This window comes from Chenopodium album, chromosome 27 (assembly GCF_948465745.1).
Source record: "Chenopodium album chromosome 27, dcCheAlbu1.1, whole genome shotgun sequence".
NCBI classification, from domain to species: domain Eukaryota; kingdom Viridiplantae; phylum Streptophyta; class Magnoliopsida; order Caryophyllales; family Amaranthaceae; genus Chenopodium; species Chenopodium album.
This window is the reverse complement of record NC_137860.1, coordinates 30,884,227-30,941,906: the sequence shown is the minus strand read 5'-3', so window position 1 is coordinate 30,941,906 and position 57,680 is coordinate 30,884,227. Positions and strand designations below refer to the sequence as shown.

General features: G+C 32.8%; 6 protein-coding genes and 1 non-coding gene across 7 annotated transcripts; 3 read left to right on the top strand and 4 right to left on the bottom strand.

Annotated features, from left to right (window-relative positions):
- The first annotated feature begins 1,684 nt into the window (after nucleotides 1-1,684).
- Nucleotides 1,685-3,999, top strand: LOC145621016 (uncharacterized). The gene is made up of 5 exons (XM_081675754.1): nucleotides 1,685-2,013; nucleotides 2,118-2,197; nucleotides 3,434-3,552; nucleotides 3,645-3,721; nucleotides 3,805-3,999. Exons 1-5 carry the CDS (start codon nucleotides 1,788-1,790, stop codon nucleotides 3,828-3,830), a joined length of 528 nt encoding a protein of 175 aa, XP_081531880.1. The 5' UTR covers nucleotides 1,685-1,787; the 3' UTR covers nucleotides 3,831-3,999.
- Nucleotides 4,000-10,432: 6,433 nt separating this feature from the next.
- Nucleotides 10,433-13,385, bottom strand: LOC145620922 (uncharacterized). Its single transcript, XM_081675662.1, has 7 exons — nucleotides 12,431-13,385; nucleotides 11,979-12,260; nucleotides 11,751-11,885; nucleotides 11,581-11,652; nucleotides 11,276-11,485; nucleotides 11,089-11,191; nucleotides 10,433-10,626 (listed from the first exon to the last, which is right to left on the bottom strand). Exons 1-7 carry the CDS (start codon nucleotides 13,031-13,033, stop codon nucleotides 10,589-10,591), a joined length of 1,443 nt encoding a protein of 480 aa, XP_081531788.1. The 5' UTR covers nucleotides 13,034-13,385; the 3' UTR covers nucleotides 10,433-10,588.
- Nucleotides 13,386-37,210: 23,825 nt separating this feature from the next.
- On the top strand, nucleotides 37,211-38,741 carry LOC145619319 (protein RADIALIS-like 4). The gene is made up of 2 exons (XM_081673990.1): nucleotides 37,211-37,638; nucleotides 38,551-38,741. Exons 1-2 carry the CDS (start codon nucleotides 37,376-37,378, stop codon nucleotides 38,576-38,578), a joined length of 291 nt encoding a protein of 96 aa, XP_081530116.1. The 5' UTR covers nucleotides 37,211-37,375; the 3' UTR covers nucleotides 38,579-38,741.
- A 2,136-nt stretch (nucleotides 38,742-40,877) lies between these two features.
- On the top strand, nucleotides 40,878-40,950 carry TRNAR-ACG (transfer RNA arginine (anticodon ACG)). The gene has a single exon. It is a non-coding gene; the product is annotated as a tRNA-Arg (tRNA).
- A 1,803-nt stretch (nucleotides 40,951-42,753) lies between these two features.
- Nucleotides 42,754-43,518, bottom strand: LOC145620037 (putative cysteine-rich repeat secretory protein 6). The gene has a single exon (XM_081674692.1). The coding sequence runs from the start codon at nucleotides 43,516-43,518 to the stop codon at nucleotides 42,754-42,756; it is 765 nt and encodes a 254-aa protein (XP_081530818.1).
- A 1,321-nt stretch (nucleotides 43,519-44,839) lies between these two features.
- On the bottom strand, nucleotides 44,840-47,001 carry LOC145621555 (uncharacterized). The gene is made up of 4 exons (XM_081676283.1): nucleotides 46,351-47,001; nucleotides 45,434-45,523; nucleotides 45,220-45,287; nucleotides 44,840-45,003 (listed from the first exon to the last, which is right to left on the bottom strand). The coding sequence occupies exons 1-4, from the start codon at nucleotides 46,999-47,001 to the stop codon at nucleotides 44,877-44,879; spliced, it is 936 nt and encodes a 311-aa protein (XP_081532409.1). The 3' UTR covers nucleotides 44,840-44,876.
- A 1,699-nt stretch (nucleotides 47,002-48,700) lies between these two features.
- LOC145621524 (uncharacterized) lies at nucleotides 48,701-51,367 on the bottom strand. Its single transcript, XM_081676255.1, has 3 exons — nucleotides 50,647-51,367; nucleotides 49,000-49,092; nucleotides 48,701-48,879 (listed from the first exon to the last, which is right to left on the bottom strand). Exons 1-3 carry the CDS (start codon nucleotides 51,292-51,294, stop codon nucleotides 48,712-48,714), a joined length of 909 nt encoding a protein of 302 aa, XP_081532381.1. The 5' UTR covers nucleotides 51,295-51,367; the 3' UTR covers nucleotides 48,701-48,711.
- Between the last annotated feature and the right edge of the window lie 6,313 nt (nucleotides 51,368-57,680).

Sequence of the window (57,680 nt, the reverse complement as noted above, 5' to 3'; positions counted from 1 at the left end):
TATTAATAAAATTCCTAGTTACATGCTTAGCATTGGAGAACCAAAAATTAGACATGCTAGCAATTGTAGCTCAAACAAGCTACATGCTTGATTGAAAAATAGACAAATAAACTCCACTCATATTGTAACATGTGTATAATTATTTATTTATTTTCTCAAAAATTTATTTTTTACAAACTAAAATATGTTGTAGCTTACCATGGGAACACTTTGTTGCTAAAAGGTATTGTAGCTTAAAAATTAATGTGGAAAAGCAAGCAGGGCCGCCCCGGAGGGGTAGGCCTCGAGTGCGACCGCCTAGGGCCCACGCCAAAAAGGGGCCCAAAAATTCCAAAAAAAAAAAATCAATTTGCATAGCTGTGGAATTTAAGCTATCTAAACGGTAGTTTTTACTCGTTTAAAAATAAGCTACTTTTAAAAAAGATAATAAATGCATTTAGTTAGCAATTAATATTAAATTACTTAGATGTCAATTAGGTGGAGATAATTATGCAATATAACCTCTCTTCTTCTTCTAATCTTCCGATTTTATGAGTATTTGTTTCAAAATATTAATCTTTTCAACTACACCGTTTCATAATTATTCAATTACCGGAATATTATGCTAAGTTATTACTCCAGTATTGTGTATGAAGACTTATTATTCAAATAATTTAAGTTATTTTCATTGTCTTATATTAAAAAATTTGTTTACGTAAGACAGTGGCGGAACTAGGGGGGTACATAGAGTTACAGATGAACCCCCATTCGGCCCAAAAAAAAAAAGTCTGGTAAGAAAAGAGACCGCCTATATCAAATAGGTGGTCTCTTAGTTTCTGTTATGTAGTAAGTCAAAGTGACAAATCAGCCGACCTTTTTGTGTAACATTAAAGAGCCGCCTACTTAAAAAAAACAGGTCTCTTAGCTTCTTAGGTGATAATTTTTAATTTTCCTAGTGGGAGATTAGTATTTTTCAATCAAAGAGACCTGTTGTTCCAAATAACAGGTCTCTTAGATAATCTATTTTTTTTTTCCACAAACATATTTAGTTACTCAATAATAAGACTAATCATACACGCAATTAGTAATACAAAGTATATGATTCATGATTTATTAACGCAAAATTTAGTTAGGAAAAAAAAAAATAATGCAATTCACATTATTTTGTAATTTTTTTTTATCGAAATTCATTTCATACCCCCATTTTACAAATCCTGAATCCGCCACTGACGTAAGGGGCTCTTTTCTTACATTATGCCTAGAGCCCATAAATTTCTAGGAACGAGACTGAAAGCAAGCTACAAAGCATTGTAGTTTGCCCTGGGAGATGCTCTAATAACTTTTTGATTAGTTTTAGGCACAACCCGCTCAAATACGAGTCTGGCTGATACAAGTTACAACACGTTAACTTGTTCTACCCAGCCCGGCGGCCCGTGCTCATTCTCCCCACATCAAAATTTTTAAACTGACTGGTTAAAACTTAAAAGTAGTTAGCAATTTTAAACTGACTGGTTAAAAGTAGTTAGCGTTTAGCGATAACCGTGGGCTAGTGCATGATTCCCATTTAAAACACGTGGAGATCAAACCAACACATCAGCAATTCGCATAGTCCTCGTCCTCGTATTCCCTTTGATCATTTCTATCTCGTGAAATCCATCAAATATTCAACAATAGCGGCTCCTTTATAAACTTTAATCACACCACCTTATTTTTCCACCTTAACCAATTAAATCCCCAAATCTAAATTAAACCAGTTTCCTAATTTGATAATAATCAACTTATTCTAGAATTTCAAAAGGAGAGAGAAAATGATGACAATTGAAGAAGATCAAGAAGAATACAACTGGAGAGAAGTGCAATTACCGTCGCAAATACCAAAACCTGAGTTAGAGAGAGAAACTGGAGAGAGAAGGAGAGGTCGTGATGTTGTAATTGCAGTGGATCATGGGCCTAATAGTAAGCACGCCTTTGATTGGGCCTTGGCCCATTTTTGCCGCCTCGCCGATACTATTCACCTTGTTCATGCTGTATCCAGTTCGTATTCTCTATCCCTTTTTTTTTTTGGGCGGGGAAAAAAAATTGCAAAAAATAAGAATTGTGTAATTTTTTAATTGAGTTATTGGTTATTTGTGGTTTAGATGTGAAAAATGAGGATGTTTATCAAGCAAGTCAGATCCTGATGGACAAATTAGCCGTCGAGGCTTTCCAAGTGGAAATGGTGAGTTTTAAGGTTTTTCGTTTTATTTATTTATTTTGTTCATTGCCTTTTTGGTGACATTACAATTTACAAATACACTAAGTATCAACGTGACAATTAATTCCGGACAGCTTTATTGTTTTTGTATGTGCAAAAGTTTCAGATATTCTTAGTACAGGAAATTTTATTACCAAATTGCATTGATTTGATATACTTGTAGTACATTATAATATTTGTTCTGTGTTGGAGAATTTGGGCCTTTAGAAATTAATTCTTGTTATTTTGGAGATGGATTAGACGATCAGTAGTCCGAAATGGCATATCTATTTTTAATGCAAATTTTGGAACTAAGTTAAATCAAGCATGTGGAATCTGTTCTTAGAAAATTGATGCAGAACATTGCAACTATTGAAGTGAACTAGTATTACTTTGAACTCTTGTAGTTGAGTCCTGTGTAGTGTTGTAATCCGTCCATTCTAAAAAAGTAAAAAGCCTAGTTGGAAACAACATAGTAGGTACCAATTTTCGTGTTTTTGGATTCTTTGCACTTTGATCGAGCATCTTAAATTCTATGTTGTTGTATACAAGTGAAGAATTATTGATAACACGGATATATATGATGTATGTAATATGTGTATCACGATTCATAGTAATTTGAACGCTCCTACAGCCTTTGGAAGCTTGGTCAGAGACATCTTGCGTATTACTTCTAGCTGTATTTTCTTGTCTTTTGCTTTTGTTAAGAGGTCTGGTAATTTCGTAGCTCATAGACTAGCAAACTTGAGTTGTAACTTTGACGAGTGTCGTATATGGCTTGAGGAGTATCCTGTGGAGATACACGAAGCTGTATGCAAAGACATTGCTTTGTTTGAGTAATAATATGCTGTGTGTTTGCTTTGTGTCAAAAAAAAAAGATCGTGTAAAAATTCAAATGTACAGGTACATGAGGGGAGAACTAGCTAAACAACTGAAATAAGTACCTATTCATTGACATAATTATTGTTAAAAATGAGGGTGCTTAAAAATAAAATAAAAAAATTGAGGGTTATTATTAAGATGATCGGCTTTCATAGTATTTTGAAAGGAGGACATCTACTTTGACTACTTGTGCTAGCACGAGAATCAAGCTCGTGTGTCATGGGTTGCTAAGAAGCCAATAAGATTTCCATATGTTCTTTGCTGAGTGTTTTGTTCTGTCCGAATTGAAGGATCATTTTGAGAACTAATGCTAGGTTAAAAATACATGATATTGTTCAGGTGAAATCTGTTGCTAGGATAGTGGAAGGCGATGCAGGAAAGGTCATCTGTAAGGAAGCAGAGAGGTTAAGGCCTGCTGCTGTGATCATGGGTTCTAGAGGCAGAGGGCTGGTTCAAAGGTTTTTTCTCAACTCTGTTGCATTTTAGGGGTTCCTCAATATTCACAACTCGTAGGTTTCTCTGATCAGTTTTCTTATTTCGTGTTAACTAGTGTGTTGCAAGGGAGTGTTGGTGAATACTGCATACACCACTGTAAGACAGCCCCAATCATAATTGTCCCTGGGAAAGGTACGTTCCGTTCTTAAGTTAGTCACAATTTTACCTAAAGTAAAATCAGCTTGTGATGTGGTTATTTGGTTTGCACTATGCAGAAGCTGGTGAGCTATCAGCGGTTTAGTTGTGAAGGTCACAAGTCATTCGATTGTGTTGATCGCTTGTGTTTGTATTTACTATCATGTGTTTAGTGTGTAGTCTGTAGTGTGTGTGTGTGTAGTACATTAAGATTGTATGTAATGAAAACTTCATTTGTATAATTGTGCATCTTGTTTGTTGCAAGCTTATAAGTACTTAAAATGCTTTCATCATTTCTTTATCCCAGTCTTGATTTAGTTGCATAAATAGAGCTTTCGTGGAAAATGTTCAAGGACAATGCACAAGAAGACGGGATGGTGTCTTGACTCCCGATCTCAGTTTATCTCACGAAATAGGCGATCCGACTAGGCTTTCGTTTGGGTTATGGAAGGCCAGTAAACAAGCAGGAGGAAGAGCACAAAACATATCGCATCACATACAGGGATGAACGAAAATACAATTTACATGAATAAGGAGAATGGCATGGGATAGATGATTATACAAATGGCAAATGAAGAGAGAATACTCTACTAGTTTGGTTGCACTTTATTTAAATGAGCAACGAAATTTAGGTAATGTTTTGGTTGCTTGTTGTTTGGTTAGCCTGAAATTTGTTGATTGGGGGAAAATGCAACTTCCTTGAAAAATCTTACTAGTATTTCCCAAATAACATCAGTATTTATTTACCAAATCTCCTTAATTACTCATTTTTTTCATGCACTTCAATTAAGTTCAAGTAATTACCATAGAACTTTTAACTCACAATGTAATCAAACAAACACGAATTAGGTTTTGTATCGGGCAACTTTAGTTGAATAAAAATCTCCAATTTCAGATCTATTTAATTATTATAAGAAAAATGCTATACATAACCCTTAGGGTTACATTGCCTACATATAAGAAGCTAAAATGGAAAAAAAAAAAATGTAACATTAATTATGGCTACGTATAAGAAGCTAAAATAGAAAAAAGAAGAAAATAAAATATTAATTATATTGGTATTCCCGTGATCTTGTCATGCATTCTTAAATTAATATTCTTACTAAAATAGGAAAGATATTTACTGTTTATTTTTAGCTCTAAGGGCATGTTCATATTTACTTAATTTCAGTTCAATTCAGCTCCAATAAGTTCAGCTCCAATAAGTTCAGTTCAGTTCAGCTCCTAATTTCCTTCTCTCATAAAATATTCATTTCAGCTCAATTCAGTTCAACTCCAATCAGTTCAGTTCAGCTCTAATCAGTTAAGTTTAGCTCAATTCAGTAAATGTGAACAGATCCTAAATCCCTAATTCCTAAGGGTTGCATAGAATACTTGTGCCAAACACGAGTGCTAAACTTGAAATAAGCCCAGTTTGAGAACTTTTTATATACACCCGACTACCCGAGTGTAACTGTCTAAGGTAACTACACCCGTCATATTTTACTCCTTTAATTTTTTTTGTCTCTCATTTAAGATTTTAACTAGTGTGTAGCCCCGGGCGATGCACCGGGTTTTGCTTTGAATATTAATACATATATTATTTGGGCTATAAAATCATAAACGATATAAATACAAAAAATAAGTGGACAATAATAACTAATGAAATAAAATAAACGCTATCAAATTGATGTCTTGTAAGCTACAAATTAAAGTATTTAGTGTATTATTATTGAATATAAAGCACAATAAAAAGATAGCAAAGTTGGTAATAATATTACTTTATTTGTTATTGGTCTTGTGTTCAAACCTTGTGATAAACATTTTTATGTGAAGGGTGCCACGTGGCACATATCATGTATTAGGAACGCTTATCATTAATCAGGACCCATAATATTTCTACTGTAATTCATCCTCCATTTCTATCTGATTAAATTTATTACCTCAAGTTCAGGTTTTTAGGTTTAACTATGTCAACTTTTGAAACTTTACATTTCATCTCCATTTTCGAAAGACAAATTTCCCGCCGTTTATCTTTTCTCTCTCCTCCTTCGCGCTTCATCACAATAATCGCTATCAAATTCGATCATCATCAGAATAGAAGATCTTCAAGCTGTAAATCTGTAATCGATCACAAATTCGACAATAATAGGTGCGATTTCTTCTAACCCTAGCTTCAATTTTCGCTTTCGAATTTTCATTTCGTTTGATCTCGCGCTGATATAGTGAGTTGCGTAAAATCGCTTCAAAATTTGTTCCGGATCATATACATTTGAGGAATTTACTTTAAATTAGGAGTAAGGAAGAATGCAGATTAGGTGTTTGATAAAATTCATTCTTAAAATTCGTAATTTGATTGTTTTATTTGAAGAGATTGATCTTCAATGGAGCTCGAATTCTTCAATTTTCACATGAAAACACAATAATTATGTTAATACATCTTGTTGTAACTCGCTAATAACTGTCAATTTCGCAATTGTATGCGTTTATTTTCGCTGCGTTGTGAATTTTGTGTATTGGTGCAATGGCTGCGAATTTGTGAATTAAAGATTAATTAATGGATTATACTTTGAGAAGATAGCTATATTTGGTTCTGCTTTGGTGTTTTCCCTCTAAAATGATTCTAGAATTACTTTTTAGATCATTAGATTCCTTTGGCTTTAGTTGAGGTGTTGTATTGTGAACGTGCTCGCCTATTGTACTGAGAAATCCGTGTCATCGACTTATCTTAGGTAGAATTGAACTTTGAAACATTAGGTTTTGAGATTAAACCAACACTCTTACATGCTTTATGTATGTGGTTGATCAACATAGTTTATGAATATGGCTAAATTGCGCGTGCATGTTTTCTTAGGAGCTCTAATGTTGTTCACTGTGAGGTATGAGATAATGCAATGCCATGTTTCTAAGGTTATTGTAGACTTGAGGTGGTACTTTGGACAGATATGGTGGTATCACATAGGGCTGTAGTGGCGTTTCGTTTTAATACCGAGGTTAGTTGTGTATATGCTTGTGGTGATACCTCAAATGGTTGTCATGCACTCATGCTACTTTGATTACTCGTGCTACTTTGATTTGTTGAAGGGCTGGGAGGTGCAAATTTTAGTATATCTCTAGGAGGAATCTATCAATGTTCCGTTAGTTCTGTTGCTCTCCTTGCAATTAAGATACTCTGAAGGAATTCAAAAGTTTTTGGATCTTGTGTTGTATTTCAGTTGTTACTCTTTCTTTTTGCTAGTACAAATACATAGGGAAGAAAAATCTGTTTCTAGGCCCATGAATTAGACAGATCAAGGTCCTCCTTTTGTATTTCCTATTGGCAGGATAAATGGTGCTTGGAGACTGTAATAAATGGATATGTCATTCCGAATTTTTTGCTGAAACCTGGAGAATAGAGTATGATTAGCTTGACGAGTTTAGAGGACCACTTATGTACTGTTACATATGCCTTGTAAGGGAGGGAAGTTGAGGCTGTTAATCTATTATCTCAGAAAGAAGATATTTTCCTCTAGGAAGAGTTCATGGCTGTGGGCCTTCTGCTGTTGCTTTAGCCATCTACTCTATGTCTATACCTGAGTTGATCCGTTCCTTGGCTTTCTACCTTTATAAATCGAGAAAAATCGTCAAGACGTTTGTTGCTTCAATGATACCTAGAGGTCTGGTTCTATAGCTCAACCTCTAATATCAAAATCAATCAATCAATCAATCAATCAATCAAAGCCTTAATCCCAAAAGTGGGGTCGGCTAACATGAACCAAATTTGATTATTCCGTGTAGTCATCAACATAAATCTTTCTCCTCCATCCCTTACGATCCAAAACTTCATCCTCACGTAAATCCATGCACTTCATATCCTTCCTCACTCCTTCCAACCAAGTCATCTTTGGTCTCCCTCTTCCTCGTTTAATCCCTCCATGGTCCCACTCTTCCACTCTTCGCACCGGTGCACCCTCGGGTCTCCGTCTTACATGTCCAAACCAACGCAGACGATTTTCCCTTAATTTATCTACAATGCCCGCCACACCTACTTTCTTGCGAATAACCTCATTTCTGATTCTATCTCTTAAAGTGTTTCCACACATCCACCTTAACATGCGCATTTCCGTAACCTCCATCTTTTTAATATGCTCTTTCTTAGAAGCCCAACATTCTGTACCATAGAGCAACACTGGTCTTATGGCAGTCCTGTAGAATTTTCCCTTCAACTTTAAGGGAATGCTGCGGTCGCATAGCACTCCCGTGGCCGCTCTCCATTTAAGCCACCCTGACTTAATCCTGTGGGTCACGTCTTGATCAATGTCACCATTCTTCTGGATGATCGACCCTAGGTACTTAAAACATTCACTCATGGTCAAATCCTTTCCATCCAAACTCACCACTTCATTGCTTGTCCCCCTCTGAGTGCCAAAACGACATACCAAATATTCAGTCTTACTCCGACTTAGCTTAAACCCTCTAGATTCCAACCTTTGCCTCCATTGCTCCAACTTGACATTAACCCCATCCTTAGTCTCATCCACCAAAACGATATCATCTGCGAACAGCATACACCATGGAACCTCATCTTGAATTGGTCTAGTTAATTCGTCTAGAACCGTTGCAAAAAGAAAAGGGCTTAATGCAGACCCTTGATGCAATCCGATTGTAATAGGGAAATCTTTTGTCAACCTCTAATATCAAAAGAGGAATAAAATTTTTTAATGTATAGAATGTATATAGGTCTGTTAAGGTCATCGGTCTAACTCCTAAAAATATTCAGATAACTGCCTATAAAGAAGATCATGGCTCTCATTTTACCCTTTTTCTGCCTCCCCGGATCCTGTTTGTTGCTTATTAAAAATCTAACATCCGTATTGAGTTTCAACAATGATTTTTTTTGATAGGTTCTTAAATTTGGCATATTTTCTAGTATTCACTGTTTTGTAGTATTTGTGCTTCAGAAGTTCAATAATAAAGAAAGCTTGTTTGTAACATACCGAGACTGCACTAATATTATACTTAAGAATGGTAGATCAATCTTAGTCAAATTAGTTATTGTTACGGGTCAATTCAAGTTATAGAGTTTTGCTACATTATGTATTGGTCCAATTTTGCCAAGTCTACAAAAATTTGTTATTTGGGTTTGTTGTTTACTACTTTAATTGCTGTAAGAGTGGCTTTTTATTAGGTGTTTCAAGGTGGCATTTTCGTTTTATTTTTAAAAATTTTGAATGTGAAAATTTTTATTACAGATACTAGGTTGATAAAAGTAGCTGTTTATCAGCTACACAAATTATTACAGATAAAGTTTGGTAAAAAGTAATCATTGTAGCAGTTTTCAGTCATACTCTGTATATCTGTAGCACAAATTCTGCAATTTCAACAGATTGGGGTTGGGGATATCAAATTAACAAAGGTGAAATCAGAAATCTAATTTCTTGTGGAAACATGTGCAAGAGCATCAGCAACAGCATGTAGAAGGATAACACTCTAAAGCATACACGGTTGACATACTCTCTTTAATCCAGACCCAGTTAATAATTACTTTTGGAGTATAAGCCATTATTTGAAATTGTGTTAAATTACCTATTATTCGGGACCTTGGCACGATCTAAGTATCATTGTGTTACATGATTTCAACATGTAATTTGCCTATACCAACTACTCTATTATTGTTTGCAGTAGTAATTTATGCGGTTAAAAACAATCTCTTATGCTTTTGGTCCCAGACTCGCAGAGTCACAGGGTGTCTACAGCTTCAGATCAACAATTTTCTCAGTTTATATATGTTTTGAATGCTCAAAGTTGGTTAAAGTAAAGTAATTTTGTCCAGTTTGGAGATCCTTACTGAAAGTTAAGAGGAGTAGTGGGGAGGACCTACGGACATTTGCATATAAAAGTAAAAGTGGGAGGGAACAAGGGAGAGCAGCAAGTTACTGAAAACGAAAACAGTACTACATGCAAGTAAGTAACAGTTTAGAGAAGTGACATATTATTCACAGTATTAATCAGTTTGTTGTCTGTTTTTCAGCTAAATAATCTCTAGAAATGTCTGTTTGGTTTTCACAAGTTTATGGATCAACCCACTGTTCCTGCTCTTTCTCAGCTTCTGTTCCAGGTCATATTATATTTTGTAAGACCTCTACATAAAAAGCATACAAGTATTTGTTTAATTGACTGGTTTGGCGATCTTTACCTCCTTGAATTGTTGATGAATATAAGCTGTATGAAATTGAGTCTAATTATATGACTAACTTCATATGTTTAGTACCATAAAAGAATTGCTCCAAGGTTTTATTGGAAAGTTGATGTTTCTATAATTGCCAAATCTAATGTTAAGTTGATCCATGACTTGTTTATAACAACTGTCCTTCAGTAGCTGTTGAATTTTCTCCATCAACTTTTAGTGAAAGAAGCTATATCTTGTGGAAATTTATCAGCTGTGTCTTTCATCCTACAATTATTTTAAAATTCCCTTTTGTCACACATTCACAATAATTCTTCTTGTTTCAATTTGCTTGGTCCCCTTGGTTGAAGATTTTACAAGTTTATAAAAGAACACTAAACGGATTAGATGTGGATGATTGAAAACAACTTTTATATTCACTTTCTGCTCTCTCTTTTCCCATCAATAAGTTTCTCTCATTACTTTGTCTCTGGTCCCCTCTGCTTATTTTCAGGCTCAAATGAAAACCTACTATTGCACTGGCCTCTAAATGTTGCAATTCAGCAGAGTAAGATGCCAACAGGTGCTAAAATTATGCATTTCATCTCATTGCCTTTGGCTTTATACATAGTTACATTCAAATATATACCTATATACTAAACAGAATCAGAAAAGAATCCTAGTTAAGCAATCTGGTTCAATATCCATGAAGGGTTAACTTCTAAGATGGGCCAACTGATTTACATCTCCATTTTTAAACTGCTTGATTCAATGGTGCCTGCACAAGTATTATATAGCGTTAGGATACCTGCGAAGTGATACATGAGTCTTGTTTACCATGACTTGCTAAATAAATTGTTGCCCACTTTATCTTTAACTACACATTTTGTTGCTTTTGTTGATTCTAAGCTAAGAAAAATCAACAAATGCGAAGGTCAAATACCAGATGCCTGTTTCTGTAGGTAAATTTTTCTGCTAGTTGATTAATGTGATATTTTCATGCATAACTAAAACCATGAGCTTTTTTTTTTTTTTTTTTTTTTTTTTTTTTTTTTTTTTTTTTTTTAACCTGTCTTTTTCAAGCCAAAAAAGGCAAAAACGTATAAGAAAGTTTGGATTGTGTGTATTTATATAGTAGTTAAAACTTATAAGTAGGTAGGCTACACCACATGACAATGTATAAACATTATTAATTAGTAGCCTAGTAGGGAATTGGATTAGATGTTTTGGTGTTATCTACCTGTGAATGTCTGTAACGGGAATGGTGTTGATCTCCCCTGTTGAAATTCCATGTTGTAGATATTTTGTAATTCGGCATCCCATTGTAAAGAGTTTGGAACTTGCTGTTGATATCAAATATAATAGAAGTTAGTGAAAGAAAATTATATAGAAAAAAATGGTTACACCAGACTTTAAGAGGACGTTACATTAAAGCATGATGTGTCAAGAAAAGTCTCCGGTACTGGCGCAGGAGCACTAATGCTTCTCCTCAACCCCAAATCAATTGGGTTCCCCACGACTGTGGATCCACAAATTGGATCCATTTGTTCTACATGATTGTATTGTAGGTAGCTGGGATTTGTTAAATCCGGTGATACCCCCATCGTTGGTAGACTTGCAGAGCATGCTGCAAAAACCTGTTGATAAGAGTTGATGGAATAAATTAATATACAGCTTTTTTCTCGTCTTGTTTTGGTTTAACCGTATGACTGGCTATTCTGTATGTCTTTACCTCTTTGGCAATTAATTCATCAATGTTAATGTCAAGCCTGGGATTTACTGCTGCCAATTTCATGGAGAGGAACTGATCCAAAGAAACAAGAGCCAAAAAGTCAGATAAATTTGGAAGTTATAGACTTATAGGAGTATTTTTTAAAAAAGATTACTAGAAACTCTGATTACCTCTACTTGTCTTTGAAGAGATTGGACATAGTTAATTATTTCGTCGAGCATTCCAGCTTTCCCTGTGATCTTGTTGCACCCTGGAACTAAATCTTGAAGATATTTCATTCTCTCACTTATTTTCTCTCTCCTCACCTGCATCATCGACCATAAGTGCAGAATATGAGTTACTGGTGAAGTTTATATCAGTGAAGAAATTTTGTAATGTTGCTATTGTGTTTTGCTTACTCTTTCAGCTAAGCTGTGGCTATCGGTGGCTTGGCCACGCCTTGCTCTGACATGAATGTAATCAGGCTTTTGTACCTCAGACGCCTTTGAATTCTCCTTAGATGTACACCCTGAAGTTTCTTTGCTTTTTTTGTCATTGCTGTTTCCATTGCTTTCCTTTTGGTCACCTTGGCTGCTGCTGCTGCTGTGTTTATTGCTATGCTGTTCTGTGATTTTTGATTCTTCCTCTTCAGCACACCCCTTGCTCTTTTTTGATTTGTTGTCTTCTTCTGCATTCACTACCTGCCACATACCATTTAGAGTAGTTTTTTCAGAGATCAGTCAGTGGCCTACAATTTGTTAACTTTCTATTCTAATCTATTAAATTTTTGTATTCAGGTTTTGCTGATAATATTTTTACTAGCAAATATTGTGGAATCAAATTCAAAAACGAAAGAGGGATCAATCAATACCTTTGGTGTACTTGGGTTTCTTTCTGCTTTCCTCTTCTTGAAGCTCTCTCTTCCAACTGCTCCACTCAGCTTCTGATCTGATAAGAGGGACTCTCTTCCTTTGGCATCACGGGCCGCCTTTAGGCTGGTTGCTGCTGCCTCTGCTACCGATGGCGGGCAACTGGCTGTTCTTGAAATGCCATAATCCGTCTCATAGCCAGGATTGTTATGGACTTCTCCAGCAGTCTCAATCCCCAAGCTCCCAACATTGATCCCACTTTTTGGCATCCCGAAATCCATCCACCCATTCTCGGCACCCGGATCAGCCTTAATGGGTCGATTTAGAAGCTCATTCAGTGTTGGGCCAGTTGTAACTGAGCTTGGACAGAAATTCATGTCTGCGCCCTGAAAATCTTGTGCTTCAGTAGGGAAAAAAGAGAGCATACTGAGGTCATTGAAGCAACTTAGTTGTTGTTGTGTTGGTTGGACTTGGAAGAGCTGCTCTTGTTGCCACTTAAGAACCATCCTCTGTCTTTCCAAAACACTCATCTCCATGCCTTTTCCTCCGATAACGTTTGCTGGCGTGTTCAGGCAGTGCAGCATCTCCGGTAAAGCTCTATTCATTGCCTTAACAAATCCAAAAATAGTAAGGGAAATATGATTGCTTTTGTGCTGTTACGAAGTCTTAATATGTACTACTATAACAGTTTGTTGTTCTTTTGCTTTTATGAAGGTGTGGGGAAAGGGAAGTTGGTGTGTGCTGCAAGGATTAGGCAGGCTTTTGTAATGCTTAGGTACCTAACACAAGTTCTTCATGAGCAAGGTACTACTACTCTACGACTCTTTTTATGTTCCCTTTTGTTATTTGATGCTATTTAAGCTGTGGCTGGAAAAAATATATTGAGAGAAGAGTTGGGGAAGAAGTGAGGGTATTTATAAAAAGTGTAAAAAAAGGAGTTTGGGTTGAGATATCTGACTATTAGGAGGCTCGTATCTGACGTAACTAACCGGAATAATTAAGAGAGAGAAAAATTAAATTTCATCTTTATTTTGTATTTTCTTTTTCCATCATTTATATTTCAGTATATTCATTTTATTTTTTCAGATACATATAGAGTTAGGTCTGTTCTCTTTAGATTATTTTCAGTTCAATTCAGTTTTTAATTTCCTTCTCTCATAAAATATTCAATTCAATTCAGTTCAGCTTAGTTCAGTCAATTAGAACAGACCCTTGGAAGTTTATTAAAGTCTAAATTATTATTAATTTGCTCGTTTGGGATTACTTTAGATATACTCAGGTACACCTAAGAATTTGTTAATATATTTATGGTGTTTTTGGGGGTCCTGAGGGGGCAAGTAGAGAAATGAAATGGATGGATGAGAGAGATAGAAAGGGGCAACTGGGGCAGAGAGCCATCGAATGTAACCATAACTAGAGGCTGTGGGCCGTGGGACCTTCCTGACATATGACTGCCACGCGGGCTTGTCCTGCCAACGGCAAAACGGGGTTTGAGATAGTTTTTATTTGGACGGGGTTCAGAAATCAGAACTTCAGATATTCATATGATTAGTTCTTAGCTTATTATGATGATTTGTGACTTAATTGCATATGTTATTTAATGAGTTTATCTCAGATTTTGGTCATTTAAGGACTTGGTTTTTGGGTAGATACTAGATTGTGACCCCACCGTGATGGCTGCAGGGTAGTCTGGGCCTTGAATACGTTTATGCCCACATGATTTGGTACACGTGGCAGGTTTTAGGAGCCCCCATCTATGACATGTCAGCTTTATGATGTGTAAGATGATGAGGTGAAACAAGGCTGTGAGAGGTCTGGTACTTTTTTGAGCTACCTTTGCCTGTAGATTCTGAAGGTATATGGGAATGGGGATTACAATGAGGCATCTTTTAAATTGCATCTCATTTAATTGAGATTAATGTTTACTTTGCTTGTCCTAGCCATCTTTGTCTAACCTTATAAACTTCCATGTAACTGGGAGCGCATGTCCATCTGGTTCTCGAGTTTAGAAATCTAATTGCCCCCATAATAGGAATTAGGAGACCATAATCATTATAATGCCATATCGTTAATTATTAATCAGGATAAAGATTGTTAGTTTTTCAAATAACTTTCATCCTGTCAGTCAATTGGTTTTTGTTTGAAAATTATGACTTTTATTTGGTTGGTTAGTTGATTGGATCATATGGTTTCTTATGTCTAATTAAATTTGATATTTGATGTTTACCACTTGCGTCCTCACTAATGATAGGAGGTGAAAAAGGAATATAAACTTGGACCAATTTAGATACTAATATTAGATCTCCTATCAGAACAACTTAAAGCAAAATTATTAATCTGATTATGACTCTTCTTCTAGGATTGAGGATTGATTAGTACTTAACACTTTGGAATTAATGAAGAGGAATTTTCGCTTTTCCTTTTTTTTTTGAAGGATAAGATGTCTGTTTCATGTACCTATATAGCAGATTTTGTCAATCTAATTATGTCTCCAATTGTGGGCTTACTAGATAGTGATTGATGGATTAACATAAGTTTTTCCATTTTATTTTGCTGAGGTGACAAGTTCACTTCAAGCTGGAACCTCAACGAAAAAAAATCTACTCTAATTAGCATAAAATTAAGGTTGTTTCTTCCTTTATTATAATTTGATTAATGGTAATTAGCACCCAAACCTCTATTGATTGGTGGCCTTGAGTGCTTTATCCTTCAGGGCTTACTTCATTAGCTGTAAACAAGTTGCCCATTTATAGACTTAATCTCTACTTTGTCTTTGACCTGCACAAACTTGAATTAGATTGGGGATTTGGGGTGCAGTAAGCATACTAAAGTGATTTTCTTTATTAAACTTGTGAGTTGTTATCGTAACAGAATTATTTTATGATCAATTGCTAGATGCCATTGTGCCATGATTTCAACAATTATTAGTGCTCTCGTATCTTCACTCGTCCTGGCTGTTTTCTCGTCATCTCGTGTGCTCGTTTTATATTTAATTAGTGCGAAGTATTTAGGTAGGCTGTATTTCTTTTAGAATCTTAAACCTTTTTCGTATGCTTGTTATTATATTTTTTTTTTTTATGTTTTTTTTTTTTTTTTTTATTTTTATTTTTAAAATCGAATTTATAATATAAGGTGTGGTTTAATTAGGCTCGCATTGTTCAAATGATGCCTTATTAGCTGAAGCTCAAATACGGTATTTGTGATTTTGTAGAGGCATGATGAAGATAAAATGGATATATGGTGGGGAGCAAGTCCAGTGAGGATGAAGGGTACTTCCATTATCAAGCTCCTGGGCCCTGCAAATTCTAGTGTCAATCTCCCTCCTACCTTTATTGTTAGTAAGTCTCTCTCTTCCTCTCCCTCCCCTTTCTTTCTCCAAGTTGTAAATAGCCACATAATGATCCTTAAGTAAGAAAATAAAAAAGCAATTAGGGGACCTCTTTCTCATATTTTCCTTTCTATCATTGTCATCTCTGTGGGCTTAATCAACTAAAAAAGATTACCTTTTTTCTCTCTTGCCCCTTCATGGCTCGTAGCCTTTTCGAGTACGAGCTTGATACTTTTCACCTTCACCCCGAATTGTCACACATAATCAGGCTGTCCATATTTGAATGAGTAGTGGCTTGTGATCTATGGCAGTCCATAATTGTCCAGTTTTACCTAGGATCATTATTCATGGCATCATGATTTGGTCATTTGGACTAGTTATTTGTTCCATTTTTATGTGCCAATTGACTGTTAAGCAAGTTTGAGTTTGCTAGAATTTATGACATAATGATGCAGGTGTAGTGATGAATTCTTAGACTAATTAGTAAAGATGTGAATCTTTTACAGGATGACAATTAGATTTTAGGGTAATACTGCCTTGTGGCTTGTTGTAACTCTAGTTTTAGCTATATAATTTCGGGCATAATACTGTACAAAAAGTATACATATTTTTAGTCACTAATAGTTTAAACCAACTAGAGTAATTGTATACCAAGGACTCAGAATTGAGAATCATAATACTGTTGTATTAAGCTTAACTCGAATACTAGTATTTCATTTTCCCCGTCAATCACAATCACTATGATATAGCGTCTTTCCAGAATATATTAATTTATTAAGCGGAAAATGCTATAACTAAGCCAGCATAATCATGACAAAGAAAATATTTTAATTACACTGATACAGAGCAAGTACATACGGAGTAATAGTTTGCCTTTATTAATTGAGACTGAGGAATAATGCTTAAATGACGTTATACAAAGTATATTTCATTAGAATACATACTAGAGTTGCTGAAAAAGTAGAGGATTTTGTGGGAGTATATGCAAAGCAGTCGAGTCGTCAATTTTGGGCAGTATGGTCCTATTCAAAGCTATGGTAGAAGTAAATAGGTCTTCTGCACCAGTAGTTGATAAACTAGCAGAGAATTTATTAATACTGAATATAGTGTATTTTTATATAATATACAAAGTATAAATCATATATACAATATAATATACTTGTATGTATACTGTATTACACTCACCATATGATTGATAAATTTGGAAGTTTATAATTAGAACGATTGGCAGTATGCCCTTGACAATCTTTGCACTCTTATATGTCAACCTGTGATTGGAGCTCAAGTTTCAATGTAATCTCATTGGCTTCAGAGCTAATAATCTTTGGGAAGATACTAGTAGTAATTCAGGCCGGGCGAGCCATTGATGCTTAACTACTTGTAGTAGTTTTAAATCATTAAAATTTATTTAATTTATACGAAGAATTTTATTATTATTATTATAAATTTCTTCTAATGTTAGTCATATCATAATCTTATCTTTCTTGCATGATCTAAATGGAAGCTTAATAATAGAGAGAGAGAGAGAGAATGTGGTAGAGGAGATTGAGGGAGGCAGTGAAAGACATGCACCAAATCAAATACAATGGATGGAAATTCCAGTTTAGCCCCTCTCCTAATTCATTCTCTCACCTGTGCTTTAATGAGGCATCCTTGTTTGTCTTTTTTTTTGCGGCTGATAGTTATTGCTAATCATATGCAAATGAAGTAATTAGGACATTATGTGTCCCCTCTCTTTTGAGTTAAAGCTAATTTATGTTGTAGAGGCCTCTCATCAAGGCTCTATTGTCTCAAGACTCTCAACTTTGTTGAGCTATTTTTTATTCCGAAAATTAAAATTGATCTTCTTTTAACTGAACTTAGTTATAGTATAGCAAAGGTTACATGTGAGTTTGTCAAAAATTATTATAACTTGATTTACTTTACTTGAAATAAGATAAAATAGTAAATGAAGCTTGACCAAACAAATTTTAATTGAGGCTATAGACTTCATATTAGATCGTTGATAGTTTCCTTGTGGGATGTACATTCGAGTATGAACTATGTATTCTCATACATATTAATATGCGTGATGTTCAGTATTTGTTTGATTTTTGTACTTTTAGCTATTTTAAACTTTGTATTCAAAGCCTTTATGAGCTATTTTTTACATTTACCAAAAATTATGTCACTTTAGTCACCTTTACATTTTGGAAATATGTAATCCAGTCACAATTATTTTGATGTTATGAAATGGCTTTTTGCATAGATTTATTTACATGGAGTTTTTTTATAAGTTGATAGCCATTGTATGATTTCTTTTAGACTTACTCCACGTAATAAAACCTACACAAAATGTTATGTTAATTTTATAAATTGATAATCATTTATGATTCCGTATAGAGTTACTTCATGTAATAAAACCTACACAAATTGTTGTGGCCTGTGTGGGGGGAGAGTAGGAGTTCCGAGATCTAATTCAATTCTACTCTAGTAATAATTTCAGTATGTGTATGTTCCAATATGCAAGATTTGACGTAGGACCACAATGGAAGTCATCCTTTGCCCATTTCACTGGTTGGTCGTGTCAGAGATGGGTGAGTCAGTGAGTGAGTATGAGCGAAACATTAATTAGGAATGGTCAAGCAACTTTGTTAACTTGGTTATATTGTACTTCTGTGAATTCCTAGCCTTTCCCTTATGGCCTCCCATTTTTTTTCTCGTGGTCCTAGAAGTATACTGCTATAATAAATTTATACAAGTATAACTTTCTAAGAATATACCTTGAATTTTAATACTATTGTAAAAATAATGTTGATAATTTTTAGATATTTTTGCTTGATAAGCTAACATATGTAGAATATTGTTTTGACTTTTCTTTCTTCTTGGGTATATATGCTTGGAAACTCCCTTGGTTCTTTGTTACCTTAAAATTGTGCCATGATCATATAATATATAATAATAAACTACCAGCTTGATCTTTTGAAGCTCTTTAAATACGTAGTATATGATAAACAGAGCTATACTCGTAGTAAACTTAGGTGTAGAGGATATAAAGGATATAATTTATAATAATATCCTCTGTTTTTGTTTCATATATGAAATTTTTTTCCCCTGGTAGTTTAGTTTAGGTTGTATAACTATTAACTAATAATCATTATGAATATGATAAGAAGTACATGAAATAAGCGTGTGCTTTAACTTTCTCTGTGTGGCTACTCATTCATTTGATTGCTTCAAGTTGTTATCTTTATTTGTTGAAAAACATTAGTAATTATGTAATTCATAAGGATGTATATATGTACTCAGTATGTTTGTTGGGTTGACATCAAATGTTACGGGAAGTACAAGTTCATAGGAAGCTGAAAGCTATGGTTTATACAATTAAGTAGTATACAATAAGTCATGGTTTTTATAGTGTTATTTTGTCTGTAAAATTTAGAACCTTCAAGTGCTAAACTATGCACAACCTGATTAGTGCGATTAATTTGACTGCGAATGACTATTGGATGTTCTATTGCTCTTGCTACTGGGTGGTACTGTAAATGGTAATTTTATACATGCTTCTGCCTTATAAATGCTTCTGCCTTATACATGATCAAAATGATACGAGTAACTTTCTAATATTATATTGCTGAGCTAACCTAGGGGAATGTTTATCAATTAGAATTGGTACATGCATGCACAGTGAGATGCACTCCTTTTGTACGAGGGAGTATTGAAAAATGTGTTCTCCCACAATGCTTGATGTGTGAAAATCAACTCTCTACAATAATTCAAATGTATAATAACTGACCAATAGAATTTGGCCATAACTATATAACATTATTATGTTTAGTTGGATTAATCTAATCATAATTTTGTTCAAAAAAATAAAAATAAAATCTAATTATAATTAATACCCTTAATTAGATAATACTGACTATTGAGTACTTATTAAACACTTTACTGAGGAGTTAAAGCATGTTTTGAGTTGAACATTTGATTATTTTGATATCTCGAACCGTTTGGGACTTCAATACTTCCTTCGTCTCTAAATTACATTTTCACTTCTAGCATTTATTTCTCACATAATAGAGAGAAGTAGGAATGTAATTTAGGGACAGAGAGAGTATTTTTTTTTCACCGGTTGGAACTTAGAGCTATGAATCCGACTGAAATTTAATATATTAACTCAAATTGTGGTGTACTCCAAATTATTAATAGAGCTTGTTTTACTCTATAATATAGTGAGTAATACACATATGAAAACTTGACATGTAGTAATAAAAAGAGGTTGTCGTACTTGGAAATTTGTTGTGTGAAATTTGAACCTTAAAAGGATGTCGATCTCTATATTTATGTAGTTACATAAAATGATAAAAGTGATTAATTTACATCATTGACCATGCTCTCTGGGTTTCCTTCTTTCCTGGCCCCTGGTTATCTGCAAAACATGGAGCTAACTGTCGTTAGCTTCTTAAAATTATCTTTCTATTGTTTTCTATGTTATCATCATCTTCGTACAATAAATACATGTATACATCAGGATTTTCTTTCCCAAGTTTCTCATGGATGTCGATAGAAATGTCATTGAATATTTATGGAGGCAAGACATGCTAAGATAATTTTATTAATTGATCAACAAGAGGGAAAAGAAATCATCACTTCATATATAACCTAACCAAATAAATATATTATAATTCTTGTCAAAATATAAAAATAAATATATATTATAAAGAAAAATAAATTTTTACTCTAAAAAATCATCATTTCAATTGCCCAAAATCATTCTTCTGTTTCTTCACTAACACCTTATATGTACATAGAGGTAGATGCACTCAAGAATAGTTTTTTTACTCAATTATTAATTTTTTTTTTCCCATTTTTAAAGCAAAATATATAAGATATGACAATATTTGGGTGCACCTTAGGTGCATATAATTTCCCCCAGGTGTACATAATTTTTTAAGTTTCTTCATATTACCAAGATAAAATTTGCATGATCTTAGAAATTTACTCTCTTTTGAGCAAGGCTTATTCTCTTCACCTTTTTTTTTTTTTTTTTTTTTTTTTTTTTTTTTTGACGGGGTCTTCACCTTATTTTTCACTTATTTCAGGAAAAATAAATTCAGATAAAATAAGTTCAATAAATAAGTTGTGATAAGGGTTAATTAGGCTTACCCAAGTTCAATTTACAACCAAAATAAGATCTAATAAGGGCTAATAAGTTCAGATAAGATCAAATAAGTTTAGATAAGTAAAAATCAGGTGAATAAACACACTCTAAGTACAACAAATTGACTTTTAAATTATTCGTATTCTAACTTTGACTTGATTTTATTTTTTTAAAACTTTGGTATATGTATAATATGTGTTATTGATTTAGAAATAAAACTTATTAAACATTATGTAGTATTATAACTAACTTTATTAACTTATACGTAGTAATGTGTGAACTTACTTTTCCTACACATGTTAAGATTGTTAACTATTATTTGAACTTATATTATTCATGCCACATATGCTTTCAAGCTAACTTTCTTTATAACCAGTTTGTGCCTCAATGGTTAGCTATAGATTGCTAATTAAATAAGCTTGACCTTTTCAATTAGCCCTAGAAATTTAATTATTTTAATATACTAATGTCCAAAAATTTTGAAAACTCTTTTATCAAGGAAACTAGATGAACACACGGTTTGTTTGAATTTTTAAATATATATATATATGTAAAGAACACATTTTCATTTAATTTGTCACATAACAGGTGCTACTACATGTAGTCCAAAATTTAAATAAAATTACAGCATTGAATAGTAAATCATGCAAACGTAATAAAATTAACATTAATCAATAAAATGATTATGCACATAAACGTATCAAATAAAAATCATTAGAGGACAGTGGACCTCTCATGGCCTTTTGTTTATCATATTGGTGTCCTACTTTAATGGTCCCATTAATGGTGGAGAAACGATATGATATCCTTTCCAACAGTGAACATTATCAAGTACTCTAGTAAAAAAAAAAGCGATTGATAGCTACTTCTGATAAAACTAATTAAGATCCTCCGGCCGATTACTTGGCCTTTTATAGCAATCATAGTCTTGTTCACCAAATCAGTCCCTAGTGTAGGCCACAAATTTGGTAGTCATATGTAGTCACAAAACTACCTCCCATTTTGATATAACTAGTCACAAAATTTGGTAGTCATGTAATCACAAACGAAGTATTTGATATTTATATGGAATATGTAATTTATTTTTGAGATAAATTTGATCTATACATGGAATATGCAGTTTTTAATAACCCAATGTTTTTTTTAGTCTTATAGGATTGCTAACAATTGATCAAATTAATTTTCACTATTTAAAGGTCTCATTGGTAACCCATTATTTAAATGACATTATAGTTAAAGTCGTAACTAATTATGGTTAAACGGCTAATTCCCATCTTAATTCCCTTGTTTTTTTTTTTGGGGCATTTACTAACCATGGTTAGTGTTATAAACTTAGAACAATGATGATGAAAAATCCATTTAATTACCAATAATAAGTCAATAATGACACTTTTCCTAACTTAGGGCCTGTGCTCATTGACTGAACTCAGCTGAGCTCAGCTGAACTAAACTGAACTGAAATGAATATTTTATAAGAGAAGGAAAAATTAGGAGCTGAACTGAATTTCAACGTAAGAGAACAGACCCTTAGTGTGTGTCATATTGAGCTGATTTTCACTTACTAGTATAGACTTATTTTATCTCATCTTATAAACTTAATTAAACTTTTTAGATATGAATTAAGTGAATATAAGGTCAACATAGTAGACCCTTAATTCTATTTAATAATTCATATATCTATCCCCATTAGATGTAAGTCAGTAAGTGTATGGCAGGAAACCATTGTAATCACTCTGTACAAAGTATTTAAAAATCGAGCTATAAATTCTAAAATAGTCCTTGTAGTTGTGTATTTGAACATATGATTATGCTTCCAATTGGGAGACGTGATTATCACCACCTAATGGTCATGTGCAGGTCCTTTAGGAATGAGATTCAAGACCTAAAAGCTAATTTGAACGCCCTCCAATTTCCATGTACTTATCCAAAAAAAGATTTTCATAATTTAACCCAAATTCCACACTTTGAAGCAAGTAGGCAAACCCCAACTTGTGCTTTAAGTCTACTTAGACGAAGCAAATTAAGATGAGATGAGATTGGATTGATTACTTACCTTTTAAGGGGATGTATTTTATGACAGAACAGACACCAAATTATGATGGATTAATTTACACTCACCCAAAGTATAGCAATTAACAATAAGGGGATGCACGTGAATAACTATTACTGTTAAAAAAAATATATACATGATGAGCAAATGCACTAATAAAGCAAAATAGCAATTTAATACAGGAATAGAAAATGTCTGCCTATTATTATTTTTCACTATTATTCAATGTTCCAAGGATAAGGATATAAGTTTTGAATCGCCAAAGGTTTATCTTATTGGATTGTTTTTTCACCATTTGCAAGACTAAACTGATAAGAGTCAAGCATGCATGTTCCTTTTTAAATCAAAGACAAAAAAAGAGAAAAAAAAAATCCATGACACTTTCTCGCTTTAGCAAGAGCACACGATAATTCAAATACAAAGTAACAACATAAATAATGATAGGGATCCTTTGAATTCTAATTATGTTATATTAATTAAAAATCGGTTGTTTAGGGATTTGTTTTAATCATGTTATATTTATAAATTTGCCCTTATTTAACATCAATTATATTGTATTGATTCAATATTGTGATTATTTTTAAGGAAGAAGGGGGAAAAAAAAAATCATTGATACACATACAAACGTAAGGATAAGGGTTCCACCCTACCAAATCAACTATCTACATTGTTTCCATTAAAGATTGACGGATTAGGAAAAAGTATTCAAATAAAGATATTGGCTTTCTCTTTAAGGAAAGACGTTTTAAAAAAAAAAACATAATAAATGGCTAAGAACTAGAAAAGATAGATAGATGCATGCATATGCATACTATGGAGTTTATGATGGGATATTAAACACAATATTTAAATAAGGAGTCAATTGGATTATAGTGCAAGTATGGTCAAAGATCACGTGAAGATGCCAAAATAAAAACATTAACACCAAAGTGACAGGGGGATCGAACTGGAAAACGAAACGACCAGATGAACATCTCCCACCCTGCCAATGTCAAATCATCTAGTTTTGATGTGATCATTTAACTGCCGCAAATTGTATAGTACGAGTACGTAGATTTTACCAAGGTCTTATACTCGTATTTTAGAATCATCCCCAAATAAAGACTACAGAGAAAAATTATTCCAAGCTAAGGCTAAGTTGATCGACCATATCCTATTAACAGATGTACCTATCAATATCTATAATTCTATACCTCAAATTCGGATTTTCAAAGGATGCAACCCCCACCCACGGGGAGAGCACAACCGAGGCCAAGGAAGTCTAAGGCCCTGTACATTTGTACTTCCTCCGGTTTTTTTAGATGAACTTAAGCCCTGTTTACTTCACCTTAAATAAATCTTTGTCAATTTTAAACTATGGCTTACAACATTTTCATAATGCATATAGAGCTACAAATAGAAGTGACTTTGACATAATTTGATTTCATATAACATCCCTAAAAATTTAACTTGTAAATTTAAGTGATACATGTATTGTTTACAACAAAAGTTAGCAGTTCAAAATATTTAATTCTTAGCATATCAATGCCAACATTTCATAAGCAAGTCCATATACCATGTAACACCTTCACTCTTGGATATAATTCTACCCTAATTTGGCTAACATTTCCTCCATATCCTCACACAATCAAATTTCATTTCTAATCACATTAAACCAAACCAGAGTAACAAAGGAGATTGTGGAAGAAAGGAAAAATGGGAGAAATGAATAGTGGGTCAAACGAAAGTTGAGCAAATTAAGACTTGTTAAGTTTGACATAAATCATTTTCAATGACAAATGGAAAACATATTTTCGAAGAAAATAAAAATGTGGCTTTGTTTTTCTACAAGAAAAGTTATATAGGACGGAAATATACGTAGAATTGTAAAGGAAAGTAAAAAAAAAAGGTAAGGAGGAAAATGTGACTTCCTTTCTTTAGTAAAGAAAAATGTTTTTTAGTTGAAAGTGTAATTTTTCACCTTTACTAACCAAACAAAGAAATATAAGGGGAAACTGGAAAATCATTTTCCACGAAAATATTATCATCAAACCAAACATTCCCTAAACTGAAATAATAGGAATACTTGCTCTTAAAATACTCCCTAACCTAATAATAGGCATAAGCAAGAATTAATGATGCAACTATTTGAACAAGCCAGAGAAGTTTCAAGCATACTAAGAGTACATTATCTACCACTATTATAACACCTTTATAAAGGTTTGTGATTGTGAGAAAGGAGACCAGGGCTTAGAGGGTGTCCGGGGTATCTCTAACCCAAATTACTGAACACCATATGGTTTTGTCCCCATTTTATTTGGGCATGAAGGCCATTCCATTACTATCACACTCAAAATACGTTTTTGCTTTACAATTTTTTTAATCACTTCTCTAATTAATATCCCATTTAAAATGCCATATTAGTAGACAGGTACATAGCAAAACTTATTGTTTATTCAACATTCAAGAGTTAAATATACAATTGTTTTATGTATTATGTTTTCTAATCAGAAGCACAAATGTATGGAGCTACCCACTTTGAACCAGTACTATAAAATAATCATGAAAGCAAGAGACATCAAGTATATCAGCAATTAGATACCCAATTTGCCCTACTAAAATTGTCCTATTTGACTATATTTTGTGACAAATTTTTGGATTAAATTGGGCAATTTTAGTTGACAAAAGGAGTACTGTAATTAATTTTACTTGCTCAAAGCAAATTTATGAAGAGAAAAAGAGTGTAAAATGATGTGCGTAAACCCGTAAGGATACTCTAGGCAACAACTGACAGCAAGACAAGAAATCTAATCGTAAAATAATTTGCCTGTACGTCTTTAGGGCACAAAGATCAATCATATCAACAGCCCTCTTATTATACCAACTTCATTCATAAATTTGCATTTCTTCCTAAATAATTGTTCATATTACAATTATTGTAAAATGAAGAGAGTATGAAACTCAATATCCTAAAAAGAAGATAACACCAAACCATTAAAACTTCAAAATATAATACGCTATCAAGATGTAGCTATTCAAGCTATGGAAGGGACCTACATGTTTGTTTTGATCATCATGAACCATCAAAAAAAAAAAAAAAAAAAGTGGCTTAGTCTCAATATCTAAACTTGAAATTTTTACAAGATCAACTCCCCACACACAATAAAAAGATTAAATTAGTCACAAAAAAAAAGGCTTTATGATCAGCGACAGCCCTTTCCAAACCAAAACCATTTTGTGGCTGTCAAAACATTGTAAGAGCGAAATACTCAAGCATACATCAACCCTTTCCAAACCAAAACCATTTTGTGGCTGTCAAATTCAATTCAATTTTAAGGTTGACAATCACGATTTAGCTTTGGGAAAGGCTATACAGGGAAACTCCTAAACTGTCCAATGCCTATAATAACTAAGGCCTTGTGTAGCCTATAAAATAAGGTCAAAATTCGTAATAGGAAAGACCAATACTCCGCGCTTAAAATAACATAGGGTTATGGGATTGTCCAAGCCCAAGAGTTCATGTGGGTAATAAAAAAAAAAAAACAAAAAAGAGAACATACTCCCTCCATCCTTAAATTAATTACTACGTAAATGGAATTTGGGCACTCTTTTAAGAACGACCTAAAAGGAAAATGGGGTAATCTTTAAGAGATGGAGGGAGTATACATTAACTAGTTGTAATCTTACGCAAAAGATATAACTCATAATTGAGTTTGAGATAAATTACCCACTTTGGAAATTAAGTCAGGGGGTCTCACAAGGTCATGTCAGGTCGCTTATGAGATCATATACCTAACTACCCAAGTGACCTGGAGAGTAAGGGAGCAAACAACATAACAAGCTTACTTTAATCAGTTTATCAGTTTAGGAGGTGTTTGGTATAATAATTTTAGATGTAGGAAACGTATTCAATTAAGTGTTTTCATTTCTAATTGATTGATATGGGTTAAATGTAACAAATACCGTTTTCTAAGGATAACAAAATCCCCCTATTTGTTACCCTTGACAAACTAGTGGAAACAAAACATGTTTCCTTACTCGATCACAATCTACTCAACTTGTTTCCATTCCACTAAGATACCAAACATATAGTAAGGGCAGCGTTTATCATTACCCTTTCCCCAATTTATTTGAATCCTTTCCGTTTCTTTAACAATGTTTATACCAAACATCCCCTTAATGGTTATAAGTTTGATCTGAATTGTTATTTTAGGCATGTCATGACTTATAAGGGATCTCATACCAGCTATTGATTTTAAGGATCAAGCAAATTTCCGACCAAGTCAAAATGCTTAATTGTTTATTTTGGTGCGATTGTGAATTTCAGCAGCAAAGTTTGAACGGTCACATATAAACATCAAACTATTTTGTTTATAGGGCGGGTATAAAATGAACACACCTAGGCTCTATTTTGTGTACCTTGTTTATACTATATTCAAGAAAAGTAATTTCAAATAAATTCTAATAAGCGTTAATAAAGACTATTCAAATTCAACACAGAATAAGATCTAATAAGTGAGTTTTAGGTGAATAAAGTACGTGCCTTTGCTACAATCTCTCTCACTCAAAGAAGTGTGAAGATTGATTTTGGGGGTGTGAAGTGTGAACGTCATTTCACATTTCAAGAAATCCATCACAAAAGAGAGATGTTATTGTCAATAAATTTATATGAATCCCAATGAAATGCAATATCTACAGCCTTCTGGTGCAAAATTATACCAGCATTGAACATTTTATCATTGTAAGATGTTGCCAAATGATAGGAAAGGGATCTTACCCCCATTGCTTGTGATAATTGGAGATGCTTGGGTCCCTTTTGAATTTTGATGTGGGTTCCTCCCAACTGTAAAGACAATACCCTTAGGAGAGTTAGTCTTGCAAAAATATGATGGTGCCTGGTGTAAGGTGTAAACAAAGTCAAGATAAATCTGAAAATCCAGCTATACATCGAAATGTAATCACAATCATTTCATTGCTATAATATCTAAGGAAGCATTTGAAAATATTATTGTGTAGTTAGCAGTTTTTCATGGCCCAAATAAACGTATTAAAATGCATTTGAATAGTAATTGAAATAGTTATTTTGCATCAATAAAAAATTGAAACAAATTATTATTTTTAGAGCCCATTCGTGTAGTGGAAGTACATTAAGGAGAAAAAGGTCAATAAGATGCATACAATCATACTTGAAGGTTACCATCCTTGGAAAGATGCTAAGAATTTTGGAGTGGATTGGTTGGAAATCAAAGCCTATAATGAGTGGAACATGATATGATGTAAAACCAACTCTTTTGCCTCATTTCATTTCAGTATTGGCCCCAATAGTGTACATCTAGATAACTTAAACTATGAATTGGGGTTTGGGGTCTTAAAAAATCTCTAAGCAAAAAGCAACTTTTATCAAAATTAAAATAAAATTAGTCATTCATCACTATACCAGTGTTATATATGAGTTCCCTAAATTGATTCTGATAAATTTGCAAATATGAGTTAGGCTGCATTCTCCGCATTTTATTTCCAATCTTCAGTTTATATTGACTTAGATGATTCATATAAGCTAAAATAAGTCAAACAAGTTAAGATAAGATAATATAAAAAATTAATAATTTCAATTAAAAATACATAAGGGCTAATAAAGTATCATTAAGGTCTAATAAGGTCCGATAAGAAAAACAATAAAAAGATAATACAAGCATATGATAAGAGAAAGACTAATAAGTTCAAATAAAATTAATTCAAGACCAACAATATAAGATACACCGTAAAACAAATTCAAGTATAGAGAACACTACTTTAGTCCCCTTTCCTTGATCATTTGCTAATACATTATTGATTGATGTCAATTAAGTATTAACCATGATATCTTATTATCTTCTTATGAGCTTTTACACTCTCTATGGACCTTTGACGGTTTGACCCACATTTTTTCTTCTCATTGTCATCTTTATAAGATACTCAAACTCACTTCTTATTACATAAAACTAAATATCTACAGTAAATGAGAAAATATAAAGAACGAAGGTAGCTAGATGCGTTTTCCATTCTCTATTCATATGGACTAGGTCACAATTGAACTTGAAACCAATTTCGCTTATAGTTTTTATTGCTCATTGTCTTAGTACTTTGAGTTACTCATTTAAGAAATGATATAAATGAGTAGCTCCACTTTGGAACGGGTGCACAATAAACTTATAAGTTATAATACACTTGACTTACTGATTTAGGCAGAACTAATTGTAATTCCTAAGACAAAGAGAACTATTTTACATCTTTATCGACTGTTTTTTCCTTGAAGAAGAGTCATAGGGAAATCTCAAGCCTAATTTAGATAAGTCTAATTAACATAAATATACACTGATATGGTAAAAGGCTCAATTCTACTCCAAAATAGAGATTCCACTCCAAAGCATAAACTAAACCAAGTGCGTAGTGCAAACAAGTGCATAACCCAATGAAGCACTTAAAAAAAACAAAGGGAGTATATCATTTAAGTTAAATTAGTATTTAGTCCAAAGCATCTCAACGCATAGCTGCTATGCACTTACAAAGCATATAGGAGGGTAAAAATGAAAATTTAGCAAGCTTTTGAAAAAAAAACCGACTCTACGGTGATACATTATAATGTACGATTATGTACCATTATGCATTTATAATTTAGCTAGATGCGTTTTCCATTCTCTATGCATATGGACTAGGTCAACAATTGAACTTGAAACCAATTTCGCGTATTTATGATGGTAATAAACTGAAGACTGACAAGTGACAAGCCAAACACTGAAACACCCAAGTTGTTCTGCCAGCTTAAATTAGCACTAGGACAAGATAATGTAAGATACCACGATACTGCATATGGATTGAACCTAATGCAAAGTGTCAAATTCCAATCTTAGCCCATAGATGAAAGCACGCTAACTTTATCCACCTAATTGGGCTCTGAAATGAAGCGAGCCCGAAGCTTGAAGAGAGAAGAATTCCTGTCATTGTTTTCATGTGCTCTTGTCCATAATCCAATAGCCCATTGTACATTTGTACCAGGCTAAGAGTACGGCGTTCAAAGTTGGAATCAAATACATAGTAAGACTTTCAACTGTTTTACTACTCCCTCCGACCCTAAATAAAAATCTTGTTTCACCCAAAAATAATATGTAGTCTCACTAATATCTTTCATCCCCGTTACATGGCATACACATGAAAAGGAGCTGATTCCTAGAGTTGATTTGATAAATGATGCCTCCTTCACATAAGCTAAGTTGCAACAACTTCATATTTGGGACTGTTTGCTCTATCTTTCTCTCATCTAATAAACAAGTAGAAACTTCCTCCATCTTTCTCTATGTGTCTACAAATCAAATGAAGTATATGCGTTTATAATTTTGTGCCACCCTATATAGTGCACTTGATAAATTATGGAGGAAGAATTTTTCCTTGTATTCTTAGGTGGGTCAAAGATATTCACTTCATTCCTTATAATCCCTTTAGCAACAGATCAAATTTGGTCAGTATCCAAATCTTCGCTCATGTTCTTTTTCCCCCTTGGTTCAGAACAAAACTAATAAAGTAGCGAGTTTAGTAAGGGAAAACTCAATAGTGTTCTTTGTTTTTTATTTTTTATTTTTTAATTATTTTTAATTTTTTTTATGCTTGTGCTAGGCAGCGGGTCTCCTTGAATAATTAATTAAAACTTGCTAATTTAGGCAACCATTTACTTCATACAATTTAGGCAATACAAGCCCTTTTGTACAATTTGTCTCTTTGCTTCACTAAATAAATTGGTATTTAGGTTACTCACAGCCTCACAGGAGTCACAGAGCATTAGAAAACAAAAATCTATAAGGTCATTAGCACATTATCACCAACAGTAAGAATCCTAACAGTTAGCACATTGTGACCTGAATACTTAATCACTAGGCAAAAGATATATATATATATATATATATATATATATATATATATATATATATATATATATATATATATATACCTATGCCATTGAAAATCTACACATCCAAACATTTATAAACAAAAAGAAATACCCAATGAAAACAGGGAAAGGTAGTACAGGATACAAGCAATAGATCTTGTTTTAATTAGTGATTTGGAATCAACAGGGTTAGAAGAGTATATGAAAAAATCTCAGGAAGCAAAGCAATGTAATTCAATAGCTTTGACAACAAAAATAGAAGGCAAATAAATGGTCCAAGTAGGCAAAAATGGTACATAATAAAAGCATAAAAACAGGTTCATCTATTTGCTAGTGGGAACAACAGGGCAAGGAGAGAATCATAAGTCTTCAGGCATCAGAGCAACGTACGTGGCCAACTCAAAACAATGAAACAGAAAGAAACGTATGAGCTAAGTTGTTACTTTTAGCATTTTGCTTATTAGCAATAGTCTAGTGGTAGAAATGAATGTGTGGTAGCAAAATATCAACTGTTCTACACTACGGTTGCTAATTTCTACAAGGAGGTCGCAAAAGTGTCTAATTTGCACTAGGGATTTCCAATGGTTGCTATAGACATTCTTATAATTCATATTTTCTAATAATAGACCATTAGACCATGCATAGCATCATTCTAATTTAATTTTCAATTGAATCAATTGTGATTAGTAGAGACTGTTTTCAAACATCCAAGAGTCAAAGCATTTTGAAAGAAAAGGATTATGCCAAACATAGTTGAAAGAATAGGCATCATGAAAAAAAAAAAAAAAAAAAAGAAAAACCAATGGTGGCAAAATATTGGCATCACACCTTCAACACTCATAAGAGTCAAAAGAAAAATTCCTAGCACAAAAAGTGACAATGGCCTTAAAATGAGAATGATACTAGTACACTTCTTTGGGAGATCATCATCAGAATATCTCCCTTTCTTTCCCCTGTAAATTCTCATATTACTATAATTATATATACACATATATTTACACTCCCAACAAATAGCATCAACTCCAAAACCCCACAAGAGTGAAATGAATATTTTACTCTCACTATTTTGCTTTAAGTTTTTTTTTTTTTTTTTTTTCTTTTTCCAAGTTGGCCATAATACTAATGGTATCTCTATCATCACCTTATGCAGCAAGATATTGAATGATTCCTCTTGCTATAGCATTGTTTCTATTATCTCCTGATCTGCATCTTAAATCAATATTCCTATTCGAATAAAATTTGGCTAAAGTAATGCCCTCAAGAAGTTCTTAGTAATAAAAAAAGGCAATTGGGTAACAACTGAAATGGGCCAGATCCTAGTGGTGCAACTACTTTAGGCCTATGAAAGGACATGACTCATAAATCTTCTTATCCAATTTGTTGGGGGTGATTTGACACTTAAAAAAAGAGAATACACCAAACATTAGAGGAGAACTTTAAAGTGATATCCTATTCTAAAAGGGGCCTTTTTTTTTTTTTCCTCTATTTATGCTATTCTAATTCTAATGTAAGAGTCAAGGACCACATACCGTAAAATTGGGAAAGGGGAGTTCTATTGTGAACACCAACCTACTATTAGAAATAACTCTATATTGAAGGCATCTAAAAACTTCGCCTTTCAACTTCAATAAAAAGTTTTTGTCAAAAACAAAAAAAAAAAAAAAAAAAAAAAAAAAAAAAAAAAAAAACAAAAAAAAAACAAAACAAAACTTCAATAAAATGTTGATTAGTCTAGAACTCTAAAGTACGAGTAAATCAAAACGATCAAAAAGCAAACTAAATAAGGCCAGTTCCCTTAATTTGCTCTCCATTCTCAAGCCAAGTCATAATTAACTTTTGTAATGGCTTCATAGATCATCAATGTAACCACACATACAAATGGCAAGGAACCATCAACCACAAACTTTGGGCCCAACTAGGTTTGGAAAGTGAGAAATTTGGGGGATAATAATACTTATACCAAAACACCTAAGATAAGCTGAAGCATTTAGGAATTTTGCAAGAAGGTAATTTTGTGAAACAGATTTTGAAAACATAGGCCAATTAGGTCAGAAAATTAGGTAAGGCATGCTAATCTATTTGATGAGTCTAAACGAAAGATATATATATATATTTTTTCTTTCAGTTTCCATGTATTTTCCGTTTGTATATGTCATATGAAGGACTATTTCCTTCGTGAACTAACAAAATCAAACACTAACAACAGATCCAAAGTACTACATATTAAGAATGGAAAACCACAAATTCCTACAAGCAACAAGGAGTGAAATTTGGCAACCTAGTCAGCATCATCTTAAGCTACTAAAACTACAACTTTTCGATAATCAAATGAACCATTCTAGCAAACCACAGAAATTTCTTGCAAGACCTATTTTTCCAAAACCAACATAAATTAAGAAACCTTTTAGATGTCAATTTTTATTTCCATGCACTGAACTTATTGTCCTTCTGACCCTCTTACCTTTTCATGCCACGTGAGCTTCATGTATGTATAAAATCGTATCTTTAGGCCTAAAAAGAGCTAGAGCTTTTTTCAAGTAATTTGCTGGTATTACTTTTAGAGCTAATCTTGGACATAATCAAAGGATCATCAAGTGACTTTCTTAGTTTGGGACGAGAACGCTGATAGGAACATGTATTCCAAAGGACCTTTTTTTTTTAATAACTCTTCTCTTGTTTCGGCCATAGTTTTTACAAAGAAAAAAAAATATAAAAATAAATACATATGTAAAATATTATTAGAATCAACTTAACATATATTCTTGAAACATAAAGCATATAAACTTTTACTAATAAAGTAACATACATTATTAGACAAAGAAAATATGTGAATCAAAGCGGAAAAATTTACCAAGAAAAAAGAAGTAGAGGGAGTAATCGTAAGCTTAGAAGTAGGAGTGGATATAAATGGAATCGGAAGATAGAACTAATAAAAAGGGAAGAATAAGATAATTAGTTGAAAACGAAAAATATATGACCCTCCAAAGAAATCTAAGATTTATGCATAAGCTTATTTTCACTTATACTACAGTGATTCAAAGACAATTTAAGATTCTATAGGTTCATGTGAATAGTTCAAAATAGAAACATTAGGACCATGCATCCTTCAGTGATAAGACCAATGTTTGAAAAAGCGCGCCTAAGGCGAGAGGCGTAAGGCGTTACAGGTCATGCACTTTTTATAATATGGGTGAGGCGACTTCAATGAGGCGCGCCTAAGCGCACTAAGGCGCAACCTGAGGCGCACAAAGAGCTTTTTTGAGAATTCTTTTTATTTCTTATTATATGTGCCTCACTTCAATGAGGCACGCCTTAGGCGCAAGGTACTCCAAAATGCCTTGGTGCACCTTGAGCCTTTTTATACATTGGATAAGACAACAAATAAAGTGGAATATAAGCCATTTTTGATTTGGTTGGGTTGGGTTGGAGTTCATATGGGTTGAAGAAAGACCATATGGCGTGAGTAATTCGAATTGGGCAGTAAATAAAGATCTAATAATTAAATTAGCCAAGTCTAGCAACATACTCTCATAATGCATGATTTACATCTATGATTCATGCTATAACTTATGGCTCATGCACTTCAACTTCCTTATAAAACAAGTCAACAAAATAAAGTGGTATCTCTCATGCTAAGGAGTCTTGATAATTTAATATATATATATATAAGCAATTATATCATTAATTTTTTGCTCGTAGCTACAACAAGAAAGACGTTAGCAAGCTTTTTGTAAAGATCCCGATACCGGTTTTAAGAATATACAAAACTTTAAATAAGACCAATTTACTATCATAAGATCACTTTGTAGATAAGTTGGGCCAAAGGAAGAAAGAAACTGAGCCAGGGTTACATGCTTACAATAACTCACAAAAGTGGTCTTATGATTGTAAACCACACCAGTCCAACACAAATATTTCTCAAAAGAAAATATACTTTATAGGTTCCAAAATCTACCAATATATTCACCACTATAAGCAATTGGGTATTCTTAAAAAGGCATTTGAGTAAAATAAATAAGTGGCTTTATAAATGGATGTAGGGTGTTGGACAATATATTTTAAAAAATTACATCTGTAGGTCCTTAAAAGTTGCATTCCATAAGAGGTTTGAAATCTATTCTTAGGTTTTTGTCAACTAACATTGTTAATTTTTAACTTGTACAATTTCCTCTTTTTAGTATCCAAAAATGACTACCAATTATTGAGCTTAAATGTTCTAATACCTTAGATTTAGAACATAGCTTATATGTTTTATGCTGAGTTGCTTTCAACCTATCAAAGGGAGTTTTGATATGTATGCAAGGGAGGAAGTGAGGTCATGATTTTATTTTCATCTTTCTCTTATACTACCTCCGAATCTTTTTAGTTGACACGTATTTCTTTTCAGGAAGTTTTTTTTTTTTTAGTTGACACGTTTCCTTTTAGGGTAACTTTTTAACCTTGCATTTATAAGCTACCCCACTTGCTTTTTCATTCTCTCTCACTCTCTCTCCTCTCATTAATATATGTGCCTAAATCAAACGCGTCAACTAAATAGAAACGGAGAAAGTATAAAAGTATTAAGCATGTAATGCCAAGTAGTAGAATTCTATTGGTCAGCAAAAAGGGAGACATGCACAGCTGATTTCACAAGTAGACAACAAGATATGCTCATAAAAATGGCTCAAGATTTAAGCTACCTAGGCTACACAAAATAGTTAGCTAGCTAGTAAATGGTTTTGGAATGTTGTTTCTGAGCAAATAAATCCATATCTCAAATACCAAAGATATGTGATAACAATAAAGATATTAATATTTGCATGGTTGAGTATTCAGTTTGTTGGCATTTACCTCAGCTTTAGCTATCAGGACAAAATCTTGTTGTAGATTGCAGAAATCACGTACAAGCCAGAGTTAGATGCTGACATGCAAGAAATTTTTTTTTTTTGATCAATATCGTACAACAGGAGAAAGAAACAAACAAAAGAATCAAAGTAAATTGTGTTATTTCATCGATTGCCACTCTTCTAGTTTGTACTATCATGAAGTCGTGAAAATCAATATTTATCCAACTATAATGACCCATTGTTTACAAGGAAGCCAAGTTTGAAGAGTTTTTTTTTTTTTTTTTTTTTTTTTGAAACAAAGTTTGAAGAGTTACACTCAAACCAACAATCTTAAAATATTACAGTAACAATTACTAACTCAAAGAAAGCCATTCATTTGAGAAAAAAAAATGCATTATACAAAGTATATTAGAAGTTCAAATAAAAGCCAAAAAAACCTAAGAGACCATAAGCTGAGGCAAATTTTACTTTGCTTTCAACTCATGAATTTGTAGTCTGTATATGTTCATGGAGTGAAAAATCACCTCCAATAACTTCTGTCTTAGTTGAAGCTTTAACCATTCACCTTTGCTTTATAGGTTCCTAAATTAATTCCGAATTGTAAGTTACATAAGAGCCCATTCAACCTCAAAACAAGAGATAAAACTATTAAAGTGAACAATTAGGCAATAATTAAGCTTCAGAGTAAGATCTAACTCGCTCCTATTTAACGAATCCTATATGATCTAACTCCCTCTTTCATTCTAATTCTGGAATGCTCTCCTACTACTAAATATTGTAGTCCAAAAAAATTGCAATAAGTCTATGTTTATAGCATGCTACTTCTATAAACTTTGCGATTCAATACCTGAAAACTAAAAAAATCTACCCCAAGCAAACCACTCCACCATCAAATCCTAGATAGATAGATGCATTAATAAAGAATACAGTACAATCACAGAGGAAATAGAGATATTTCATAGGACTTTTGTCCAATTATATCAGCAAAATAAAGTAAAGTACGTATTTAATTTAAACTCAGATGCAAATTTGAAGAATATTTTCTTTATCAGGAAATAGGAAAAAACAAAGCCATAAATCCTTTTTTGGTTTATCAAAGTGACCCACCTACAGCATAGGTTAGTTTCTCTTAAGCCACATCCCCACCTCAACAAAACTTTAAGACCTTAGTTGCACAGGAACATCTGATATTTATTTTTTTCCTTTTTAATGCAAAACAACTAATAATTAAAAAACATAAACAGTTTTCCCCTGGAATTAAAGGTTCTCAGTGGAACTATAAGACTCCATAGAAACCAAGAAGAGATCCCCTATCTCCTTTCCCATTGTTTTGAAAGTGATTCTTTATGTTCTTTTGCCTTGCTTCTCCAATGGAATTTCGATCCTGTGGTTTCTAAAGAGACGGGTCACTCATTTTTCTCCACCTTTTCGCTGATAAACAGATTCGCCAACTGGCTTCTTCTCTCTCTCTCTCTCTCTCTCTCTCTCTTTCCCCCTCACACCCCTTTTTGACCTCCTTATAAGTAGCCTTTATTTGTAACCTCATTCTACAAATGAAAGCGTGAAAGCCACAAGTTTCTTCACTTCTTCAAAAAAATAAATAACAACCTTCCCCATCCCTCCCTAACCTTCCAATAAACCAAATCAAATCTTGTCCTTCCACTCTTTTCGTTTCAAGTCTCTCAAACTGATATACAAACTATACAATGGCTTCAAACAGGAACATGAACACACCATGGACAGGAAAACAGAACAAGCAATTCGAGAGGGCTCTTGCGTTGTATGACAAGGATACCAAAGATCGTTGGCAGAATGTTGCCAGGCTTGTGGATGGGAAATCAGCCGAAGAAGTCAAGAGGCACTATGAGATCCTCCTTGAGGATCTCAACCGAATTGAGGCAGGTCGTGTCCCTATTCCTAACTACAGGCAATCCACCGGGAACTCCATGAACTTCAATGAGGAGCAAAGGTATCTCTCAAGTCTCAACCAACATGTCATTAAACATGGAATATAATTTTGATCAACATTAAATCTATAAATAAAATGCATAAGAACTTATGTAGGAAACAAGGATTAAAGTATAACACATTCATAAATATTTATTTTAATGCAACATGGTCAATGCATATGGAAGTTATTGTAATCAACCTGGCTAAATTTCTACTAAAATATGACATAAACAATTAGCATACAACATATATCATGCATGTAATTAGGCCAACGTTAATTTAAGTTGCATATGCCGGTATGCCCTGTTGTACGAGTTCAATTTCACAGGGATGAAGGGGACCAGGGATCCAACTTCTAAGTTCAGGAAAGTTGATAGGAAAATCTTGGAAAGTTTGGGAGTTTAGATGGCCCATATAATTTGGCTTGATTATCAATTATAGGTTGTATACTTTGACAGGAAGAATCTGAATCTAAAAATATTCTTTTCTTACCTGCTTATCCTGTCTCAAGTCCAAGATAAAAGTTCACATGTGATCTCATCCTAAATTGATTCCAGATCCCACCTTGTGTTGGTCTGTGCCCCTTTAATTATATTTGTTAAAAGGTATAACAATTTAATATTTTTAAAATAAAAAACAAGTCTCAACCCTGCTCTCAGGCTTAGCTATTTTTATCTTTTTTAAATTATTGGCGAAAATGACCCAAACACGATTAAACAGCATCAATGATCCAAGTAAATTTTTCAAAGGCCAAAATTTAAAGGTTGCATAAAAATCCATGCATGCAAAGTGGTACCTAAATTGCTGCATATAGAACAACTCCATCCCCCAATTCCCCTCAGCATAAAATAAGTCCAAGTGTAAATAAATATAGAAAAAAGTGGAGGAATTTGTTCCTAAGATTAACTTTTTACTTTTCATACTTTTCCAGGCAGCTAAGGTATCTCAGGTTGCAGTGAAGTTGTAACACCAAGTGCAGTAGCTACGATTTAGTCTGGCAAAGCCTCTTATGTTCCTTTATCCTTTTCCTGTAATTGCAGTCTAAGAGGGTCTTACTTGACCATAGCTTCTGTAATGTTGTATCAATGTGTATTATAAGTATTTTCGAATGACTTGATTTCATGTAAGTGTCTTGCACTTTATCTTTTCTGTTCTATAAATGGACACCTAAACATGAAAGTGAGGCTTAAACATGAGCGTGTCTTACAATTTTACATGCATAAGTTTCCCATAAATCACTTAACTAATGCAAATAAGAATATAATAGAACTTATTGAAATAGATTGACAAGAACTCCTACATTTCTCTTAAGCTCAAATTCCAGAGGTTCTATATTAGTTCACTGTATAGTATATTAGTATGTCGGTGTGTCATGTTATATTTTCCTGATATATCTTATGTCAAAAGGTCATCCATTAGTACCAAAATAATGTTCCCGTTACTATTGAAGATCAACAGATACTTATCATGATATGAAATTCTCCTATCATATTAGACAAAGATTCCTCATCCTGATAGAATTTTAATAGATCAGACAACCAATAGCACTGTGACCAAATATTCTACAAAAAAGCTAAAACAGAATTGACTCCACACATTTATAGGATGAATGCATCAATAAACTAAGGGCATGAAACATCTAAAAAAGAAGGTGCACACAGCCAGTTCTACCAGGAAGCTTCTGAGTTAAAATGAAACCCATTGAGCTCCAAAACATTGAAAACTGAAAAGTTCGTAGGAACAAGGGAGGACATCCATTTTTACACAAGAATCGTCACATTTGTAACCAAAAATACTCACAGCAGCCATTGACACTTGACAGAGCGTGCTCCATGAACAAACTAATTAGATTAGTTATAGTGTATTATGCTTCATAGGCTAAGGTAATAAATTTCAAATGTTTAATTAGGATCAATGCTTGGCATCATAAAAAGGGATGTTATTGTACCTAATACTCTGTCTGTTCTGCTTTTAGTATTCCAACTTACAAATTGACTTTCGATGCAGATTTAAGTAAAAGCACAAAATCATGATGCGATTTTCAAGTGCAAGTCAGAGAAAACAAATATAGGAAAGAGGGAGTATTTAACTTGGCATGTTCTACTCATTATAACAACTCAAGAGAGAAAAAATGGACGTAAAATACAAAGATCACAAGCTACAGGAAGTACGAATCAAGAGAAAAAGTACTAGTAAGTTGCCACCCTTGTAATGATATGGTCAAAAACTAAAAATATTTTCCAGATAAACTCAAGACTAGAGTACTAAACAATGATGGCCCAAAGACTGCTGCACAATCTAAACCTCCTTAAACTACAGTTTTTTGAGAGCATTAACTTGGGTCACAAAGCAGAATCAGCCAATCAACTCCTCAATAAAGTACGAAGCGTCTATCATCTAACCAATGGTTCCAAGAAAGACTACATAGCTGAAAGTTGAGCCTTCAAGAAATCCAAGCTTGGCCAAGAAGTAACCATCAAAGAGTACTTTTCAGAATTTTTTTTATTGGCGAATCTTCACAAATCCCTCAACCTAATAAGTGAAAGCTGAGTTGAGATATTGGCAAAGCATCTCAAATTTGATTGGCCATAGAAAATATATACCCCGTCTAACTTCATATCCCAACTTGATTGAGCTAGAAATATCCTTCCTCCACCAAATCCTAAGGAATCACATCTCAAGATATTACACGTCTAGATTACCCACTGAAAAACTAACATTGGAGCATTTTCGGCATCTCCGAATTGGTTACCTATGGAATATCTGTTTTAGTAATTTGGATACTTGAATCATAACTATATATGGTAAAAATCTAATCTCTGAGTTTCCATCTTTTTAAAAGTCTCAAAATTAATTCCAACCCGTAGGATATTTCTCTTTTACAAAATCAGTATTTTAGCAGCCGATTTGATAGGTGGTAATATGTGGTGGTGAGGAAAATAAATTTATGCTTTATCAAGGGTAGTATCATCCTAATGTACATTTTGAAATCCTTTTTGATCAATCACGTCTAAAAATTAAGACGTGATACAAATATTCCAAAATATCACTTCAAAGGTCAAAGTGTCAGTAGTATTACTCTATTAGAGTATATGTTTATACATAACAATTCAATACTAAAAATTGGATAGATAAAGGACTACAACTTTAGCCAAATCGATTCCCATGGGAATCATTTGTTACTACACTCATTGGCATAATAAAGAACCTTCTAAACTGAACCTCCCTTTCTTATTGCACTAAAATAATATCAACAAGGACTCCATGGCCCAATGGATAAGGCGCTGGTCTACGAAACCAGAGATTCTGGGTTCGATCCCCAGTGGAGTCGTCTTCTACTAATTTTTTATTTTATTTTATTTTATTTTTTAACTCAACCTTTAGCAGACAGTTAGAATCTACTCCGTATCTAATAGAAATCTCTAAAATGCATACTACGATCAAACAAACCAATACAAAGATTGATCACTTTAATTGAAGAGGAAAAAAAACAACAACAACAACAGGTTTAACGCTGATGTTAACTAACCTGAATTGACGAACAATTGCCATCGGACAGCAAAACCCTAAGATCGATCACTTTGGTGAAAATCATCGATAAGTAGGCGAAAATCAATGCATTCACTTCAATTTTCAATCAGCGGACACAAATTTAGTGCAAAAAATGAGGAATTCTGGAATTACAAACATATTAGGGTTAGAATTTGATATTGAAGTTGAGATTAAGGTTTTTAATTGCGAAAATTTAACTTGTAATTTGACAATTGTGTGATAGAATAGTTCAAAAAAAATAATAATAATAATAATTTACCTTAATTGTTAGTGATGAAGTTGAGAGAAGTTAAAACCCTAAAATCGATCAATTGAGCGAATATCAATGCATTCACCTCAATTATCGATCACGCCAACACAAATGTAGTACGAAATTGAGGAATCTGGAATTGCAAATAAATTAGGGTTTGAAGTTGTGATTAAGGTTTTCAATTGCGAAAAATTAACTTGCAATTTTACAATTCATGATTAAAATTGTGCAAAATCAAATACATTACCTTGATTGTTAGAGATGGAGTTGATAGAGAGGAATTGATCGCGAAATTCATCTGTTTCAATCGCAGTTAGCCCGCGATTGTGAGTTTCATATGGTTTTTGTTTTGGCGGGGAATTCTTCACCTCTCAAAGAGTATATGTAGGTTGACTATTCTTTGCTTCCCTCCCAAAATGAAATACGAGTAACCAAATATTGACAATTTATTTATACTCTATCTTTCAGACTTTCACTCTTAGGTATGGGCGTATGGCGATTCGTTTTTGGGTGTCTTTGTTAGAGTGTGTGTGTTTTTTTTTTTTTTTTTTAATTATTTTTTTTTCAATTTTGCTTAATGTCTTTTATCGCGTTTTTCAAGAGGCTAATAAAGCGTTACAAACCTTATATAATTACATTACATACTATCGCCCATCAGGTAACTTCACGTCTTTGTACTATAGCTACTAGAGTTTGGGTAGGTACGAATTTCTAAAAAAGACTCATTTATCAAATAAAGGGTTAGATAATGTAAGTTGCACGTCTGAAAAACTTTAATTTCATTTAATCATTTATAACAAAGTGAAGATATATGCATGGTTATCCCGAGTTAAAACATAATACCTTAATCTACTTCTTAGAACATATGGCAATAGGAGGAGTAGCCATAAACGCGGGCCTGGGCCGCACCCGCAAACCAAGAGAGAGAGTCCACTTCACAAGTCCAAGGAGGTTCCATCCCAAAACCATATGGCAATAGGAAGAGTAGCCCTTTAGCTTTATAAAGTGTTTAACTCTTTCTTCTTCAACCAATGTGGGACTCTTACATGTGTTATTTGGTGGGATATACTTCAACAAGTTAAACCTAAAAACCACTCTAAAATTACACTTGCTATTGGTCAAACTACTACTCCGTATTTGAAAATAGTTTGGTTTGAGTTATGTTTCAAAGGTTACCAATTCGGGCCTCAAACGAAGTACTATATAGTAACAATGATGAAAAATCTTAGTAAATTGTACTCCGTAGTAGGCATTTAGTTTATTACATTAATGTGATAATACACAAATTTTCTAATATTATAGAACAATTCAGCCACCTACATACTTCACATATCACATATGAACCAAGATCAAAACAGAAGAAATAATAATCATAACCCAAAAAATGCTATATTTCAATCTTTCTTGGGTACTAGAAGGGGAATCATTGGAATCCAAAATATGATAAAACGTGCGATTATCATATCGTAGCAAACAATTAGGCCTAGTAGTTTTCGCCCCTTGAGTACCATCACAACAATACCTTAAAGAAGAAAGCGCAGATCTCAAACACCTGCTACAATTAACTCCAACTATATCCGGTGTACACTGAGCCAGACCATAAATTGTTTCATCACTTGTAACACTCGCTTCTCTGGTGGCGAAACCCGCTACATTCGACGACGATCCATTTTTAAATGCTGCTTCACTAATTAGCGTTTCCATCAATACCCCCAAAGTTTGGTTGTACTGCTTGTAGTTTGACACGTTCGCCGTGGGTGCGCCAGTAGTTAAAACTGTGGCCGGTTCTAATAGGCCGTACATTGAGTGATTGGCATATCGAAAGATGCATTCGTCAGAATCGAAAAAGCCATCTTTATGTTTACAATCTGCTTCTTGAGCAAATTTTGTGGCGTTGACTATACAACTGTCGCAGTGATCGGAAGAGAGGTCTCCACGACACATGTAGTAGCCGTATACGACGTCGGGTTGGTCCCCGGCGCTGGTGAAGTAATAGCCGCCTAGCGAGGCGTGGGCGGTAAAGGCGGAGTAAAGATTGTAGACATTGTTTTGATAGGAAATGCTAGCATTTGTATCGACTATACAAGAGAAGGACATGCTATTGATAATTGATTGAGAGGTAACGGGTTTACAGAAACAATGTAAGAAGAAAAATAAAATGGCTAATTTCAGAATTATCGCTGGAATTTTTTGTTGATGTTCCATGGTTTTGTATTTTGTATCTTAATTATTATAATATCCTGTTTTTGAACGATGAACAAGCATGTTCATATATATATACTTCGTATATTGCTAATTGCTATGGTGACCTCATGCATGCGACATAACCTTCGAAATGAAAAATATTAATGTATTGATGTTGGACCATAACATGGGACCATAACATGGGATGCTTTATTTTAATCTCGTTGACAATTTCTAAGATCAAGACACCATTCCTTGGTTGTTCTGTCCAATAATACGTAGTTACAATTACGTAGTAATTTTTGTTTTTCTTTAAAGAATTTTAGAAATTATTGCACCCTATAATATTAATTTTAATGAGAGATCCAAGATACGTATATACATAACGAGTATGAATTTAAAATTCTTCAAAATTGAGATCATTGACATAAAAAATAAATTAAAAATCAGCTAGCATAAAATTTTCACACGGTCCACTAATCGTAGCTATATTATAGAATTCCTTAATATTTTGACAAGTGACATGTTATAGATGCAATAAAGCCCTATTTTTTAATAAGCAAAACGAGGCATTTACGTTATTTTTTTTGCCAAATATGAGCTCAATTTGGTTTCCTAAGAACCAAAATAGCCCCGAAACCTTTGACGGAATACCAATTCGATAAAAAAATATTAATCAATGGAGAGTGGGCCCGACTAACAGAATTTTTTAACGGCAGGATAACGATAAGGTTACTGTATGACAACAAAAAGTATATTGGGGTTACAGACTTACAGTGTAGAAAGTCACATATGTTGAGGCACAATGTAGAAAAGTGAAAAAAAAAAAAAAAAAAAAGGGTTACTGTATACAAAAACCCTTTTTTTTTTGTGATGTCAAACTTTTAATTTTGACCGTAAATTCTCATACAATCACTTAAATAATCTTGCTAAATTGTTTTAACATATTTAATTTCAACTTTTTTTTTTTATTATTTTACTGATAAACAATTTAAAAATTAATAATCAAATGTTTTTTTTTGTTTTTTTTTTTTAAAAAAAAAAATTGTGAAAATAAAACAAATGACGAAGGAATATACGTACTCCGTATTTGGAATTGTAATTATTGGGTACTATTTATATTACCTCTGTTTCTTATTAATTGTAACAAATGAATATTTTATGTACTACTATAACAAATAAAACCCCTTTGTTACAGATAATAAGAAACGGAGGTAGTATGCGACAAATACTTCAAAAACTATGAAGCGTGTTTGTTGACTTGTTGTTGATCACTTATCAATAGCCAAGGAGTCCAACATTTTTTTGAGGCATTTGTTGAAGGCACACGGCCTTTCCAATGGAGCTAAGTGACCAGCCTTCTTTAGCACTTGCAAGTTAGTCTCGGCTCCCAATCTCCTGCACCGTCAGTAATCAATAAGACATAAGTGTTGCCTTGATCACTTTATTACCTTTTTGTTCGAATTTAGTTATCACGCTAAAAAGACCAAATTAGTACAGTATATATATCAACGTAATACGATAATAGTAAGTAATTATGGACTAATGCGAACGATACCACTATGTATGCATAATAAATTTAATTACATTCATGCCAAAAAGAAGGATCAATACTCTTTCAAGTTGTTTGCCACTTCCATGTTGAAAATTTTATCATCATTGCCCCAAAGTAAGTGTATCCTCTACAAGGGGGATAGGGGAAATATAAAAAATTATTAGAAATTCGATATAGAAATCATGCTACGAATAATAAAATATATTGTTATTTACTAATTAAGAATGATAATCAGTTATTAATTAATAGAATTATATTATTATACATGCAGACCTGTCGAAATTGATGGTTGGTGACATGCTCATCTTTGACCACAAGAGCCTCTAATATTTCAACTCTCTTCTTCCTATTGCTAAACATGACCTGGCATCATAACAATTATTTACAGCAATATATACAGTAATTTCAGCACATATGAAACGGATCAGATATACTTGTTGAGATTGTTTTAACCAATATGTTATCCTACAAAATAATAAGTGAAAAAATACACTTGTTGGGTTGGGATTGTTGTACAATATCGTGTCTAAAAATATTAGTTTATAATCTAATTTGGTCTTAATTTTTTTTAATTCTGATCAAATCTAATTTAAACAACAATTTCTTCTCCGAAATAAGAATATAAGGCAGGTACCGGTGAAGACTTTAAATAGAACCCATCTTTATCATGATTTAATTTTTGTATAAGTATATCATACATTTTAAACATAAATTTACTATTTTGAATTGATTATACCTAATCCTATATTATCCTATATTAGCTTTAAAACTTTCTTTCTATTTTCAATTATAAATCAAAGAGTCTTTTCACAAGTATGCTTTATGAATAACCCCACAAATTATTTTTGTACATAACATCTCTTTCCCCTAATGAAAATAAAAATAATACTACCTAATTTAATTTAATTTCTTAGATCTTGACATCTCTCTCTTTTTTTAAAATCAAATAATACTCCATGATTTGCTCTCAATTATTTTTAAATAATATGATAAAGATATTAATCAAACAATTTATCATCAAAACAAGGTGTGGTATTTATTGATAATGTCTTGTAAATTAATAAAATTGTTTTCTCGATAAATCAATTCTACAATTCTAACATTTATAATACAATAACTAGAATAATGCATTTGTGAACCATTATTTTTCCATTAGTTCAATTGAGAAAGAGAAGAAATTAGTCAAGTACCTCAAGAATGTGTTTGTAGAAGAAGTTAGGTATCCAAGGCAAGCTATAAGAACCTTTTTTAAGAAGAGCCTTGACACCTTCAACAGAATTAGGCATCATATACTCCGGCCAAGACAAAAACCCTATCCTTTCCAAAGCCTTACTACTTATGGACTCAGACAACGCCAAAACCGAGCCGGTAACCACCATCGAATCCACCAAGTCAGGGTAGTGTTCAGCCATTTGAAACCCAACAAACCCACCATAACTTAACCCAATCACCACACACTTCTCAACACCCAACTTCCTTAGCCCTTTTGCAAAACAGTCTGCATGAAATCTTGGAGTTATCTTAGTTTTACTTGTTGTATAGGAACCACCAAAAAAGAGGAGGTCGGGTATATAAAGATCATACTTTTTTCTTAGGGATAAAACTTGGAATTGCCATGTTAATATACCATCACCTGCGAAACCTTGTATAAGAACTAAAGGCGGTAGCTTCTTCTTCTTCTTCGTGTTGTTGTCGTTGTTGTTGTCGTCGTTATGATTTTTTTTATTAACCCAAAAATGAATAATTGTTCCTGGATCTATCTCAACTTCCTTAGATTGCATCCCTACAAACTTCATCATTTTGTGTAAAATGGACATGTAACAACTCACTGTGTTCACCATCTCGATCTCTTTCACTTTCCCTCTCTATCTCTATCTTTCTCGATCACTTTGAATTTAATGTGTCGTTATATGATGCACGTCTACCCTAATACAAGAAATTTCGTTATTTCAGCTAATTAACCGGGTCACATCTACACAACTACAAGACATATCTTTGATTTAATTTGTTTTAGCTACCTAGGCCAACTAATAACTACAGCTGTCTCGGTGATGTATCATCATCAATTCTTTCCAATAATTTATCTGTGATTAATAGTTACAAGTATATTGATGATAATGAATGCATGTAACTTAAATCATACTCCCTCAATTTTTAGATACTTGCTCCATTTCTCTTAGACACGCATGTCGATATTAATCTTTGATCACTAATATCTTAAATCAATAAGTATAAATTCTAACAATTGAAAATTAATAATATATTCATTATAGAATTGGACCAAGTATTTAAAAACGGAGAGAGTATGTGATATACTTGTATACATATATCTAAATTTGAACTACCACAACATCGCATTAATACTATTCACACTAGTTTTATAATTATCTTTTGTGATATATCTAAGGAAATAAAACATAGTCATGCATGTCTCATGTAGGATTTTATTTATTTATTTACTTTTTTTTATTTTTTTTATTTTTTTTTTAGGACTGTCTCATGTTGGATCTAGTTAGATTCGTATTACTATCTACTTTTCAAATAATCATATCAATTTTTTATAATTTTTACAAAAGTATCATTAAAGATATTGATAGCAAGGTCGGTATTATATATTAGCAAGCATGAAATAACAAATAGTGGTACATTAAAAAAAAAAAGAAAAAAAAAAAGAAAAAACAGATGAAGTATTATTATATATTTATATGTTTGACTTTGATTGTTTGAGCATGTTCCCCAAGGCCCAAGCTTGATGTGTTCATTTTGTCTCTTTAAATTTTACTCCGTGCTATTTTGTTTATGACGGATTCAATTATACTGTTATGACATCATCTTGCTTTTTACCAATTTAATCACCCATCATTATTGTTCAATGTTTCATGTCCATTACAATAATTTTTTTTTTTTTAAAAAAAAATTTTTTTGACATGTGCTTATACAAGAGTATAATAAATTAGAATAGGAAAAACATGATGATATATTACCCAATAACAATAATGTTATTTTGTTCAACAATTTTATTCTACCCATCATTATTGTTCAATGATGGTAATCACAATAATTTTTTACTTCTTCCGTCCCTTAATCTTTCTCTTTATTTATGTGAGGAAGAAATGCTCAAAACAGGCATAGTATTAAGGGACGAAGTAATATTTTATTTTGACATGTGCTTATACAAGAGAATAATAAATTAGAATAGGAAAAACATGACGATACTGTAGTAGTAGCATGTAAATATGCTGGAATTACAATAATTGGGTGCTATTGAAATGCGACCAAACTTAACAAACTACTCCGTATGAAGCGTGTTTGTTGTCGGTCATTTAATTATCTAGCCAAGGAGTCCAGCATTTTTTTGAGGCATTTGTTAAAGGCAAGCGGCCTTTCCAATGGGGCTATGTGACCAGCCTTCTTTAGCACTTGCAAATTAGTCTTGCCGCCTAATCTCCTGCACGCATCATTGATGTTACCTCTTATTATTCGAATTTAATTATCACACTATTGAAAGTTCAAATTACGATATATCAAACTTAAAGTAACAAAAAATATAATTACTCGTATAAACTGACGTAGGTGAATAGCACTAAATACGTATGCATAGTACGAAGTATATAAATTACATTTATGTAAAAAAGATGAAAAAGATCATACACTTTTAAGTTCTTTGCCACTTCCATGTTGAAAATTTTGTCATCTTCGCCCCATAGTAGGTGTATCCTCTAAAATGGTGAAATAGGAAAAATATAAAAATTATGAAAATTTGATAATGAAATTATGCTAGGATTAATAAAATAGTTTGACATTTGACAATAGTTAGTCATTAATTAAGTTTTGCCTACCTGTCGAAATTGGTGATTGGTGACATGCTCATCTTTGACCACAAGAGCCTCTAATATTTCAACTCTCTCCTTCCTATTAGTGCTAAACATAGCCTGGCATCATAACAATTTGCCGCAACATATACAGTAATTTTAAACACCAAGAGTGGTCCAATAATTACATAACATTATAATCAAATTAATTATTCATTATGTACACGTCTGTTTTTGTTAAAAGAAAAGAAAAGGAAAAAAAAAAAGTAAGTTGCTAATTCCAACCAAATTTAGTTAGAGTATTAATTATAACACTCGTACTAGTTGTCAAACTTTTATTGTCTCTTTTCTCTTCTATATAGGATATTTCATTTTTGCAAACTACAACAGTCAATAGGAATTTGATTTAATGCAAACTACCAAAAGATGTGAATCATCATAATATAATATATACACATGGAGTGTTTTTATTTATTTTTTTTTTTAAAAAAAAAAAATTTTCTAATATTTTTAAAATCTTTTCCATTTAAGGTCAAAGAAATGGATAATTGTCAGATACATTGTTTCTATAATTTGGTGTAGCCTTGTCTCAGTTCTTCTATTCTAATCTGATCTGATTTTAATTAGAAGTAATAAGGATAAGATAAAGTCTCTCCCACATAGGTTTAAAAACTTTTTTTTTCAAACCTAAATTAGTGCATTGGTGCACATTCTCACATTAAATTTTAATAATCTTAGATATTTACAATTACATCTATTTTTCTATTAACATAATACTGATTAATCTCCTTTCAAATTTTCTTTTTCAATAAATTATTAAATTGATAATCAAACAACATATCATCTAAACTATTTGTCGTGATAATAATTTTGTAAATGAACTTGAGATTGAAGGAGTAACATTGGACTAATTTAACGCTCATGAATACATTAACAATAATGAACCAACAAGTGATTAAGGCCCAACTATTAAACCTAAAAGTTAATGAATAATTGTACAGTTTAGTTAAATTGGAGGAGATAAATCAATTATTCTCGGGGATGGTAGAGACGCGGTGTGACCAATAGGACAACACACAGTCCCCTGAAAAATTGCCACTCAAAATTATGAATTTATCAAGGATTAAACAACTTATCATTTATTTATTCAAAAAATAAAAATTGATCTATATTGTTTATTCCTCTTGGCTTTGCACGTTTATTAATGTGTTTTGAAAAAAATATCAATCTACATGTAAAAATTTAAAAGATAAAAAAGGAGTATAACAATTAATTCATATGATTTGAATGGTTGCGTATTCGCGTACGATGTATGGAGAAACCAATTTTGTTTATTCTTTAATATTTTTTTCAATTTTTTAATTTTGATTTATGAAAAACACTCAATAATATATGAAAAATCGAACTAGGACCTGAAAACTTGAGCATTTATAATATGAAAATTGAACTAGACCTGAACTCTTGAGCATTTATAATATGAAAATCGAACTAGACCTGAAAACTCTTGAGCATTTATAATATGTAAAATCGAACTAGGCCCTGAAAACCCATCAATTTTATATGTTGGCAATTCTTCTACTCGTAACATTTATAATAAGTAAAATGCATGTATCAACCATATATTTTTTCCCCACAATTTCAATTAATGAGGGAGATGAGAAATAATATACGTACCTCAAGGAAGTGTTTGTAGAAGAATTTTGGCATCCAAGGCGAGTTATAAGAAGTAAAATCAAGAAAAGCCTTGACACCTTCAACAGAATTAGGCATCATACACTCCGGCCAAGAAGAAAACCCTATCCTTTCCAAAGCCTTACTACTTATGGACTCAGACAACGCCAAAACCGAGCCGGTAACCACCATCGAATCCACCAAGTCAGGGTAGTGCTCAGCCATTTGGAACCCAACAAACCCACCATAACTTAACCCAACCACCACACACTTCTCAACACCCAACTTCCTTAGCCCTTTTGCAAAACAATCTGCGTGAAATCTTGGAGTTATCTTAGTTTTACTTGTTGTATAGGATCCACCAAAAAAGAAGAGGTCGGGTATATAAAGGTCATACTTTTTTCTTAAGGCTAAAACTTGGAATTGCCATGTTAGTATGCCATCACCTCCGAAACCTTGTATAAGTACTAAAGGCGGTAGCTTCTTCTTCTTCTTCTTCTTCGTGTTGTTGTCGTTGTCGTTGTCGTTGTTGTTGTTAACCCAGAAATGAATAATTGTTCCTGATTCTATCTCCACTTCCTTGGGTTGCATTCCTAGTAACTTCATTGTTTTGTTTAGGAACGAAATGTAGCAACTCACTGTGTTCACCATCTCTGATCTCTTGCTTGGTTTATCTCTCTAGATTTCTCAATCAACTTCTACACTACTACAAGAAAATTCTATGATTTAGCTAACGTACTAGGCCCACTAATAACTCCAACTGTCTCGATGATATATGATATGATATAACATCTGTTTTGGAATATTCTGATCGAGATTAATATGCATGCAAGTTGACAGTATGTGTGAGTATGTGTGAGTTAAACGTAACTTATAAGGTGACAACTAATTTTGAACGAGTGTATAAAAATACTTTAATTTCTTGGTTATTTTTATTTAAACTGTAAAGTTGGAGATTGTATATGTGCGTGCACTATTCACAAATGCTTATTTGATCATCTTTTATGATTTATACATTAAGAAAATCACAATAGTCATATATAGTTAAAGTCTTGTAAGAATCTTTTTGGTATATACTTTTGAAATATTTACTCCGCTATTTATAATCTTCAATAAAACATTATTAAATGTGTTACGTTAATAGTACTCCGTATAAAATATAAATATTGGTAAAATATTAAAATATCAACGTTGTGAATTATATATAATTAAAAAAAAAAATACTGAAATATTGTATATTTTTCCTATAGTCATGCAAAATATTATTTATGTCAAGATTTATTTATCATAACTAAAAGACGTATGATGGTCCCATTTTAGCTAATTATAGAATGTAAGATATGCATTATTGGTAATATAAGAATTTGAACGTTGCAATTAAACAAAAATAAAGAGCTGAAGTATGGTGTTTGGTGTATATGTCTGCTTGATTGGGGTACGTCCCCCAAACTAAAGGCCCAACGACCAATGAAACACACTGTACTCAGTCTTAATGTTTTAGGTCAGAATATCGATATATCATAACTAAAAAGGTCAGATGTAATGATGTATGTATGATGGTCCTAAATTTATGATGCATTTATCATAACTAAATGATGAGTATAAACATGTCACATAATTTTATATTTTTATTAAGTGGATGTATAAAAGTAGGCAGCTGTAGGAGAAGGGGGCTGGAGAAACTAATTACGGAGTAGTACTTACTATTAAGAGTAGTTATACCAAAAACGTGTATTAATTTCTATTTAATGTGGATTTTTTTTTTTTTTTGAAGGCGAGCAAAGATTATATTAATCATTCAAAATAAGAGTATCCATGAGTACATAAGGGGAGACATACATCTAAGGGAACTCTACTCTCCCAAATTTGCTCTACATCATAAGGAATAACTCTTGCAAGGTTATGAGCCACTTCATTTCCTTATTTAATGTGGATATTATAGGGTAAATAGAGCAATCTGTATATATGCTATACAGTCATATAGAGATACAAATGTTTAGGTGCAAAAAAAAAAAAAAAAGATACAAATGTTTAGGTTATCACATCCCCCCAACCAAACACGTACTAGCTCTAATTAAGAGCATACTTTTGTGTATAAGTAACGTAAGCTACAATATATGGGTAGCTTAACACCACGTAATTATGATGTTTATGATGCCCGCAACTTCATGCAACTACCACTTTCACGTGGCTACTTTACATAGTTATTCGGTATGGATTGAAAATTCTTATATACAGCTTCACTTTTAACTTCTCATCATATTTTATCACGCTATACTAAAATATTGTACTCCCAATCTACGAAATCTCTAATGGTTATTTAACCACGGGGTACCACACTAGCTTGTAAGTTGAATGAGTCCAAAATTTATTCCCCAATTATATCCCAACTAGTTAGTGTAGGACCATTATACGTCTTTTATATTAGGATATATACAATTTCAATTCACTTATATAAAACACGTTATAAGTTGTCACATGACTAAAGTGCTTATGAGGTGAATCGAGTTCAACTTCAACTCGAATCACTTCTATTAATACTATCATTCAATGTTGCTTAATTACTAAACTAATATTGCAAGGCAAAACTTATATATTGATGATGTGGTTTTTTTTCATTCTATTAATTATACGTTTACAGGTTACACTTTCTTGCTTTTTTATCCGTCATTGATTAATATATTAGCCTTTAAATTTTTTATCTATATATAACGAAATTGTTTTTTTTTTTTTTGTGTTTATATATAACGAAATTGTGACCATCAACGCAAATAATAAAACTTAACTTAAAGTAGCAATCAAACACTAAGCATCTCCAATGGTTTAATTGTAAGGAGTTGCTTGAAATATAAATAAAATTTTTAGCTACATGCTTACCATTGGAGAACAAATAATTGAGCAACATGCTAGCAATTGTAGCCCAAACAAGCTACATGCTTGATTGAAAAAGAGATAAATAAACTCCCCTTATATTGTAACATGTGTATAATTATTTATATATTTTTTAAAATTTATTTTTTACAAACTAAAAAATGTTGTAACTTACCATTGGAACACTTTGTTGCTAAAAAGTGTTGTAGCTTAAAAACTAATATGGAAAAGCTAGCTACAAAGTATTGTAGCTTGTCATTGAAGATGCTAAATACAATTTCTAATTAAGAATGAAAATTTTCAAAAAAAAAATATTCAATAAAGATATTTGTCATTTCCCAACCCAAAATCAATTAAACAATATTCAAATCATACTTTAATATCGCTCTATCTCTAACATTTGACATGTGCACGCCTTATAGGCCAAGATATAGATCATTAGGCCAAGCCAAACATGTACGATGTAAGTATTATAAATACCCTATTAATTACCTCAATTATAACGGAGAATTTGTTTGGATGCCACTTTCTTCTTCGCGGTATTAATTAAGCGCGCTATATTATCAAAAGATTCATGAATTTTCTTACAAAATTTTTCAAAGATAAAATAATAGGGAGTATTAAGTTATGGGATTTTGAAAGGGAAGGTAAAAGATAAGTTAAATTGCAGTTGAGTAAAAATAGAGGAATTGTAAAGAAGAAAATTAGTTATTTTTCCTACAGCCCTACAAAATTGCGTTTAGGGATAACGGGATAAGAGAGAAAAAGAGAGAAAAAGAGAGATAAAGTTTGAATGTTCCTTGAATATTAGATTTGAGTTAATCTACCCTTTGTATTCTCAACTCCTTAAAATTTGATAAATCACACCCCTCACCCGGATGGTACAGTCAATTTTTTTAAAACCAAGTGTTTATTTATTTATTGTAGAGTGAAAGACAAAATTTTAGGATAAGTGAATAGAATTGTTTCAACATTATCAATGGATTGACTCTTATAAGCCATTAATAATGTCCTTACACAAATGTTGAAGCTAATGCCCGATCAAAGGGTGGACCCTTGTGGTGAAAGTAGATGAGGTGGTCAAGGTGTGGACTCACCCAGGTTCGAGCAGGGGTGAAGGCTAGAAAATTACCCGTTTAGTAAGATTTGGTAAAGTTTTGGGCCGAAAATGGTTGCGCAAAACCCGTAAATTTTGAGCAAGCTTGGGCCACTATGGACCGCACAAAAAATGACTAAAAATGTTTTAAATGCTTGTCAATGATCCTTCCATGGAAAAAAAAGAAACAAAAACTTTCAGGTCGGGCCGGGTCAAAGCCAACCGGACTTCAGCCCGCATTTTTATGTCCATAACCCTCCCAAAATTTAATTAGGTGGGTTGAGATGGGCAAGCAACCCATCTTGATCACCTCTAGATGAAATGTTCGTTGATCACAATCTCAATCTTTAAGGCATTAACTCGAGTATCTTATTTGTTTGTTAATTGTTACGCTTTCCTCCATTCTAAAAATATCACCCCATTATCAGTGGTACGTTTGTTAACGCAGAACTTTAACCATTATTGTTTGTAATTGTCAACTTGACCTGCTTCAGAATTTTGATAACACAAAAGTTACGCAAACAGTCATAACTACGGCGCCCTGTTCACATTTATTGAACTGAACTAAACTAATTGGAGTTGAATGAACTGAGCTGAAATAAATATGTTATGAGAGAATGAAATTAGGAATTGCACTGAACTGAACGAATTGGAGCTGAATTGAACTAAACTGAACTAAACTAAACTAAAATTAAGCTGAAGTGAACAGACCCATTGAGATTTGGCTTTGAATTTCATCAATTAAAACTGGATTTTACTTTGCCCATTTCTATTTTGATACAATTGGGCACATGTCAGTTAATAATGCTAGATTGCTAGATAATTTCACCCTGCCTCATCAAAATTCAATTATTCAAATACTTCATGTGTTAAAAGTAAGATTTGAACTGAATTTGTTGGGACATTTTATTATTATTATTATTATTATTATTATTATTATTATTATTATTATTATTATTATTATTCGCTGATATTATGGATAACGAAGTATAAGAAATTTCCTTTTTAAAAAAAAAGAAAAAGAATATATAAGAAACTTAATTGAATTTAAATTTTATTTATAATAACAACAACAGGTGAATAATAATAAAGTTACGACCAAGGTTATCCTATCATAATAGCTATCATAATAGATTTTATTTTTTATTTTTTTTATACAAGAGTGTGCCACTGTGCCCCATGGACCCTATAGGCAGCAACTCTCTTTCATGACAAGCTCGTGACAGGAGATTCCATCGTAATTATTCATTTACGGCAGGCTAGAGACTGGATTATTTCTCGTCGTTATTAACACCATTTCTTGTAGGGATAATAAACCAAATACAATAAGGTAATGAAAAAAAATTAATTAATTGGAGGGAGTAATTAAGGCAAATCAAAGCTTCAAAACTGTGAAGCAAGTTTGTTACATTGTCAAGCTCTTGTCAATAGCCAAGACGTCCAGTATATTTTTAAGGCATTTGTTGAAGGCGCACGGCCTTTCCAATTGAACTAGGTGACCTGCATTCGTTATAATTTGGCCTCCCAATCTCCTGCATCATCAATCAATAAGACCGACATCAGTGCTGCTTTGTTAATATCTCTTAGCATATTAACTCGAATTTAGTTGTCACGGTATAGATTCACTATCATGCTATAGCATCGTAACAGTTAATCGAGGTAACTAGTAAAGTAATAAGGGCCTGTTCTCTTACGTTGTCAGTTCAGTTTGGTTCATTTCAGCTCCTAATTTTCTTCTCTTATAAAATATTCAGTTCAGTTCAGTTCAGTTTAGCTGAGTTCAGTCAATGAGAACAGACCCTAAGTACATACGTATATTGTATTCATGTGTTAAAAAATTTTTTAAAAAAAAAAAAAAAAGGGTTCAAAAGGATCATACTCTTTTAGTGCAATTGCCACTTCCAGGTTGAAAACTCTGTCTTCAGTGCCCCATAGTAGGTAAATTTTCTAGAAGGGAAATAGAAGAGTACATCAAAATTAATTAATCGCTACCGTTTGCACAAATTATCTAAAAAAAATTAGAAATCTTGATACGATAAGATTAATAATAAAAATGTTTGCCAATTAGTTAAGATTGATGTTTAGTCATGAATTGAAAAAAAAATAAATAAATGAAGGGAAATTCTCAATGGTAACCCCTAACTTTTGCTACGCATCAATGGTGACCTCCCCTTTTTTTTATTATACAAAATGGCCTTAGTTAAAAATTTCATCTCACTCATAACCTTATTTCATTAAGTATTAACTATGGTTAGATTTGTAATTAAAAAAAAAAAAAAACTCAAAAAATTAACTCAACCACCAAAAAGCAACCACCACCTACTCAGCCACCATCTCCTTTTCCGGCGACTACCCCAGATTCTTCCGACCGCCGCGACGCTACCCAGGCTTCCCGACCGCCGGTGACACTGCGCCAGCTCCAAGTCAGATTCTCAAACCCCCGCCCACGACCCACCCTTCTCTCCTTCTTACCGTCACCACCACTAGACCGCTGAACACAAAGCCACCAATCACTAGGCGAAAATTAGGGTTGGCCACCGGTTCAAAACCCCCCTTTGCCACCGGTTTTGAACCGCTGGCTAGTGGGGGGGTGGCAAAACCTAGCACAAAAGGCCACCGGTTCAAAACCGGTGGCAAAAACAAGAATTGCCACCGGTTAACCGGTGGCAATAACCTTTCCCGCTTTTTATTTTTTTTGTGTATTAATGACTATTGCCACCGGTTAACCGGTGGCAATAAAGCCCTTAAAAAACAAAAAAAAAAAAAAATTTTTTTGCATTTTTTTCACTTAAAATGTGACAGAAACATATTTATATGTATAATATAAATAAAAACACATATATTCATGAATATTGTATACTTTTTAAGAGTGAAAAACTAAATTAATAAATACAAATAAATTCCTCTTACAACAATTCCAATTTAGAAGATCTAAATTAATCAAATTACACAAAACTAAAATCAAATATAAATAAAAAAAAAATACAATATAAATAAAAAAAATTACAATATAAAAACAATATTCCTTCATCTTGATTCTTCGATTCCATTTAAGATCTAAATCAATAAT

Bases quoted from the DNA above. Each gene is read 5' to 3' on its own strand.
- LOC145621016 (XM_081675754.1), top strand. From the start codon at position 1,788: ATGATGACAATTGAAGAAGATCAAGAAGAATACAACTGGAGAGAAGTG. The intron at 2,198-3,433 runs GTGAGTTTTAAG...GATATTGTTCAG, and splicing joins AGGCTTTCCAAGTGGAAATG to GTGAAATCTGTTGCTAGGAT. The intron at 3,553-3,644 runs GTTTTTTCTCAA...CGTGTTAACTAG, and splicing joins GGCAGAGGGCTGGTTCAAAG to TGTGTTGCAAGGGAGTGTTG.
- LOC145620922 (XM_081675662.1), bottom strand. From the start codon at position 13,033: ATGAATAGAGCTTTACCGGAGATGCTGCACTGCCTGAACACGCCAGCA. The intron at 11,486-11,580 runs GTAAAGACATAC...TCTTATCAACAG, and splicing joins ATGAATTAATTGCCAAAGAG to GTTTTTGCAGCATGCTCTGC. The intron at 11,192-11,275 runs GTAACGTCCTCT...TGATATCAACAG, and splicing joins TTGACACATCATGCTTTAAT to CAAGTTCCAAACTCTTTACA.
- LOC145619319 (XM_081673990.1), top strand. From the start codon at position 37,376: ATGGCTTCAAACAGGAACATGAACACACCATGGACAGGAAAACAGAAC. The intron at 37,639-38,550 runs GTATCTCTCAAG...ATACTTTTCCAG, and splicing joins AACTTCAATGAGGAGCAAAG to GCAGCTAAGGTATCTCAGGT.
- LOC145620037 (XM_081674692.1), bottom strand. From the start codon at position 43,518: ATGTCCTTCTCTTGTATAGTCGATACAAATGCTAGCATTTCCTATCAA.
- LOC145621555 (XM_081676283.1), bottom strand. From the start codon at position 47,001: ATGGTGAACACAGTGAGTTGTTACATGTCCATTTTACACAAAATGATG. The intron at 45,524-46,350 runs GTACTTGACTAA...TTATGATGCCAG, and splicing joins TCTACAAACACATTCTTGAG to GTCATGTTTAGCAATAGGAA. The intron at 45,288-45,433 runs GTCTGCATGTAT...TCCCCCTTGTAG, and splicing joins CCAACCATCAATTTCGACAG to AGGATACACTTACTTTGGGG.
- LOC145621524 (XM_081676255.1), bottom strand. From the start codon at position 51,294: ATGGTGAACACAGTGAGTTGCTACATTTCGTTCCTAAACAAAACAATG. The intron at 49,093-50,646 runs GTACGTATATTA...TTATGATGCCAG, and splicing joins TCTACAAACACTTCCTTGAG to GCTATGTTTAGCACTAATAG. The intron at 48,880-48,999 runs GTAGGCAAAACT...TCACCATTTTAG, and splicing joins CCAATCACCAATTTCGACAG to AGGATACACCTACTATGGGG.